The sequence below is a fragment of the Eumetopias jubatus genome, unplaced genomic scaffold (assembly GCF_037043125.1).
Source record: "Eumetopias jubatus isolate StellerSeaLion01/CBP00866 unplaced genomic scaffold, mEumJub1_p1.0 scaffold_4, whole genome shotgun sequence".
Taxonomy (NCBI): domain Eukaryota; kingdom Metazoa; phylum Chordata; class Mammalia; order Carnivora; family Otariidae; genus Eumetopias; species Eumetopias jubatus.
The window spans coordinates 23,612,975-23,685,063 of NW_028274810.1; the positions used below are offsets into that span (position 1 = coordinate 23,612,975).

A 72,089-nucleotide genomic window follows, 5' to 3' on the forward strand; every position below is an offset into this window, starting at 1 on the left:
AATCTAATCTTTATTTCTATGATGTTAGCACAATATACTCACACAATAGCTTTAATCTGTACTTAACAAAATACATTATAGCACTTTACAAACTTTATCAGTTTGGAAAACATTGCATAACATTTTATTAAACACAATACTTTATATATATTATATATATTTTCATAATTTTATTTACTTTAAAAAGATAATTACTCTCTTTATTCAATACTTGATTTTCTCAGTAAAGCACAGCCTAACAAAGGAAGAAGTGCTCTCATTAGCAAATCAGATAAATAGAACACTAAGAAGAGATACCACCTGTTAGTCTCATTTATTTTAAATTAAGGTACCAGTGGAATGTAAACAAATATTTTTTTGTAATTTTTTTTTACAAAAGATGTATTATCAAATATACATGCAGAGGTCTGAGTTCTAGCGACTATCATTATATTTCCTTAACAATGTGGTACAATTGGTTCAGTCATTAAAAACTGTAGCCTTTGGCACTTTGAGTAGAAAAAGAATATATCAATATTTATGTAAAGAAAAAAAAACCCTCAATGACTAGAGAAGTACTTTAAAATCTTTTGTTAAGAAATAGGAAAGATTAGGAAACATCTTACTGCACCTGAAATGCTGCAGCTTTTTTTTTTTCTTCAGAGTACTAAAACCAGTCCACCTTTCTCTCTATGAAATGGCAGAAGCCAGTAGGAGTGTGGTGACGGTGGTAGTGGTGAGAAGTGGGGAAGGCAACGTTTTACTCCCACTCCCCTCTCTGAGGAGGAAATTGCCAGAAGGGATATAGTTGAATCATATTTTATTGCCAGAGTTTTCAATTCTGCTGGTTTCAGCTAAATCCCTAATGCTTTTATGCTTTTAGGAGGTTGGTGACTCTAGAAAGCTTTGCCCTTTTCCTTTAGAAGTTGATAATGATATGATAGTCTTTATCTCTAAACAAATCCTTCTGTTCTCATGGAAAACAAAACAGATCAGATCAACCAGCTTGTTGTTACCTCCTATCCCCTTGGCAATCATTGAGTGTATATTAGAATTCTTAAGAAATGGTGTAAAAAAGGTTTGATACTAAGTTCCAAGAACCAAGTTATTTCTCCATACTTAAATTTTTAAGTTGGAAAACACCTCCAAGTGTTCTGGTTTTATCTTCTTCTCATTGATAGTATTGGTTTCCTTTGATTTAGGCTGAAGGCTTTATTCAGGATAGGTAGCAAAACTGTTGTTTGCACATTAAGCACAAAATAGTGCCTATTTAGAGATTTTGAAAAAATACATTCTTAATTTATACTGTGAGATATTTTCACTTATCAATTTGCATTTTTGTTTCAGATTCTTCCTGTTGATGTCCAATTAACAAAAATATCTGAGGGAAGAAGGTAAAACCCAACCCCTGTTGCTCTAATTTTCTGGTTGTTAGTATATCAAAAATTAATAATCTGGAACAAAATGAAGTTTTTGGATTACTTGTTAAGATAGCAACCAAAGCCAGCTGGTTGGAGTCATCCAAGGGTAGACTCAACCAATATTGCTGGCAATGTAACCCACAATGTCAAGTGTTGGTTCAGATTGGTTGTTTATAAATTCACAGAGATATATTTTGCTCAAGGAATGTCAACTGTTATTCTTGCTTTAAAAATAGAAAAACATATCCATAACATCAAAAAACTTTTTTAATTAATAAATAAATGAGGAGCCATAAAATGCAAAATATGATCACAACAATTTCAAAAGACTCTAAAATGATGTATTTTTAAAATGATGCAAATTTACTCACTAAAAAACAGAATCAGTAATAGTACCTATACTTAAATAAAAAGTAAGCAGCAAAAAATAAAAACCCCCCAAAAAACCTATGTAGAAAAGTACTAGTTATTCCCTCTCACTGAAAATATTCCTACACAATTTTTGTTGTCGAAGAAAGCATAATTTTGAAGAAATGCACAAAACCTTTTCATTTTTTTTTGACTGTGACAGAGCCACTACAGAGAAGCTGCGGGGTGTCCTATTCTAACACAAAGCAGCCAGCATCTTCTTAATACAGTAGCATTTCTTTGACAAGGAATTGCACACCACTATTTCACAGCTAAATAGAATTTGAGAGTTTACATGGTATATGTACTATAATAATCAGCACCACCCTTACTGAGCTTTAGGTGCAGATTCTGCAAAATGAATATATAATACTGCATGGCCTCTGCTGTAGGGAAACATGGGTTCTGGATTCCCACAGCTAATTATAAAGAAAAATCCCTAAAGTTGGCACATTCAGGAAGTAAAATAGTATACACAGAAGGAAACCACTTTCTTCTGACACTGCCTTCTGCAAACCTTTTGAGTTTGAAGATAGGTCTTAAGATTCTTCACATTATCACATTAATTAGGTTCTTTCATTGTGCTTTTCCCTCCCCTTGGTGTGAAATCTACAAGCTTGAGTGTAGTAGTTCTCAAGAGTCATTGAGCTCTGGGCTGATGGTAGATGACCCAGTTTGATGAGAAGGCTTCTCAATCCGCTGGAACAGAGCACAGATAGAATCAACACGCGGTCTTTTGGGGGTCGCTCAAGTGACTGAATTTCATCACTCAGTCTTTGTAAGCCCGTGTTGGGGAGGTTCCCTTGTAGAAGATATTTCTAGTGTTCTCAGGGCTGTTACTTCTTTCAGGGATTAAGATGATGTTGCCCTTTCTCCGCAGGGTAGAGTCGCGGGAGGAAGAAATGGACAGCGTCTCTGAACCAATTTCGCTGCCCTCTACTGGGGTGACCCGGATGGTGGTGATTCCATGGTGGTGATGCTCATTGTTATCTATGTTGCTTCTTTTGCGGTCTCCAGAGCCAAAACTGTCTTTCAGAGACTCACAGCTTTCTGAGTCCCTGTTGAGATCATTGAGCTCATAAGTTTGGCGAAGGCTGCCTTTTTCAGGGGCTTTCCATTTCCAGGAGCCACTACCTTCACCCTCGGTGGACGGGATCTGTATGATGGGCCTGTTGTTCTCTGGGTGAGCCTCAACCCTTACAATCCCACTGGGTTCATGGTCTGTCAAGGTTTTGTAGCGGATGGAGCCAGTGCAGGAGACCGTGCTGCCTTCGGTGTTCTTGGGGCTGCTTTGGAGGACGCCCTGCTGCTTGGACATAGCGATTACTTGCATGATTCGGGGCTGACTGTTGCTTCTATTACAGGCCACAGTCTTCTCGGCAGCTTTCAACCACTTGGCTCGAGCAGAGCTGCTTTTGGGGGAGGTGCTCATGTTTTCCTGGGTCTCTTCGGGGATGTGCACTAACTGTGAGGACCCAGGGCGTGACTGAATGGACACTCTGGGTCCCCCAGGCATGCTATTGTTACACCCGGGAACAGTGCCAGGCTGGACCTTGAGGTACTGATTGCTGGGAGCATGGTGGTCTCCATTCACCCCCACCCTGGAGGGCTCTGAACTTGACCTCATTTCTATGGATCTGGGTGGTGACTGTCCAGGCTCAGTCTCTATAACTTGCAGGGACAACTTCCGACTTTCATTCTTATTCTTCCACTGGGTGAGAAGCTGCTTTGATCGAGCGGAATCCATAGAGGCATGAATGGAGGCATTTCTTCTGACAGGGTCTTCAACAGATGGGGTGTTGGCTCTAGGCAGGGTATTGCTAAAGGTAACCATGTTCTCCTTCCCCATGGGGCTCCGTGGAGTGATGATTTCCACGTCAGCATTTGCCCTTTTGAGGTTTGTCAGTGAGCTAGCATCTCTGTGGTTTCGGTTGAGGATGCCTTCTGTGTGAGCAATTCCATCACTGCTGCTGCCATTTTTAGCGGCTAAAACTCGGCTAGGGTCTTGGTTGAGGTCTGTCAGAGATCTGAGGGCATCTCTGTGCTGAAACATACTCTCTTCGCTAGGCAGGAAATTCCCCACAGCATACAGGCCCTAGTATTGAAGAAAAACAATGAACAGCATGCACTAGAAGACATGGTTACTAAGAATTTGTCCTAGAGGACCCACTGAAGCATATAATAAATAAGGTATGTGCTCTCTATACACCATTGGCTAATACAAATAACAAAAAACCCAAACTACAATTACTCAGGAAATCATTTGTAAGTTATATCATAAATCACTGAACTAACTGTTCAGAAATCAAGAACCCATTATTTTTTATTAGTTGGATTTTCTCTCCTTTCTCCATCCTACTGAATGTTTTTGTAAATCTTATCCTCTGTATGTTTTGAGAATAAAAGACAGACAATGAGAGAAATGAGGACATTCTTCTGCTTTTCAAAGCAATTCATTTTCCTGGATTTAGGAGCCTCTTGTTGAATGACACCTTGAATAGCTTAACTGATTTATTTTACCTTCCATTTTCAATCACACCTTCTGATGGAAAGCAGGGGAGGTGTGAAAAATATAAAACAACGAATCATTCATAAAGCATGCTATCAGGTTTTGCAGTGAGGTCAGAGACGAATGTTGTTACAACTCAGATCAAGCACAGCCCTGTGTGTTCAGCATTGCACAGAGAATTCTCAAAAGAGAGGTTGGACATCATCACTAGTTTGGAGCACCCACATTCTTTCCTTTAGCTTGGTCTTAAGTTTGGAAGTAATATTTGATCAATTCAGTGCTAGTACACTAAATTTGAGCTAAACTTTATTTAATCTTGTCTTTATACTCAACCTATGAATTTTTGCTATTTTAGATTTGGGGGATAAAACTTTGGATAAGGTAAAGTTTGGATTCAGAATTTTTACAATTTTTACACATGGACAACCAAATCCCTGTTGGATTTTCATCTTCTGAGATGCTTAGTTTAGAGATAATGGGGAAAGCAACAGATACCTTTTTGGGAGCTAATGTCCATAGATGGCAGCCACTTTTCAAATCAAACCAAAAGAATCCCATGGATTTAACATTTTATAGAGTGCTTAACAATTTATAATAGCATTGGCTTGGAACTGATGAATTTCCAATTTCAGGGCATAGAGTGGAAACAGAAATGAAGTAAGTCCAGCTTCTGCCTCTCTATTTTAATTCTTGGTTCAAACTTTCTTCTAAATAGTATCTATCTCTGCTCTCACTGCCAGAGTTCTCAGGATGAGCAGTCGCTACCTAATGCTCTATTAATGATTGTATTTAAAGTTCTAAGTTTGGGAAAATTGTCCATTAGACTGTAAGGAAACTCTGCCATATTGTTCGACATGCAGTGCCCAACACTGTGCTCAATAAATATAGTTGCTTCATCCTTGGTGTGATATGAAGTAGCCAGTTATTATTCTCATTTAATAAGTGAAGAAACAGGCTTCTGAGAGGTTATGTAACTTGGCCAAATGTAAGAGACTTGAGATTCAAGCCCAAATCCTTTGGACTATGGAGCCCAGGCTAATTCCAGGACACCATGAAATCACACCCACACAAAGGCAATGAATGAACTTGAGAGAGGTAGTTCTCAGTCTTCCTTGCCTATTCTGTAAGACACATTGCCAATCAACACTCTCATGGGAAACCCAAGCTTATGCCCAGTTCCTGGCCTGCTAACTTTACTTTGATCACTTTCTCCTCCACTGAAGAAAGCACGCGCATAAGCAGGAGATTTAAAGTGACAATCCTGACCATGCTAGTTTATAAAAGTGAAAAATAAATCATCGCTTGCTTCAGGGCTTTTACAACTTTTTGTCATCATTGTCTTGTAACACCTTCCACAAACAAGGGCATCAAGATCCCATGATTGAACTGCTGCAATAGATGATTTTCATTTCTCTGTCAGCTTCTCTCAGTTTCCTTGGTGACTGCCTGTTTCTCTGCATGCTGCTGGTGTGTGGGTGTGGCCTGGCTTCCTTTCATTCTTATGACCTGGCAATTTCATATACCTCCATAACCATAATGTTACTTCCACCAATACTGTCCATGACTTCCTAATCTATTTTTCCACTACAGATTGCCCTTTTGAGCTCCAGATGCAACTCTTCAACTGCCTATCGATCCTTAAATTGAGCTCATCAAACCCTTTTCCTCCACCAACTTGCTTCCTCCTTCCTTGGTCTGCTAATGAAGTCACCATCTGCCCTGTCTTCCAAGCTAGAAACCTGGCCGTTATCTCTCATTCCTTCTGTTACCTCACCTTCCACTTGTATTTGCTCTTTCATATGTCTGTCTTTGTGCATGTGCAATTTCTTTGCTTGGATGTCCTTCCTCCTTTCCTTACCCTAAGAAAAAAATTTCTTATTTCTTAAAAACCACATCACTTTTGTGAAGGCTTCTCTAACCTCCTTCTTCAGTGTGCTATTCCCAAAGCATTTTGTTCACACCCTAATATACCATTTAACATCCTGCAACTACCTATATTCTTATTAGTCTTTACACTGAAAACTCCTTAAGGCTGGGTCTTATTTCTCACTGTATGGATGCTCAGTCTAGTACCTGGCACAGATCAGATATTGAATGAGTGAATGAATGAATGCATGAAATGGACAATCTCAGTTTCCTTCTGCTGAGAATATTTCCTCTGAAGGAAGACTGGACTTGAAAATAGAGTACTGTTGAAGAATTCAGTATTAGTTGGTGCTAATATATCCAGGTGCTAAATTTGTGTTGTTGGGCATGTTCTATAAACTTCCACCAAACCTTCACTGTCATGAACTTTACTTTCACTAATACTCACTTTCCTCATCTGTAAAATTATACTAGCAAAAATAGTCCCTGACTCTTGTGTGTGTGTGTGTGTGTGTGTGTGTATGGGATAAAATACAATAATTTTAAAGTTGCAGTTGCTAGTCCACGGTAAGGGTTTAAAATATTATTTTGCTAAAAGTGGGATATGTGTTTTGGCTTAGAATGAAGATGCACTCAGAGATTTTCTCACAAATATAAACTACATTGCAAATAAATTATTACCAGTGTAAAAATGTGCTATGCATGTTTTCCATTTAAACTGTGGTTTTATTCTCAAATGAGAATAGTAAATTATTTACCAAGTACAGAGCAATTCCTCCTCCTATTAAAAAGCCACAGTAGACATCAACTGGGTGATTCTTATACTGAGTTATCCGTGTGAGCCCGCAGATGATCCCACAGATGATAAAGGTGAAGACCAAGAGAGGTTTGAGAAGCTTAGAGGAATCTGTTAATGTGGAATTGAAGTACATCTGAAAAATGAAAGCAATCTGCTAAGTATGTTAGAAAGGTCATTTTACTATTAAATTATAATCATATAAAAAGTTAGACTCAAAGTCTAATTTGTACACTTGACATCAACTTTACTGCTCCATTCCCCCTGCTATGGCTATATTCTATACCTGAAAAAGAAGTACATAGCAAAACTCATCAATAAAAAACAGATCTCATTTAATTACAGGAAAGCTTGAAAGATAAATTGAAGCAGTAGAATTAGCTAGATAACTGTTCAGTTTCCATGTTACTTGTCACATAATTGCTGTCAACTTTTCTCACATAAGACCTGATGGACTATTGTATTAATCAGATACTATGAGGATTCACTGTATATTACTTATCAAGTTTACACTGACTTTGAACTCACTGTTACATAAATACTGAAAGTAAAGCAAATATGTATGTGTGTGCTTAACACAATTCTTTCAGTTTGAGAATTTATAACATTCATATAGCTCATAAGACCTTGCCATGAGATATATTACACTGAAGGGATACCAGGCTGAATAAATATTCTGACTGTGTAGAAATTTCTTTTACTGTAATATTGTGTACAGTATCATCGAATTTCTGCTTTTGATGCAGTTGTGTTGAAGGACTGCTGTGTTCAAGTTCACTGTTCTGTTATTAAATGGCTATATCATCTAATTAGTCACTTGGAGATGACACTGGTTTGTCTGATATTTTCTAGAACACAGACTGAAGAAAAAGAGCCAGAGACTTACCGAAACGTACACAGCTGCGAAGGCAGCCAGGGTCGCATGTTGAGAAGGAAATGATTTTCTGCCAAAAGAAGACAGTCAAATGATGCCTTCTATTTCAGATCCACTGCTAACAATCATCTCAAGAACGCTGGGTGGTTAAAATGTTTAACTTAAGAGCCTTGAGGCAATACGTGATAACTTTAATTTCTCTTTAGTTTTCTGGGAAAAGATTTGAGTGATAAAATAAACACTGCTAATCAACTATTAGAATTAAAGAATAGTAGCAATGCACTTTCCAATAGAAAGTGCCGGCTTTGGAGGGGATAACTTTGTTACACCATTGGAATGATGGTTGAAAATGGAAGTGGATTGAAAAACATTATAATTGTTCTTTGGTATATTCAAATTATGTCAGTTTAAAGTCAAAGTCCATAAAACCTAGGATTTTAAAGCTTTGAAACTTTTCCTATGCTCCTAAATATATGGTTGCATTTACATAAAACTTGAAAAGACAAAATTATTTTCTCACAGCAATGAGTCTAAATGTAATTTGTACACTTTAGAAAACACAAGAAGTCCAATTTTAACAAAATGTTTCTCTGCATATTCCACTTTAATGTGATTATCCTCTTGAGAATTGCAGAGCATCTTATTTAGTTAAATAATTTAAGAAGAAAGCTGGGAGAGAGGTGGAACACAGGACATGGGAGAAACACTGAAAAGGACAGGTGAAGGAAGAAAAATAGAGATTTCTTTTAATGGATAAAAAATTTAAAAAGATAAAATTCAGTTATATTAATGTCCTCCTAATTATTTGGCACCCAATAAAAAGGATTACCATTTAACACAGACAAGATATGTACAAAGATTGAGAAAGAATAGAGGACATAGATCAAAAGAATAGAGGACATAGATCTTAAATGTAGCGTCAAAATTATTGAATGGACCATGAGAACTTGAATGTGTATAATTACATAATATCAGGTTCTGCTTCTTCAAGGGTACTTATTAACGTATTTTCAACTCTTAAATTAATCTTGAGAATTCACTGAACAATAAATGCAATTCTTATAGCAATCACTTATTGCCCTTTGTCCTTTGTAAATTTCTTTCTTTTGAATTTCCAAAACATTATCTCTCGCCAAAAAATTTCATTTTTACTTTATTGATTGAAAAAAACTTAATGCATTGGTATTTTCTTGAGTTTTTCTGTCTTTTATTTTCTAAAATGCAAGGTTAGAAGCTATACTGATCTACTGGGTTTATACAAAGAAGATGCACGTATAAAACTCTACCAAAAGGAAAATTCACATGATTTTTTAAAAATACAACATACAATGGAGATGTAAATATAAATATTTAATTTTCCACTTAAGCAATACAGGACACATATTGACTGTAATTCATGATTATTTATAAACATCCTAAAATGAACCAATTGTGAGAACCTAAAACCACAATGAGGTCTAAGGTAGATCGCAAAACATGAATAGGATTTGGTGATATGAAGATTAGTGGCAAGAATCTGAGGCTGAAATTTGTGAGACAGAAGGATTTGGAATGAGCCACCAAAGAGTTTCTATGGTGTAACCACTAAAGAAATCACTGGATTGAAAATAAAGAAAAGAAAAATAAGAACTAAAATCATTATGTCATTATCAAAAACAAAACCAAAAACAAAACCAAAACCAAAACCAAAAATAAAACCAAAAAATGTATGTCTAAAATGATACCTCATGCTATTCATGAACAATGGAAACACTGACATGGGAAAGTTTAAAATCTCAATTTCTGACCTGCCCCTGTTGATAACCGTAAGGTCAGATCCTGAGCAAATGTCTTCTACAATGTAGGAATTTTCTTTGCAAGACACATTCAGAGAGGTGTAGTTTGGCTTGCACACGGTCAGAAAGTATGGTGCCTGATACCCTGTGGAGAGCTGTATGATATCTGTAATGAGAGCTGTGGAGCACAGTCCAAACACATGAACACCTATATGCAAAGGGAAAGAAATTGTTACCAAGTTAGTTCTTAATGTCGACATTGTGCCATCATCAACCACGTTTATTATACATTAATGTGATGACCTGCAAATCTGTCATGATCATTTTTTCTGAGTTTATTTAGGGAAAATAAGGATAGAAAATTCCTAAACCTTTAAACCAGATACTTAATTCCAAAATAAGGGCAATGAGTATATCCAAGGTAGTCATTTGGGGTATTTTTTGTCAGTTTGGTTAAGTAGGACCCATTCTTAATATTATTACCATAGGTCACTTGTCAGACACCTGAGACATGTAAAGATGACCAACTGTGTGATTTGAGGAGGATTAAATATGGCAGAATGAAGCAAAATTCAAAATAATTTAAAATCGCTTAGCATGTTTGAGCTTCCAGGGCTCTCTCTCCCCATACTCCTTAACTCCAGCCACAGTTGCCAAGCTCTACAGAACTGGTTCCAACTCTCCACAAGCTGTAGTCATACCGGGAATGCTAATTAAAACAGAGAAGAAGGCAGGTGGGCCCCATCACAGAAATAATAATCATATCTTGGGTACAGGGCTGTAGGAGACTTCCTGCATATTTGGAATTCAGAGATGATGTTCTTGTATCTCCCTGTCCAAATTCTTTCTTTTGTCTCCTGGGACCAACCTCAAACCAGAAACTCACAAACTCTGATTCAGGCTTGTTCACTTGAACTCCATTCCTGCTCCAAGTGCCTTGCGTGGGAATCTAGCTCTGCTCACATACACATGATCTGAACTCGCCAGCTTCCTCTACATTGTCTCGACACCCTGGATTCACTCTGACTTGATAGTCTGGATTTTGATTCATGATGTGCTCATAGAAACCAATACAAGAGGCAGCTGGATAATTCTTCAATAAATTCCTCCAGACCATGGTGGCCAGCCTGCCTGTTACCCTGTTTTCCACTTTCCTTTTCTGCTTATCCCCACCTAGCAACAATTCTCCCAATTCCTTCTCCACCCGACCACCTGGGATTCAAGACATAGAACCTTTCTTTCTACATTCTAATTCCTAGCAGCATGCAAGGTCTTGGAGAAGAGTATGCTTCAGTGGGAAAGCCCATCCATTTTTACCTTTGGAGAATGAGAATCTCCAGACCCTCAGAGGATGAGGTTGCTGACTTTGGGACACTCTTCTCTAGGGTAGGATGGACCATCCTCACAGGCACAAAGCTTTTCACAGAGGTTGTATGCCTCTTTGTCCAAAGCATTTGTTACATTAGCGAAATTTTTCTCTGAGATCTGTTATGTGTCCTGAAGATTTCTTTCTTTGCTTCAATTTGTGACCCCGCTAAGGGGACTATTCTTGGCTTACTATCTCCAAGTACCTTGATTAGTGGAGCAGAGTCTAGGGCATGATTTAGACCAGACTTTTCCTCTAGTGGGAGAGAAGGTTGTATTTAATTATTGCCTAGATATTAGATAAAATTACCTATTCTTCTGAGCTGAGAGGTTACAGGTAAAGTAATTTTACTGACTTACTGGGAATGAATGTAAAACATTCATATTGGTGTGGTATACTGTGTTTTGACTTCTCAACTTGGTTAAAAAAACAAAGAGGCCTGTGACTCAAACATTAAGATGGTCCCAGACTAATCAGAAGAGATGGGGGTTTAGATAAAAAATAGGAGGTAAAGTTAGAGGATAGAACCAAGGAAAAAGCCATGATTCAGTTCTCTATGGTGACATTTCCATGTGCAGTAACTTCTGGATGAAAACACTCCAGGAGAATTGAAATGGAATCATTGATGTGGCTAAACTAATTTCTGAAGAGTTATCCATTCATAATGGCCTGCTGACATTTATTCTCCATTTTAAAAAATGAACACACATCCAGAGAAACCATTTTAAAGTAAATTTATGCTTCCACCACAGCTAAGACAAAAAAATATACTGAAATGCATGGTGTGTTAGCTCTCAAAACAAGGACTATAACTGTAAGTAACACATTACAGACACAAAGCTCTAGTCTTAGTGTTTTAACAGTTTTTTATATAATGTAAAACTCATCATGTACCCAAAATTATACATCTAAATTATAGCTCTAAAATCTTAATATCTGTAATTAAATATAACATTTCTATTTTGAAAAAAAAACAACATTTCCTTTCTTTGTGGTTCCCCACACCCACCAACGAATCTGACGGCTCTTCTAAGGAAGGAGTTGAAATTGCAGCCTCCGGCATTAATGTTGGGCTCCAGTCCAACCCCATTTCTTCTTTTGGACAGGCAACAGTAGAGAATTCCTTCCCCTACCATAATCTGCAAAGACAGGATGGTGTTCAGAATGGACTCGATGTGTACAAATGAATTCTAAGTTATCTCTTAACACATCATCAGTTCAACAAGGTAAAGATGTATTTTTCTTAAAAGTGTTAGATATGTGAGCAATTTCTCTTGAGTAGTTGAGCGAGCAGTGAGAAGAAGCAATCAGGGCACTGTGGAGAGCACTAGTTGAATCTTCTGTGTGCCTATGTACTGGTCAAGGGTGTGATATCGTCCTGGCATTTTCTTGCTGTTGCAGCACTCAGTCTTTGGACCTTTGCTCAACAACATCCAGGGATGATGCCTTATTGATTAATTGCGCAGTGACTGATTCTGCCCTAACTCATAGAGTCATGGCATTTCATCTCTTAAAGCACAAAAACAACATGGTTGGGGGGTTGGGGAGGAATAAAGAAAACACCCGAGCTAGGATTAGAAAATTTACTAGCATATTATCTCAATAAATCAATTCAGAATTGAACAGAAGTTTCAATCCACGGAGAGCATGCATGAGGTTAGAAAGGAGTGATCTAAAGCCAAGCTGTCCAATAAAAATTTCTATGATGATAAAAATATTTTCCATCCTGCCCAATAGGGTCGCCACTACCCACATGTGGCTATTGAGCCTTGAAGTTTAGCTACTACAACTGAGGAGCTGAATTTTTTATTTCATTTCACTGTATTTAATTAAGTATTTAAAATTTAAATCAATTTAGACTTAACATGGAAAGAGCCACATGTGGTTGGTAGCGATTTTGTTGAAGAATGCTGGCTACTATTTCTTAGGTATAAGATTAGAAAATGTGTTTACAGGGGTCTAGGTGGCTCATTCGGTTGAGTGTCTGACTTGATTTTGGCTCAGGTCATGATTTCAGGATCGTGAGACTGGGCTCCACGTGGGGCTCTGTGCTAGACATGGAGATTCTCTCTTAAGATTCTCCCTTTCTCTCCAACCCTCTTCACCCAGTGCTTTCTCTCTCTCTCTCAAAAAAAAAAAAAGGTTTACAATGGACTGAGAGCCATCCTGTAGATTCAGAAGGATTAACATGTTAGATGAAGATGTTAAGATAAAGAAAAGTGTATTTGCTGTAGGATTCTAAGACATAGGACATCAAGAAAGAGACCCAATACATTTAGGCATCATTTCCTTCAAGAAGTTTTCTTTGAAACACCCTACATCACCCTAAGTTGAATTATGTCTCCTTTGTGGCTTCCTTAGCACATCATCCTTCCTTTTTAGCAGAGCTTGGTTAAAGGACACTTCAGTTGTTCCTTTGTTTGTCTCTCACTAGACTATAAGCCCTGAGGGAAGAGCCATTTCTTATTTACCTTTTATTCTCACTGTCTAGCACAATGGTTGGCATTGTGGGATTTGCATTTGTTAACTTCACTGTGGGATGCTTATTGGCTAATTACCGTGGGCATTCAGGCCTTTAGTTATGCTGTACAAGAGAAACAGGATTTGAAATTATAAGTTTTATTTATGTAAAAGAATTTCAAATTTTTAAGATTATCATGCTTAAGAGATTATTGTGAAATGCGACATTGACTTGTAGAAATGTGTGGAGCTGAGAAGAGTCAAATTATAGGAGATACTGGCAGTCTCTTAGATACAAGTGATGATGCCACTTTAAAGGTCATAGTCACGATAAGGGGTTCAAACAGATTTCCCAAGGGAAACTTCCCAGTTCTCATTACTAGCTTTAAACATTTGTTTTATGAAGTATTTAAAATTACAGTTTTTTTAAAACTAATGACAGTAAGCCTACGACCTTCTGTTTTGAGTGTTCAATCTGCTATATTTAATTCTGTAGGTATTATGGTATGTATATAATTATAAAGAATTTTAATTTGTATAAAAAATAACTTTCTTAATGGAATTCTACCAATAACCACACATGTGTGAAAATCATGTGGCATATATGATAAATATCCTGAAGATCAATTGTATAGAAATCATCAAAAGGCGGTTTTTTTTTCAAATCATTGAACAGTGAGTTAATTTGTACTTCTTGAAAAATATCATCCTACATTATCACTTTAAGTTAGACATAGAAACACAATAGGTCCTATATTCTACATAGATAGATGTGACATGATATACCACACACATAAAATAAGATAATGGTTACCTCAAATTCATCATTTCAAGAAAATTAACCACTCATCCTTGAAATGCACTGTTGTATGGTTAAAGATATTGACTTCATCTTCACTTCCTCAAAAATAATTCTGTGAATAATTTTTTCTCCTCTTTTCAATTATATATGTAATGATTCACATTTTGTCCATGAATGCTAAATTATATAAGAATCTATTTGTGTAGTGCCATTAGGGAAATGTGTCTTATCATACAACACAATAGTCATTATCTCAAATGATCTTGAGATTTCAGAAGTTTTATTTTAGTTTTCTAATATGCTCAAAACTCATATGTCAAGAGAGTGCTTTAATACTCTTTGGCTTGATTATAGATAGAGGTTTCTTGTCATTATTTTGACATCACCCAACTGTCCTCTCTAAGAAACATTAATTTTCTCCTCACACTTCTATTCATTTAACCTTGATCTACATGTCACTGCATGAATTTTTAAAGTGGTTCAATTTTGTCCAAAGATGGAATTCTCCTTGGGGTGGGGGGGAGATGTTTCCTAATGTATTTCTAAATACGCCTGCTCGTTTCCTCATTCTAAATGGCATCCCGGTTGTGCTAAAATACGGTTTCAGAGTTTAGGCTTTGACAATAAAATTATTTGTTGCTTTTGTCATTTGTAAATAGGAAACAATTTCTGACAAGGATCTTTTCACAATATTCTATTTAATCTGTATACAGGCCAAAAAAGAATTTTTTTTTTTTTTTTTTTTTTGCTTGTTGAATATCATGGGCAGGTTTTTGGAAGAGATTCTGAAGTGGCTCTGCTTCAGGGGAGACACAGTCACAAATATATTTCTTTTTACTAATCATATGGGCACTGCCTTAGGAATAGCCACCACAGGGAGAACTCACAATCAAAAAGTCTTTGTTGGGGCGCCTGGATGACTCAGTCCACCAATTGTCTTCCTTTGGCTCAAGTAATGATCCTGGAGTCCTAGAATGGAGCTCTGCATTGGGGTCCCTGATCAGTGGGAGTCTGCCCCTCCCTCTCCATCTGTCCCTCCCCTCAGCTCATGCTCTCTCTTGCTCTCTCTCTCTCTTTCAAATAAATAAATAAAATCTTTAAAAAAGTCTTTGTTTTGAGAACAGCAAAAGAGAATGACAAAAAGTGTAATATTTATCATAGTATCTTCAGTGTTTAAATTTGCAGTGAACGTCTTTTGGAAACCCTAATACATTTAATATTGTACATTTTGATTGTCCTAAAGATAAGGTTACTGTCTAGGAACTATAATCAAATTCCAATAGAATCCTCCTATAAAGTTAGGTATACTTATTTTTTAATAAAATGTAATAAAAGTTTACTTCCAGCAAAGAGAAAGTATACATTATTTCTGTTCATATAGATTACATGAAGATTTATGATATCCTGTGTTGTTTTCCCTGAGACACAATCTCCAAAGGACTGAACAAAATGCTTGTTTCATTATTACTTTAAAGTAAATGAAAAGTGAGTATTAAGGATGAAATTTTCCAATTTAAGGGCAATTTCAGAGACATAAGAAAATGTATTTCACAGACATGAAAGGAATTTTTACAGTTTCTGGTACAACATCATTAAGACACGTTATATTTTTAAAATGTCTCTCAAAGCATTTTAAAAAATCTGAAAAGCAGCCTTTCGCCACGTCGCCGGTGCCTGCGCGGCTCGCTCTTCCTCGCCTGTCCTCTCCCGGCCGAACCCGGGGGACCAGAGCGAGACGCGGGGACCATGTTCCGACGCAAGCTGACGGCCCTCTACCACCACAACCTGGCTGGCTTCAATTGCAAAGATGAAACAGAATTTAGAAACTTTATTGTTTGGCTTGAAGACCAGAAAATCAGACACTACAAGATTGAAGACAGAGGTAATTTAAGAAACATCCACAGCAGTGACTGGCCCAAGTTCTTTGAAAAGTATCTCAAAGATGTTAACTGTCCTTTCAAGATTCAAGAGCGACAAGAAGCAATTGACTGGCTTCTTGGTTTAGCTGTTAGACTTGAATATGGAGATAATGCTGAAAAATACAAGGACTTGGTACCTGATAATACAAAAAATGCTGACAATGCAGCTAAAAATGCAGAGCCATTGATCAACTTGGACGTAAATAATCCTGATTTTAAGGCTGGTGTAATGGCTTTGGCTAACCTTCTTCAGATTCAGCGTCATGATGATTACTTAGTAATGCTTAAGGCAATTTGCTTTTTGGTTCAGGAGCGCCTGACCCAGGATGCAGTTGCTAAAGCAAATCAAATGAAAGAGGGCTTGCCTGTTGCTTTAGACAAACATATTCTTGGTTTTGACACAGGAGATGCAGTTCTTAATGAAGCTGCTCAAATTCTGCGATTGCTGCATATAGAAGAGCTCAGAGAGCTACAGACAAAAATTAATGAAGCCATAGTAGCTGTTCAGGCAATCACTGCTGATCCAAAGACAGACCACAGACTGGGGAAAGTTGGAAGATGAACATTTTAGGATTTCAGCTTCTCACCTACTTAGTACAATTGGGAACCATTTACGCTCTGGCATGTGTTTGGAAATCAAATGTCACATTTTCAAGGAAAAATCCTAGAAAATTGACTGTTCTCGAGATTTACCATCATTGCTTTTTCTTTAATAAAGTTCAGGAAAGTGAAAAAGAAATCTGAAAAGCAAACACTCAGTGATTTATATTTAAATGCCTGTATCAAAAATCAGTTGATCTTCTTTTGTTCATGTAAAGATTCTTTTAAAAAATATTGCTGACATGAGGTCTTTTGTTTTGCTTGCTCTTCTGTCAGATGAGTGGGTGAATACAGTGCTTCTCCTCACAGAAGTGGCCTTTATTTTTTTTTAATTTTTTTATTTAAATATAATTTAGTTAACATACAGTATATCATTAGTTTCAGGGGTAGAATTTAGTGATTCATCAGTTGTATATAACACCCAGTGCTGATTATATCAAGTGCCCTCGTTAATGCCCATCAGAAGTGGGCTTTGAAAACCCTTTCCAAAAGAAGGATTCTTCTTGTTCTCCTCCTCCTCACCACCCCATTTTGTAACAGGTTTATGCTACCATATAGATAAAAAGAAAACAGCATCCTTGAAAGTTGGCAATTAGAGTCTACTTGTTATTTTTCACCTTCAGGAACAGAGAAGGAAGAGATTAGAGTAGTAACTATGTAGTAAGATTAAAGACAGAATTATGGATCTGGAACAAGAAGACTATAGACCCCATAAGACCAATGTTGAGAAAATGAATGTTTTGGGAGAAGTCCTTAAAGATAGAGGAGAAAATGAAATTGGAAAGAAATCTAGAAGAAGTGTGATATATGTTTGGATAGAAAGGTGTGAAAGCAGTATTTGATGTGAGCAAAATCAAGATTTGTTTTACCACTGAGTTGGTTATCCAGAGCTATGAACCCATTGTGGAAGAAAAGAACCACTGACTTCCTGGAGTATTGTGGAGCTCTAAGTGATATGGAGGAACTTAGGGACCCCAGAATATAAATATTTCCCTAGTTTGCCTCTTGTTCTATTAAGAGGCTTGCAGCTACTATGGGGGCCCTGTGGAGACTCTGAGATTTAGTGGGCCCTTTGTAGGAGGAATTGGCACTGGGCTCCCGAGGTCCAACGTGGTGAGTGGCAGCCATGGCAGATTTGCCCTGTCATTTCTCAAGGTTCAAGGAAGAAAGCTTTGGCCTGGAAGCCCTGGAAAACATCCCTAAATGGCATATTGAGAATTTTTTAAGGAAATGAAGGATTCACAGATGCAGGAACACAGCAATGAGACCAAGGTCATTGTCCCCAGGATGTGTAACAGTGTCAGCAAAGGGATTGATGTGAGGTAAACGGTGTCACCAACAAGTGCCACAATTAGACTTGCTTTCCTAATAACTTAATAAAATACCCTAAGGAAGAAAGTCTTCTGGACATATAAAAAACAAATTATTTAAATGATTAAATATCAAACATAGTCTTGTGTTAAATAACACAACATGTTCAACATGAACATTTGTACAGAATTTTATTTATTTTATTTCAAGTATTCTATTACAATAAATTTGGGGGTTACACCCCAACTAGGAGAAATGCTTTCTGGTGTAACAGTTTAAAGCATACATTCTTTTTGCTCTTATCAAATGACTGATGATATGGATTTTTTAATAAGTCATTAGAGAAATGACAGGAAAATGCTGTTATTCTGAGCAACACTGCATTTAAATATCTTTTATTAGAGTCTCAGCTATTTCCAAGCACATCATTAATAGTTCCAATCACCCTGGAGTTAACTGGAGTTCAAAAACTCATTAATTTACAAAGGATTTTGAGACCTTTTAAGTATGATAAAGTTGTATGGAATATTAAGTTCTATTTTACCTCCTGAAAATGTTTTGTATAATTTATTTAGAGTGTAAACATATGCTGTAATTATTTAATGCAGGGGAAATTTTGAAAAAACAAATTCATAGCTACATAAAAGTATAAACTTTGGAAGGCTTATGTATAGACTTTTCTAAGATTGCTGATGTGCTGAACCAGAATTGGCCGATTCATTAGGGAATCTTGTAAAAACTCCATTCAAATACAGCTTTTCATTTAATAACCACTTCCTCTGACATTCATGAGCATGATAAAAGCAAACTAAGAGCTCCTACTGGTAGAAATAAATATTATTAACCTTGAAATATGTTTCTTTTAAAAAATTTTTTTTTTATTGTTATGTTAATCACCATACATTACATCATTAGTTTTTGATATAGTGTTCCATGATTCATTGTTTGTGCATAACACCCGGTGCTCCAAGCAGAATGTGCCCTCTTTAATACCCATCACCAGGCTAACCCATCCCCCCTTGAAATATGTTTCTTGTCCTTTATGTGGGATTCTGGGCACAGAAGAGATGGTGGAAAGGCTTGTCCAGTCTTACTATTAATGGATTAATGAAAATGTGTTTATTCATAATGTGTAAGTTCGCAAACTAAAAATAACTATGTTTTAAATTCAACTCCAGTAAGTTAGGGCATTTCTTTACAGTATATATTTAAAAATACAAACGCCTGTCTTGCATCTATTTTATTTTGGTGTGTGCACACATGCGTGAACCAACGTGCCAGTAATGTGAGTTGTGCCCTTTTTACCTTGTAACTGTTGGTGCTCAGTGCTCATAATCAATAAAAAGTGCTAATCCAGTACAAAATGAAACTGTAAGTGATATCAAGATGCTTTTTGAGAAGAAAGTTCTTGGCTATATAATTAATTTGTTTTTCCCTTCCAGCTTTCCAGACTTCAGAGATACCATATCAACACATTAATTAGGAAGTATATCAGAAATGTCATATTAGCTATTCAAGGGGAATTATGCAGTTACAAACATTTTTTTAGAATGATTTGTAAAACTGAACATTAGAGACCCATCAATTTTGCAATTATACAATCTTAACTTTTAATGCCAGTGATTTTCAACTATTAAGTCACATGACATTTTCAAAATATCTTAAAGACATGATCTTTTTGTTACAAGATGTTGAGTTCACTTTTTGTTTGTTTTTAACCCATTTGTTACATACTTGTGGTCATTCTTAGTTTTTTGGGGACTGGCAGACATAATTTGGGGGCAATTCTTACCGTAATTGCAGGTCCAGCAAAAGCCAAGCTCAGCAACATGAGGAATGGAATTGCCTCCTGGGTTGGCTCAATATACGGCATGCTAAGACTCCGGTCATAGCAGCTAAATCCAGAGTGCACAGGTTTGAAGACATCCGTGAGTTCAAGGAAATACAGGCTAACCACCGATGATGCCAATATAGGCAACTGAGAAGGAAGGATATAGAAAAGCAATTTATTATGGTGCACGGGTCACACATAGGACCAGTGCATCTTTAAGACGAAACAAATGGCTATTTCCCCTTCTCTCACCACTCTCCTCTGATCTCAGACTTAAAACCTTTCATAAATGCTTTGGCTTCTGCTTTCAGAACATCTAATTCACCTACCTCTGTCACCAGCCTGCTATGAGCCCATGTCTTGTCCCTCACCTTTGCTCTCAGATCACCTCCTAACTGGTGTTGTACTTTCAGTCTTCTCTTCCCACCCCACCCCACCTATCCATTTTCCACCCAGCAAACCAAGGGGTCTTTGGAAAATATTTTTGATCATATCCCTTCCTATCTTAACCACTATAGTGCTTTCCATTCTGCCTGAATAATATCTAAATGTCACACCGTGGAGTATAAATTTCTGCATGAACTGGCTCTTGTTTCAGTTTCTTACATTTTCTTGTACAATGTTTTTACAACTCCCCAGCCTTCTGCCCACTATAATCTAATTGGTTTCCACACTTTTCCCAAACAGTCACATTCATTTCTACTTAGTGTCCTTTGCGTTTGCCGTTTCTTCTTCTTTTTGTGCTCCTCCTCTGGCTCTTTGTATAAACTGGCTTCTTTTCATCATTTAATGATGACTTCCTGTCATCAGGTCTCCCAACAGCCAGACGAGGCAACACGGGCCCTTCCCAGTGCCACCGGGCCTAGTGGGAAGTCAAAGGTGAAAGGCAGAAGGACTAGACAAGATGGTGAGGCCCACAGGAAAACAAAAGCTGGGAGTCAGAGTTCAAAATCCATGGTCCCCAAGGGCAAGAATGGTGCTGCTTTTCCAGCCAAAACAAAGAAGACAGTTGCCCTAAAGAAGTCGCTGACCATGCGGCCAAGGAGAGGCCCAAAGCCAAGGCCGCTGCTCCTCCTAGGGGTGGCAAGTCTAAGATGGTGCATGAACCCCTGGCCAGGAAGACAGAGGCCCCCAAGGGCTCGAGGAGGCTGGGCATGCCCACCAATGCTTCATCGTCCAAACTGGCTAGTAGGAAGGCAGAGGCTGAAAGCTAGAGCAGGGGTGGAGACACGGAGATCCTGCCTGAGCTTTTATTCCCAATAAACCGTCACTCTATTTAGTTCATTGTAAACTATTTATCAACAAAGGCTTCCCCCCCACACACACACAAAGGTAGCGCTTGATCCATCCTTCCCTCTCTGCCCTTATCATCTTGCTTGATTTTCTTCATGGCATCGATCATTAACCAAAATTACCTTGTCAGTTTAATACTTCACCTGTTTATTTTTCATTACCGTTTCTCCATCTCCCACTGAAATACATGTTCCATGAAGTGAGAGTCTGCCAGTGATATTTATTTATTGTTGAGTCAGGGCATAGAATTGTTCCTGGCACATGGTGGTAATGTAGTACATCTTTTAATAATTTAATACTGCAATAAATGCTTGTTGATAAATGACTGATTGAATAAGTTAATAACTAGACTAGAGTTATCAGATTTAGCAATGAAAATACAGGTCACCCAATGAGATTATAATTTCAGATAAGCAATGAGCAATTATTAGTATAAGTATGTCCCATGCAATATTTGGAGGATACTTATGCTAAAAATTATTTACGGTTTATCTGAAATTATAATTTCACTGGACGTCCTTTAGTTTGTCTGGTTAAACCTAAATTACACATTTACCTTTGAGACTTTGTATTATGGATTCAATTATTTATTCACTCAACCTATAATATGCCAGGTAGCATGTGGATGCTAGCTATCATATGGTTGAACAGGACATGGGCTTGGCCAGCAAGGATCATAAGATTATGAGACACCTGCTCTCAACTTAAGAGAAAATACTGCATATACATTGATGGTAGACCTTTCAGAATCTGAAAATTCAGATTAAATTGCACATATATTAAGAATTGTTTAGCTTAAGGCTTTGTTACTTGTGGAGGATAAAAGATTTAGATGACTAAACAGAGCAGGTTTTTGATGAAGACATTATTGACCATCCATGATATCTGGTTGTTCAGTTAAAAAAATAAATCTACAAAACAGCATTATGCCTTCTATTCCCAAGGGTCTTTTTATAATGAGGTGAGAATTACGTTTATTAGAAAAACTATGTATAGATATTAATTTGGCATTGTCCTCCTGTTTTTCAGATTGATGCTTTTCAATAGAACAAAAAGTACATCAAAACACTCACATTTCTCCCATTAGAACCCATGATCATTTGATCACTCCAAATATCTGATCATTTCTCCCCACCACTCCTTTCCTGTAATACACAACTAGGAGCTTTCAGTTTCAACCAATAAAGAAAGCATCACTTCATGCTGCATGTGCGTGTTTGAGATTTTTCACTCAAATCCACTTAAATATATTTTACTTTTAATTTAACAAATAATGCATATAGCCCTTATTATGTGCCATCAGTTTTCTATCTTAGAAACCTTAAATAATTTTATTAAATCATTTTTAACTCATTTAACTTAAGACTTTTTATTATGATATAACATAGGTGCTATTATTATCCTTGTTTTGTAGGTGGAAAAGCCCAGTCTCCTCTAGTAAGTGGCAGAGGTAGCTTTTGAGCCCATGAATTGTAACTCCAAAGTCTTATTTCTTAACCATTATTCTACGCTTTTTTTTTTTTTTCAAAAATGGGATTAGAGTTTTAGGATAATGAAATACAACTAGCATCAATTAATGGGGGGTGTTGTTTAGCTTAAAGTTCTGTTTAACTAAGGGTTTCTCTTTGCAAATCTTTAGATAAAAATAATGTATCACTTTAGCATAAATAGACATTATCTTAAAAGTACTGTCTCCATAAAGTCAGTAAAAGTTTTCCCTCCATTAATGTGAATGTTAAGTATTTCACTTTTTTTTATTATGTTATGTTAATCACCATACATTGCATCATTAGTTTTTGATAAGTATTTCACTTTTAAACCAGATTTGATGACCCATCTTCTTTCCTCTTTCCTTCATGCCTTTAGTTCATATTTTAGGTCTTATAAAGATATTTTGTAAATGGGAGTCAGATCTGAGCCCCTTGATACCTACGCAAATGGCATTTGATCATCTCAGTTTAAGATACTAATGCTCCAGTAAAGTGAGTTTGATATCTTCTGCAGAAAGGTGAACAAAATTTAATCAACATGACCAGTCTGAAAATTAAACAAATCTTCCTTAGGAAAGACATTATTTGCCATTGAATTTTGTGGATGATTACTTTAGAATCTGCTTACTGTACCAATGAAGATATAGCCGTGAAATGAAAGTTCTATTACTGTAGTGTCTGTGTGTACACATGTATGTACATGTCTGTGTGTACACATGCATGTACATGTGTCTCTGTGTACACATGCACGCACGTGTCCACATGTATGTACGTGTCTGCATGTAACATATATGTACGTGTGTCCACGTGTACACATGTATGTACGTGTGTCTGCGTAAACAGGGAGGGACACTCTGAATTCAACATACTGTAGTCAAACCAGTGGGGTCATATAGTTTTCAAGGGAGGTTCTAATATCAGCTCTTCCACTCACTACCACCAGCGTGACCTTGGAAACGTTTCCTTAAATCTCGTCTTCTTATCTATGAAATAGGAACATTGACAGTACATTCCCATCATCACAGGCAGTTGAAAGGATTAAATGAACTATTGCAAGTAATTTTCAACAATACCTAGAATGAAGAATAGCTTATAAATGTTAGTATTATTATTATTGTTGTTGTTACTGTAACTATTAATAATACTATACTTGTCAAATGTCCCCTTTCTCGTAATTCTTTATATGGTAATCCTTTTTGAGAGTAATTTCCTCACTCTCAATTCCCTAGTACTTCTTTTTAGGAATTTTTTTTTCTTTTTTTATTATTATGTTAATCACCATACATTACATCATTAGTTTTTGATGTAGTGTTCCATGATTCATTGTTTGTGCATAACACCCAGTGCTCCATGCAGAATGTGCCCTCTTTAAGATCCATCAGCAGGTTAACCCATCCCCCCACCACCCTCCCCTCTAGAACCATCAGTTTGTTTTTCAGAGTCTATCGTCTCTCATGGTTCATCTCCCCCTCTGATTTACTCCCCTTCATTCTTCCCCTCCTGCTATCTTTGTCTTTTTTTTTTTTTAACATATATTGCATTATTTGTTTCAGAAGTACAGATCTGTGATTCAACAGTCTTGCACAATTCACAACGCTCACCATAGCACATACCCTCCCCAATGTCTATCACCCAGCCACCCCATCCCTCCCACCCCCCACCACTCCAGCAACCCTCAGTTTGTTTCCTGAGATTAAGAATTCCTCATATCAGTGAGGTCATATGATACATGTCTTTCTCTGATTGACTTATTTCACTCAGCATAACACCCTCCAGTTCCATCCACGTCGTTGCAAATGGCAAGATCTCATTCCTTTTGATGGCTGCCTAATATTCCATTGTGTATATATACCACTTCTTCTTTATCCATTCATCTGTCGATGCACATCTTGGCTCTTTCCACAGTTTAGCTATTGTGGACATTGCTGCTATAAACATTGGGGTGCACGTACCCCTTCGGATCCCTACATTTGTATCTTTGGGGTAAATACCCAGGAGTGCAATTGCTGGATCATATGGTAGCTCTATTTTCAACTGTTTGAGCAACCTCCACACTGTTTTCCAGAGTGGTTGCACCAGCTTGCATTCCCACCAAAAGTGTAGGAGGGTTCCCCTTTCTCCGCATCCCCGCCAACATCTGTCGTTTCCTGACTTGTTCATTTTAGCCATTCCGACTGGTGTGAGGTGGTATCTCATGGAGGTCTTGATTTGGATTTCCCTGATGCCGAGCGAGGTTGAGCACTTTTTCATGTGTCTGCTGGCCATTTGGATGTCTTCTTTGGAAAAATGTCTGTTCATGTCTTCTGCCCATTTCTTGATGGGATCATTTGTTCTTTGGGTTTTGAGTTTGATAAGGTCTTTATAGATTTTGGATACTAGCCCTTTATCTGATATGTCATTTGCAAATATTTTCTCCCATTCCGTTGGTTGTCTTTTGGTTTTGTGGACTGTTTCTTTTGCTGTGCAAAAGCTTTTTATCTTGATGAAATCCCAGTAGTTCATTTTTGCCCTTGCTTCCCTTGCCTTTGGTGATTTTTCTAGGAAGAAGTTGCTGCGGCTGAGGTCGAAGAGGTTGCTACCTGTGTTCTCCTTTAGGATTTTGATGGACTCCTATCTCACGTTTAGGTCTTTCAACCATTTGGAGTCTATTTTTGTGTGTGGTGTAAGGAAATGGTCCAGTTTCATTGTTCTGCATGTGGCTGTCCAATTTTCCCAACACCATTTGTTGAGCACCGCAGGGATCTGCTGGGTTTGGAGACTCCACACGCGGTCGGGTGCCAGAGATTTTTAGGAATTTAAAAAAATTTTTTTTTTTTAAATTTGAGAGAGAGAGCATGTGCAAGTGAGAGAAAGATAAAGTACAACCAAGTGCAGATGGGCAGAGGGAGAGGGAGAAGCGGGCTCCCTGCTGAGCAGGGAGCCCGATGTGGGGCTCGATCCCAGGACCCTGAGATCATGACCTGAGCTGAAGGCAGACACTTAACAGACTGAGCCACCCCTGGGCCCCTCTTTTTTAGGAAATTTTTATATGCTGTTCTTTATTACAGTTACCTGCTATAAGTTAGCTGGAGCCTTTGCTCTGCTTCCCAAATGAAAATCTCCTTAAAGTGGGGGCCTAATCTTACTCATTTCTACACTTCCACTAATATTATACATCAGAGTGACTTCCAAAATATATGCATATATATGAATATAATAAATTAATTTTTTGGTGAAAATAATTTCCTTCAGTAATGTTATGCACCTTAGTCCTTTCAGACATCAGCCTGCTTTCAAGATTTTCCCAGTGACACCGGTTTTCTATCCATGTATTAATAGCTTTTACAGTTCTATGGAAACATGTTTCAAGACTCTCATCTGTTTTCAAAATAATGACCATATTTTTCTTCCTTTTGGTATTGGTTTCTCTGAATTTTTTAAAAATCTTTTATTCTTTGCATTCAACTTCAATTTGTTTTTAAGAAATAGTGATTTGGGGATGTCTGGGTGGATCAGTCAGTTGAGCATCTGCCTTCAGCTCGGGTCATGATCCTGGGGTTCTGGGATCAAGTCCTAAATCCGGCTCCTTGCTCGGTGGGGAGCCTGCTTCTCTCTCTCCCACTGCTCCCCTTGCTTGTGCTTTCTCTCTCTCTCTCTCTGACAAATAAATAAATATCTTAAAAAAAAGAAATAGTGATTTGAACAAAATATTTATAATATTTGAGGAAAAAGTAATTTTATACATTGTTGTCCTATATTGTATTTTACTATCAGATAACATAATAAATTAAATTACAATGCTTCCTTCTAACACACTTATCTTCAGAGGTATCTTTCATCTTTTGAAATACTCATCAACAAAACTTCTTTTTGAATGGAAGAATTTTAACAGATGGTATGTACTAATTTGGGTACAGATATAGAATTGATATATATATACATAATAAAATCACACAGACATCTTTCAATTGCATTTAAAATGAGATTTTAAAAGAGATTTTAAAAGATCCATATAGGCAGGCATTAGGAATTTTATTCTCTAGTTATTTTGTAGCCAAGAAAAAAGTATGAACTTGCTATTTTTATGCAGTGATACAGAGGAGGGAAATTACCTGAAGATTAGGAAATTTTTTTTTAAAAGAGATTGATTCTTATAATTACCATCTGCTAAGGAACTTGTGAGTAAAAATAATAGAAGCAATCTTTAAGAGACAATTACAACAGTTTTAGAGGACAAGGCAAACAAAAGAAATGCATTTCAAAAGATTACATTTGCTAGATAATATTGATTTTTTGAGGCCTATTTAAAAAAAAACAAATCGACGGTATATATCAATTTTAGCAAAACATTTTATGGAGTCTATCGCGACATTTTATCTAGGTCAGATAACTTACTTGATTTTAGCATGTTGATAATAAAAACAAGCTTTCCTTCTCATTTGGGAGCATCTACTTTGCTCTTGGCCTAGAGTAATACAGGTCAGTTCCATTCTTTTCCTTTTTCATGGCCATCATGAATGTAGAGTCTTATGAAATCCTCTTAAACTGGTGGGAACATAGTCGCAAAGAGCCAATTAATGTATATAATATTAATGCTCCTTTATTTATTTATTCAACAAATATCTCCTGAGAGCCTGCTAGCGTTAGGCCTTGCTCTGCATCCCGGGAATACAGACGGAATAAACCAAAGTCTTTGTTCTCATGAAGATTTCGTTCTCGCTGAGGAAGGCAGATAACAATTTAAAAATTATAATATGAGAAAGAACATAGACTCTAAAGAAGATAAAAGAGAAGGCTGTGGTAGCTGAGCGCCTGGATTGTTCTCTTAGATCAGGAAAATGACACCTACTTAAGTAGGTGTCATTTAAGCAAACAGCTTCACGGGGCAAGAAAGAACTAACCATCTAAAAACCAGGTAAAAGGCAGACTCAAAAGGGAGAAGTGACAGAAGTCAGAGAGGTGGATTTAGGGCCAAGCTTTGCCGAGAATTGAAGACTGTGGCTGGAGTTAATATTTTATGCAAAGTATGTTTGGAAACGCTTTGGAGAATTTAAGCAGAGGTGTAATATGACTTGAAATATATTTTACAGACGTCACTCTGGCTGTTGGGTTGAGGATGAATTGTGGGGGGTCAAAAGTAGAAGCAGAGTGAAAATTTACAAGGCTTTTCAAAACTCAGAAAAAACTTACTGACTACTACGTAGTGTGCACCTGACACTGCTCTGCAAGTGAGGAAGACCTCAGTCAACAACAGAAAACTCTCCGCACCCAAGGAGCTTCCCTACTAATGGATGTGCGGCATCCACTGCAGCAAGCCAGGCCAGCCACAATCACAGGTGCAGTACTGGAGATGTAGAGAAGTTGTCAGATCCGGATACGATTTTGGAGACAGAAATGACAGGACTTATTGATAGTCTGGTCCCTGAAGGAAAAAGAATCAAGGCTGATTTCAAGGATCTGAGGCTTGAGCAATCAGGTCAGAGACATCATTTATTGGAAGAGGGAAGGCTGGGAGAAGCTTGAGTAGGAAAAATCTAAGGTTCTGTTCTAGAAATAGGAAAGTTGAGATGCCTCTTAGGTATCAAAATGTAGCTGTCAGAAAAGAGTAAGATGCCAATCTGGACCAAGGCTGCTAGTGAAAAACTGCATATGATTGATACAGGATGATTTAAACAACATCACACTGGCTTTTGAACGCTTGCCCAAGAAATTTCAGAAATTACTTTGCTTTTACTACGAATAATGGCACAAGAAGTCAAAGAATGTAATTGTGTAGATCCATACCACTCATATGCAAGAGGTAATGTACAAGAAAAGAAACATTTTTAAATGGGAATAACAAATTTAATTTAATTTAATTTATTTTTTTGTGAATAATAAATTTTAAGTGGGAGCCTGGGAACCAATTCTGATAAAGTATCCCCAAATCATATAAAATGTGAAATTTAGAACATTAATACAGTATATTGAAATCAAGTTGAAACTGGAAGAAATATTAGCAGATCAAAGTAATTTTACTAAAACTTGTGCCACAAAGGAGGTTGTCATAGGTCAACACAGTGATGATAGAATTTTCCACTTCTTACAGTGCAATATTTAATGACATTTCTAGTAATGTTTCCTTAAAATATTGGCAATTACAATAACTAAAAATATATACTATAGTATAGTATAGGGCTTTATAGTTTATAACACTATCTTAATTGCAGCATATTTAGATGAACTACAATGAATCTCAAAAATACGGGTTATAAAAAACGCACTGACATGTGTAGTGTTGTTCAGGGAAGGAAAAGGTCAAGAACGAGTCTGTAACACCATTCAAGGTCTAGGTATCTAAATTAGTTTTCACAAATAAACTGGCTGTGGTTTAAATGGCATGCATAGATACGAATTCAAACGGGACAGTGTGATAGAAGGAGACCAATGTCAGCCTTAGAGCCAGGAGAAGCCACTTTCTCCCTTCCTTTATTCCACTAGCTTCTAGAATTTGGGGCAAGTCGCTTAACCTTCCTGGGCCTCATCTGTTCTCAGTGAAATGGGGGGCTGTTTACATTGCCATGTAGTTCTAGAATTCTCCATGTGCTGGCATGATTTCAGAGACATTCCACTCCTTTCTTTTACACGGTCACTACCCTCTATAATGTATTAGGTCTTCTACCTCTGTCCTCTGCGTGATTCATTTCATCCTCCACAATACTTCTAGGCTGAGTTTTCTTTAAGAGTGTCCCACCAATAACTGAATGAAGTGCCAATTTTTTAGAATGACACTCATGACCTTTTATATCATAGCCTAATCTGCCTTTCTTGTTTAATTTTGTTCCATACCTACTTTCCACTGTCCCAACTCACAAACAGCCATTACACTTAACGTCTCAAAAGACATGTTCTAGGTCTCTGCTTGACATTACATTTTCACATTTGTGTCCCATAAAAATTGTCCTCATAAAGGTCAAAATGACATGATTTTTTCTCCCTGAAAACTTCTCCATGCTCTTCATTCAGAACGGAAGACTCTGACTCCTGTACTCCATATATATTTTATTGTAGGACCTGTTTGCTTGGGACTGTAGTTTTTTGTATATTACCAGCCCTAGTCTTAAGATTAAGTACTTAAAATTGAGACCTGTGTATTTCACACAGTGCTATGAATGTTTTAGGTGTTCAGTAAATGTTCACCGAATTCAACCAAAGAAAATAGGACATTACTATTAAATAAACAGAAAACATGAACAATTTCTTAACAATCCCATAGCATATGTTTTGGGGATGTGGGTGCCAGAGACTGTGTTAAGTTCTTTAACAGATTGCTGCATTCAGTCCACACCTTATAAAGTATCTACTACTGGTATTCCCAATTTACAGATGAGAAAACTGAGGCAGATGTTGGTTACATAAATTGTCCAGGGGTCACAAAGCTGATGAGTGGGAGCACCCAGATTCCTACCCAGGTGCCTAAGTTCAGGAAACATGCTGTCAATTTCTTTGCTCATGGCTCTCAACCTACTTTCCCCTCAACATTGTTACAAAGGCTGATCGTCAAAAGGAAAGAGGGTGTTGCAGGGAATGTGTGCCATTTAAAAAAAGTCACCAACTTCTTCACTCTTAAACAGTTTCTCTACTTCTTTAGCTCCCAAACATGAACACTGGTTCTTTTTTTTAAAAAAAAAAATTTATTTATTTGACAGACAGAGTACAAGCAGGGGGAGCAGCAGGCAGAGGGAGAAGCAGGCTCCCCCGGAGCAGAAAGCCCGATGCGGGGCTTGATCCTGAGACTCGGGGATCATGACCTAAGCCAAAGGCAGGCGCTTAACGACTGAGCCACCCAGGTGCTCCATGAAAACTGCTTCTTGTGCTCAAATCTACTACCTATCTTTTCTACAGCTCAGTTAACTTTCAGTTACTGAAAGTAGAATTTATGGGGCGCCTCTGTCAAATAAATAAATAAATAAAATAAACAAAAATAAAAACAAAAGAAAGTAGAATTTATCGAGCAGCAATTCATATCTAAAAAGAAAAGCGCTTTTATTGGGTTTTCATGTAAGCATCATGACCTCTATGGGAACTGTAAGATAAATTTTGAGGAAAAGACCCTGCTCCAGATATGTTAAACAGCATGCCTGGCTTCTAAGTACCAAGCCAGAGTGGGGAGCCGTATCTGTTCAGTTCCCAGAAGCATGAGCCTCCCTCCACCTTGCTGCTGCTCTGGCACATGCCACCATCTGGCATTAGTCTGGTGCTTTTCAGGAAAGAAGAACCCCAGCCTTCCGTGGAAATGCCGTGTGAGGACAGAGGCGAGAGATGGCCATGTGTGCGATGGGGTTTCAACAGTGGCACCAAGAGTGAAAAGTGCTAGGCACTTTCAAATCACACTCTTGATCATCTGATAGTCCAAGGTCTTAAAGCTCTTCCCCATGCGGTTTCTCCAACGGAATTTTAATGGTTTTTGGTAATATCTTAAGAACGCTTAATTATATCTTGGATGTTTTCTGCTCCTATCTTCACTTTTGTTTTCCCTCGTAAATAACTTCTAGTATAAAATACCAGGGATTAGGCACCTTTAAAGCTCCAGATGCTTTCCTGTTCTCGTTGTTTCCTCTGCATTGTTTTCTCTAACTGCACAGAGATGGACCGAGGAATGCCTCTGTCATAGAGATTGTCATATGGGATGGCAGTTCCTTCACTTTTCTCTTTTACCCAGTGATATGACCCCTGAGAACAGAGAAATGGTCTTACTCACTTCTCTATCCCCAGGGCCTAGTATAGCAAAGGACATACTCAGTAGCTTCAGTGTTGAATAAATACATACATGGATGGATAGCTCTAACAGAGATGTTAAGTGTTTTACACAATTCTTGCCATGTGGTTAATATGATAAAAGAAAAATACCCACGTTAAAAGATCCTTGCCTACTTCTCTCACAGAACATGCTCCCACTGTAAATTTCTAGAATTCGAATAACAATTTTTTTTTAAGCATTGAAGAACACAAGAAACTCAAACTAAGTCCCTCAAATAGCAATGGTAGTTAATAGGGATGAGCAACCAGACTTAATATATATGTTAGGTTTAATGCGAAAACTCTGTTCTATGTCTTTATATCCAAATATAAATTACATCTTCATAGCTCTAAAAACATTAATTAGAATCATTCAATGATCAAACAGTAAAAGTTTAAAATAATAATACATGTCCTTTATTATCTGAATATTGATCCAGCATTAGGCTTGGGGTAGTAAGCTTTGTAACCACCAGTTTTAACCTCAGGTTTTGAAGATTTGCTCCTCTTACATAATTAGACAATGAGGTATGTGCATTGTCTTGGAAAGCATTTTGTTCTTTAAACCAAATTAGACACTAAGACCTGAGGCTGGGGACCTATACCTCAGTTGTTAAAAGTAATTGCTTTTAAGTCTTTCTAGAGTTGTAATTTCTTTTCCCTTAGAACACATACCCGACTTTTAAAAATATGGATACAAGCAACAATTTAATGCTACTAATATTTTCCAAGTGCCATTTAAAGTAGTTTACATTTCTGAACTCATACAATCTTTGCAAAACCTCTTACTATTATTAGGTACTATTATTATCCCCACAGATGAGAGAACTGAGGCATAGATATATGACAGGATTTGTGCAAGATTATACAGCTGGTTAGCTAGATTATAAACTCTAAGAAGCCCAATGCCTGAGTTCATGTACGTGATCATTGTACTTACTGCCTTTTGCTAAAACTTCCACCTCTGACCTTTGCCTTCACAAAGACATTGAGAAATAGAAAAAGTAAACTAATATAAAGTACATTTTATCTTTATATACCATGGATGCCTCCCTACAATTTCTGCTGTGATTGGTATTATGCATGTATTTTTGATATCTTCTAAAAAATTAAAATATTAATATACTTAGATTAAATGGATTGTACTATTAGTTGGATTATTTTCACCATTACTCGGATTATTTTATTCATGTAGAGAAACCATATATATTTTCACCTGAATGGTCTTACAAAGGAAATACATAGTACCTTTGGGGTCCAATACATATTTCCTAATATGAAACAACATAGGAGTAAAAGAAAAATAAATAAATATTGTCAGGCAATGTGAGGGAAATGAAATGTAACTAAAAATTACTAAAATTTTGAGATATGGAATAACAAAACCAAAATTATGATTTTGAGATCTAAAGTGACATATAATTTTATGTTATAAACACAGAAATTACTGAATTAGAGACATCAATTTTTGAAAAATTTTTGAGTTGTTCACTAAATTCAGGTACCAAATTTATCATTAAACTATTCTTTGTAAGCACTATAAAAGTTTATATTTTTTATTATGTAATAATTAACTGATTAAAATCTTAACATTTATTGAGTGTATACTTTGTGGCTGATATATTTTATTTGACCTATCAATTATCCAACAAGGGGATTTTTAATCTATTTTTTAGATAAGAACTAACAATGTCTCAAGAGCCACTCTCTCCTTCAAGCTTGTCTCCCACGTACTTAGATGCATACTTAAATGCATATTATGAGCCCACCTTCAAGATTAAAGATTTTCCAAGGCTGCTAAGGATTTTATTTACCCGAATGTATCTGTGAAAGACATCAATGAATATGAAAGGAATACTGAACGTGGAATATTAACGTGGGACAGGACATTAATAACTTTTACTTTCCAACATCCTAAGGCTGTGATTAAATTAAGTATAATTGTATCATGTGTTTCATTTTGACATGCATCAAAAAGTCAGATGAATAAATATACACACCAAATACAATGTAACGTGGCATACAAGTACATCTAGCAAAGAGGCACATTTTATTAGTCAAGTTTTAAATGAATAAATCTAATTACTGCTGGATTGCTTGACCAACACAAAAACCTGGGAAAGTAAATAGTTTGAACCAAAAGTCAAAAGAGTAAATGAGATCGTGTGTGTGTGTGTGCGTGTGTGTGTGTGTGTGCGCACGTGCCCTTTGGCAGACTTATTAGAGTTTTACCTGGTGCCATGCACATATCTTTGGAAGGTGGCCCAGTAGGATGGATGTCTCTGAGCTGGAGGGACCATTAAGCAGTGTTGTGGCTGATGACATTTTTAAGCAACCTCTCTACCCATTTCAAGAAGTAGCCATCCATCAGAGATTTGGTTAGCCTCTGCACATATGCCAAGATTTGAGCAGCCTCTGATTTTGGCAACCCAATCATCTGGTCTGTGTAGCTAAGCAGCCCTATTTTGCTGTTGAAGAAGGGGAGGTCCCTGCCTCACTGCCCAAGCTCAGTGTCTGCCCCTTTGTTATGCTTAACTGCCTCTGTCTAGATTCGAAGTTGTTGTCCTCATTATGGTTTTTAATATGGCCTGGAAAATGAAGAAACAATACAGGAGAGGATGTGAGACTGAAGCACAGCTCACTAAGGTATTTGTGCTTCTTGCGGTCATCTCCTATTACCCATCTCTCCTCTCCTCTGTTGTGTTGACCTCTGCAATCTTAAAATGCAAGATTGGTGATGGAGGAAGGGACAGCCTGTCGAGTCAGGTGGGCTGGGAGCTTTGGAATGAACAGTCTGTCAAATTATTTTATAGCCCCAGAGAGCAGGCATCTTCTGGGAGGTGCTGCACTTGGCCCTTCTTGGACATGTTGGAACACTTATCTGGGTGATGAAGTCTTAGCGATTTCTTCCCTTGTTTCTGAACTGGACTAGAAGGACCACTAGCCTTTGGAATCAGGCAGAGAAGACTGAGGCCAAAGCTACAACTAAAGCTGAGGCTCAGTACAGTCTCTATCTCCCCATCTCCATTAACTGACAGATTTCTTGACCAATGTGACTTTAATGCAACACAAATTTATGAGAGCCTATTATCTTCTCCCTGTTATTTCTATCGCTCTAGAGGTTGGAGTTTAAAAAAAATGAAAAAAAATTAATTATCTTAATTACCTCCTGGTCTAATTATCTAAAAGTCACTAGAACCAATATTGTCCATGGAATACCTATATATGCATGAGACTTAAATATCAAAGAATCTAGCATCATTGAATAAATTTCTTCATGTGTGTATAACATTGAACTGGAAGTAGAAACCCAGAGTAGAAAAGTTTCAAAAGTTCATTTCTTTCTAGTATACAGTTTGTAACAGATTATTGCCTATCTTTTTATGTTTTCCCATGGAGAAGACTCATGATCTAAACCCAAATCTTTACAGTTGGAAGCTGTGTTTTAATCACTCAGATCTCAGTTGCTACAATACAAGCATCTCCACATCATCACACAGGAGGCAAAAAATTTGTTAATTCTTTGGGGTGTATCCAACTGTCTCAAAAAAAAAAAAAACTCCAATGAATTTCACTCTAATAGCTTAAGTGAGGTCACTTATTCCCAAAGATAAGATTACCCTTTGATTCATCTTTTCTTGTAGAACATAATTTTTTTTAAATTTCATAGATGGCTGAAATGAAACAAGAGAAGATATGTAATTTGCACTGGATAGCTGCTACTGAGTTCATATAAGGTACCACAGAATTCTAAAAAGATAAGAATGGCAGGGTCTCACAGAGTATAGGCCTACCAACATCCTTGGAGTGAAGACTTGCAGTAGAGCGTTACACTAATACATAGAAGATGTTCAGTAAATGCGGTTTCCATTTTGTGAGTGTGTTGTGTGTGTGTGTGTGTGTGTGTGTGTGTGTGGTGTGTGCTTCTATCAATAAAAAATTAGCATAGACTAAAGTCCAATAAGCTTTAGTCTATATGTATTTATATATTGAAACGGATTACTTTATCACTATATGCACATTATAAAACATACCAAAATGTGTGATACAAAAAAAAGAAAATCAGGAAAACAAACTCCTTTCTGGGGAATCTAGTAAAGTCTGAAGCCACATAAAAAGTTAACTTTAGACAAGATGAGGGGTGAGTGGGTGGGTGTTGGCAAATGGGAAAGAGAAAACTCATTTACTAAGCACTCAGTTTCCATTAGAAATTGCTAGCCACATTATATAATTTGTACACAATCAAAGAGTCACAAAAACAAGTGTGCCCACAGTTTTTGCACCTTTTTACAAATGTGGAAATTGAGACTTGGAGAAAGTGAGTTACCCAGAGTTTGCTTGAATGTGTGCCTTATGTAACTAAAAGTATTATCTATGAAAATTAAAACAATTAGATCTTTGTTTAAATGACACCGATTTGAAGTCTCAAATCTCAAAAACTCCATAGGTATGCCTTAGATCATAAAATGAGTATAAGAACTGAGGACTCATATAGACCTTGGAGATTGATTTAATCTTCCATCGTTCAATAATTCATGAGACAGAGCAACATATTTGATGGGACGTTCATCAGCACTTACTTTATAAATAAAAATGTCTCCATTAGCTGAAAAAAAGAAAGTTAAGGACAAATTTATGTTCCTATTAGTGCTGTTTTATTCCATCCATTCAGTGAAAATTTATTGAAACTCTACTATGGACTAGGAAGAACGCCAGTAATGGTTCCATATCATTTCCACTAATTTAACTAAAAGGCACATAATAAGCAATCAATAAATATTTATTCAATGAATAAAGGAACTGTCATGAAGGTACAAACAGATTATACCTGGGTACTTCATTTTAGCACCCCTTTTTTGGAGACTACTTAATATAAGATTGGTCTCTTTTGGGCTCTGTCCACATGGGCCTGGTTTCTGAATCATGATTAAGACTTTATAAAATAGCAGTTTTACCACTAAGGCAATTACATAGCCCAGGTTTTTGGTGAGGACATTAAATTGTAAACAGCACATTCACACATAGTTTCATGGTTCCCACTCCCAAACAACAGTCTGCTAAACAATCTGATACCTCATTTACCTTTTCCTCTAAATACGTTGATTTTAATTACCTATATTTCTTCCTCTCTTTAATTTATACCTCAATGGTCTAAGGCCAGTTCTAGAAAAATATACAGAAGCCATCTTGTTAGAGCAAATAAGGAAGCAATTATCCTCCTTTATGTTGAGTTAACATAAATGTTCTGTGATTTGAAAACAACCAAAGAATAATGGAACTACAGGGCAACCGATTCAGTGTCTAATTACTGAAAAACACCTCCACATTAATTGTGTCAAAATTAACATTTCTGTCCTTGGCTTCCATATTCCAAAATCCACTTGACCATGAGGAAATTATTGGAATTACATTTCTCAGCTAATTAGTTCTAGAGGAAACCATAGAAGCTAAGATGCTCATAAATAGACAGACATTTCACAGTCTAAATACAAACTTCTTTCTTTTTTTTCTTGTGCCCAACATAGGAGTATAGTACTACTTGGGTTTTAGGCATATTCTTGGACCTCCTTGAGTCTTCGTTACTTCATTTGTAGAACAGAGTTAGTATCTACTGCTCAGTTGTATTTAAAGGATCAAAAAAGACAATGTATGTGAAAAATTACATTGCATTATAATAGAAATTCAGTTATTTTGTTACTGATGATGTAAATTATATTCTTATTCCTTCAATGTTTCCTTTCTTTTCCTGTCTGTCAGAGACCTCATGTCAAAGGAAGCAGTTGTGAAATTATAGGTGGGCAATTAGGCAATGAGAAAGAAAAATATCACTTCCAAATTTACAATCTTTAGCAACCATGCTTTTCAAAGAGCCTAACAATTTGGAAAAGCAAAAGATCCATTCACAATTGCTTTAACATGTCGACTAACGCAATGAGATGTCATGAAATGTGCACCCTAGGTCTTGAGATGTAACTTTCAAACAACTAGCACAATTTGCTCACATGTACAATTAGAATGACCTGTATTTTTAGTGTTATAATCCAGGGGGAAATTTTCTAATATGAGGAATTCTAGAAATAGTAATAATTAGGACTGAGCACTAGAACAGGAGGCGGGAGACTCAGGTTCTATTCCCGAGCTGATATTAACCAGAGTGTGTCTTTAGGTAGCTCAGTTAACCTTTTCAAGGCCCAATTTCTTCCTCTGTGATAGAGGAACCAAACCAGACATTCTTGGAGTGCATGATTTTATTAGACTTAATTCTGTGATACAACATTTCCTCACTTTTTTTAAAAACAGAGTTTGCCTGAAAAATAGCCTGGGCTGTATACACACGCTGGTAGGAAATCTTCTGGGCGTGATATCTGTAATACATTCCTGACAGAAACACTGACAATTGTGCCTTCGATGCTTTGTATTTAGCAAGCGAGCTTAGACAAGCCAAATGCCTAAAGGAATCTCCATGGTTTGTTCACAGACTGGAACCCCATTCCCTCACATGCATTTCATGCCTACCTTCTATTTTCTCATGCATCTTCTCCTAATCCCCCCATGGCCTGGCCTCTCTCTGTTTCTGTTGTCTCTTTGTGATTCTTTCTTCCACAGACCTGCATACTCTCCTTTTCTAAGCTTTATTTCAGTTCCAACTCCTCCTCACTCCATCTCTAGCTGCTCTTTTGGTCTCCACAGGAGACTCACGGGTGCCCTGTGCCTTCCCAAAGGAAGAGCCTTTTTAGGCGGACAGATACCGTGTCATCTACACCTTCGAGTCACGATTAAATCTCTTCCTGTGAGTAGGAGATGGCACTAACGGAGCCAAGTTCAGTAGACGAATAAAAGAGAAAAACTTTATTCCACAACTCAGAAGGAGCCCTGACCAGACATCTTTCAAGGACCTGCCTTCAGACACCATGAAGCTAGCCTGAGCATGGTAGAGGTGGGTATCCCCGTCACACTGCTTGGTTACATTTAGTAGAGCATGAGTGATGGGGAGCAGTGTGATGGCAATGCGAGAGTGAGATGCACCAGCACTCGGATCCTGGCTGCTTCACTTCATTGCCGTGTGTCCGCACAAACATTTAGCTCTCTGAGCTCCAGTTTGCTGATTTAAAATATCCAAAAGGATAGTAATCTTTTCTTGGTACTACCTCATCACAATATTAATACTAGTTCTAGGGTAGTTCTCAGGATTAAAGATAATGTATGAATAGGGTCTGTCACATAAAGGAGAACTGAAATTGTTCCTTCTCTATTTATTATTATTGTTGTTATTGTTAATCTCCTCTGAGTTTGGTAGAAGCCAAATGTTTTGGGGTTGTGGTTTTTTTTTTTTTCTGTTAGAGAAAAGTAGACCACAGAACATTATGAGTGACTTGGCCATGGACACACAGTTGGATGGTGATGGTGCATAGAACAGCACAGAATTCCCTAGTTGCAGGTTCTGCACATTTACCAATACTTGGTATTTGTGGAAATGTCCTCATTTAGTCTCTCTAAAATTTAGGAACCTATTCTTTATTTCCTTCTGGTTTTTCATCAGAGGACTTTGTGCACTGTGACTCTAAAAGAGGAGGAAAATTTGTCAGCTCATCTCTGTTGGCAGGTTTGCGGGACTACTTTGAGCAGACTATTTCACCATGCCATCCAGAAAAGGGAAAAGCCTTCAGGTACTATTTTGGTATGTGCAATGCAGAAATGTGATTTTGTACTTCTTACTGATGCCAAAGTTTATGTAGAAGGAAATAAGCTAGCTATATTTCCCAGTGAGAAGATCAAGTGAGTTATATAATTTTCACACAGATCATGAGCTAGAACAGAAATTGTGTGAATTAAGGTTTGCCACAATTAAGAATCTGTGGACACTTTCCAGTGGGAAGAAAACAAAATTCAGATTAACGTTTTATCAGGACACCAGAATGTCTGGGCGTGGCATTCAGACTGACCTAACCAGGGTATCTGTGCTCAAATAAAGGCTTTTGGAAATTCTCCAGGTAGGACAGCAACCGAGAAACAAGGGCTTTTATTCTCGAACATACTGTCTGGTTACCAACCCTACAGTAATTAACCTGCCTTAAGAAAATCCTGAAACATAGCCATTGTTAAGTACAACATTCAAACTGGTGAAAACTTTGTATAATTTCAAGTTCGTTGTGTTTAAAATATTCTGAATCTGGAATGCTTCAGATACTGTTATTTGATGCTTAATGGAGAGAGATGATAGTCTCACTCGACCTGGGTTTGTGCCTGCCTATGTGTACAGGTGTGTGTGTGTGTGTAGAAAAACAAGAATTTCAAACGATCTGTCTCTGTGATCCTATAAAAATATCCTGGCATATTGGTCAAACACAGCTCTTCGGCCTCCCTAAAAAGAACATCAGATTAGTAATAAAAGTGTAAGTCACAAAACAGAACATTTAAATGAAAAAAAGCTCTTTCCCATTTATTTATTAAGAATATATACCTTTTTGGCTTAAAAGGTATTTGTCATTTGTTTATATTATCTACTGAATTGATGTGAACTCATATCTTTGAATAGGATGACTGATGAGAACAAAATGGTGAGTCTAAGCACAACCATTATGATGACTTGTATAAAAGAAATGCATTCGGCACCCAGACAATCAGCCTTATCACACGTAATGTTGGATGATTAAGCTTGAAGGACCTTTTACTAATTCTAGGTGTGCTGCCAGCTGCAATCGCCACCAAGTGACACAACCATCAGTCGGAGAGTGCTTTGGAACTTTTAAAGGCAAACGAAACCTTTTCTTCAATGGAACATTCCTTTTTAACCTGCTTTTCTGTTCAACCTGATAAGGCCTTGGATATGCTTGTTTGAGAGTTTCTTTCAAGTTGAACAATGCAAAACCAAATTAACAAACTTGTTCATAAAGCGAGGTACCCCGCTGGAAATCATCATGTGCTTTTCAAATCACCATGTAATATTAATATATTTAGTTACTGTCAAGCATAACCCCTTCGTCAGCAGACAGCTGGCAGCATAAACCAAAGATGTAAGAGAAATGAATTCTATCCATTAATTTAGTGTTTGCTTAACATTGAGTTTGGTGGTGAATTGGGACAAGAATACTTGATTTTAGGGGCTGAACCACTTAACCCAGTGCCCACAAGGATGTAATCTCCACCCTCTGACATTGGGCACCTGGACTGCCAGGGTCTCCACTCTTTCTCTATACCTGGTCATGGGGACTTGTTGAGGGGACCCTAGCAGCTAACTAGTGAATGAGTATGGGGAGTGGACACTGTCCACCAACCTTTGTGTCTTGAGGGTCCCTGTGGAGGAGGAGCTTAGCTGAGGAAGAAAACTATGGAAAAAACTGTCATCTTTGTCGATGTGCCTTTATTTGAAACTATATATTCCTATGTTTACCAGTGGGAGACCACAGGCAGTAACTTTGCCCCTGTGAATATTCTTTCAGTGTGTGGGGAGAGACAGTTGGTGCAGTGGTTAGGAGCACATGCTCTGAATCAATACCCAGCTCTACCTCTGACCTGGCTTTGTAAACCCCAGGCAAGTTGTTCAATTTCCATGAGTTTCTGTTTCTTCTTCTCTGAAACATAGATGATAATGGCGTTTTTCTTAATGAGAACCTTTGAAAACTGGATGAGATGGTGCAGGTAAAGCATTTAGCTTTATTCCTAGTATCTATTAAGTGCTTCATAAATGGTTGTCATTATTACTGTACAAACTGTAAATAGCACTCCGTTGGTTACTCTCTCTTTTCCTGTCCATTAAAATAGGTCCATTTCAGGAATGCTCTGGAACCCGAACCACCTCTAGAAATTGGGGAGGAGGGGGGGCTTAAGTTATTGTCTGAGGTAACAGAGAAAGGCTTGAGATACATGCTTTGGGCTGGTCTGTGATGGAAGATTCGCTCATGTTTCACTTTTCCATTTTAATTACTAAGGTCTTAGGAAACTATGTGTAAAACAAAGTGTCATTTTTCTAAAGCATTTTACTGACATGTTAATTCCTGCTATTTATTCATCCTCCAAAGGAGATACAAAACTCATTCTCACTGGTTTCAAAATGAGTCATTCCAAAGAAGCTTGGTAGTGCATCCTTTCAACCCCTTACATAATTGGTGTACTAATGTCTTCTCCAATTTTCTAGAGGTTCTTTAGTGGTTCATCATGCATTGAAGTTTCAGGGACATAATTTGTAATCCACTTTTTGTGGCTCTCACTTTGAAATCTGTTACCCCCAGGATATAATGTCATTAATGCTCATTCAAACTCCATGCATAGTCTTCAAGTAATTATTCTATAGCTTGCCCTGCTAAGGAATTTGTAGAGGGTTATTTGAATGGGTCAAAGGGAATGCAATGATTTGGGGCTGTTTCCACTCATGGAAAAGAAGAGACATTTGTGAGATGTTTGGTCCTAGAGACACATTTCAAATGCATTTATGAGGCATTTTTGCTTATAAAATTTTAGATTAAGTGATATGTATGTACCGCTGTGAAAGGTACTTCCAAAGTGCACACATAGACTCTTTAAAGGCATATCCTTAATTCTCTGGTTTGCATCCTCTTTCATAAAAGTGTTTTCCTTGAAGCCATACAGCTGCAATCCATATGTGGTCAGCTTCTAGCTGACCTCAGGTGTGCTCCATCCTGGAGGTGGAACCCAGAAATGAATGGATTTCTCCTAGAACACATAAGGGGTCCGGACATGGATGAAAGTGCTTTAGTATAAAACCACAGTGGCTTAGCAACGCGACAAGTGACCTGACATGATTTAGCTTAAAGTCAGGTATCCCATTTTCTTTCTATTTATTTTCCCTTTTCATCATGGAATCTTCTGCTGTCCACATTTTTTCTGGAGAAACTATTATAATCTTTCAACAAAATTATCTAAACCATGACCTCAAAATCCCTTGTGAAAGAGAAAGGGCAAAAATAAATGAATCAATTAATTACTTTAAATAAACAGGATACCTCTTTTTTTTTCCTTTTCCTTCTTTTCCTATGGGTCATGGATGAAGGAGTCACCCATCATTTTTCTGAGACTTATGCAAGTCACATACATCCTTCTTAAAACTGAAACCATTTTTAGAATTTGGGACACCTAAGAGAAATTTGCAAATATACTGTCCTCTACAAGAACCGTCTGACAATGTCCCTTCCCCCAAGTTTCAAGGCAATGGCTATCCCTCAATATAGATAAGCCTCACCCTCATCAAATACAGACTCTACTATCTGTACTTGGAAGTGCTAAACCTCCATATTTGGCTGAAAAGACAGCCAGTGAAAGATATTTATAATTCAGCAACACTCTAATATTCTCTATTGCAATCCAGGTTTTAATTACAGAACGTAATTTTATGACCAAAACCATTTAATTTCTCTAACCCTATCCATTGTATCTCTTTTCTACCTCTGACTTAATAAACCTCTTGCCCAAAAAAATGTCTTCCTAATGCAATGGACTACGGTGCATGGAATCACTGTACCTGTCAATCTTTATGACCCTCCCATAAATTGTTCCTTTCTTAAATACTGCATTTTGGTAAGTTAGAGGTTCATTATGATTGCATCTGCGTGTTAATTGCTTATCCTTAATGCTGCTCAGCACAAAATAAATGTACATGCAGAAATCATGCAAAAGCAGATTGTGTCACATATTTTTAAAATGTTATACATACATATATACATCCGTATACACATACATATATGTACCCAGGTATGTATAATTTTTGTTAGCCATGGAAAAGGGCCAATAGATTGATGCCTAGAGATGCAGATCCAATTTTAGAAGCAGATGTGAGCACCATAGTAATTATAATAGGGGAACGTTTGTGTGTGTGTGTGTGTGTGTGTGTGTGTGTGTGTGAATAAAGCAGTCAGTAATTCTAGTGCTCTATAAACATCCCCAGACCTCATACGTCCTGAGCATGGCTGTATGCAGTTGAATTCTTACCAAAAGCTCACAGAGTTCTAGATACGTACTCGCGGACTGAAAACACAAATCCCGAAATATTGGCATCATGGCCCCCGTGGGCCACGCACGCTGTGCACACCGGCAGAACAGGAGGGCCAGGGAACTAGCCCCACACTCACTCACACAGGTATCTCTTCCCTGCAGGCCACCCAGCAGCGACACCACCAGTGATAATCACCCCTGGCTGGCAGACACTCACAGGCACACTCGGGGGAGCTCCGGAGAAACCTAGGGGAAGGGGGAGGGTCGGGCATTTAGGGCAGCGGCGCGCGCCCCGGCACAGTCTCCGCGCCTCCAGCACCGTCCAAGACCCGAATTCGCTCCGGAGCTGCTCGCAAGATCTGCATTATGCCAAGGAGCTGGACCAACTCACCTCCACGAAATAAAAGCAGGGCAGGAGGGTCACGCTGTCCTTGATCACTTTGCCCTTTGGCCTCTCCTTCGCCGACATCCCGGCCGCCTGCCCTAGTCCGCGTCCTCCCCCGGGCGAGGTGTACACCGCGCAGCCGAGGCGAGCTGCCTTCTCCAGCCGCAAGCGCCCGGCGCCGCTGATGTCACATTCCCCGCGGGCGCCGCTGGAGCCAGCGCGTTGCATGCAGCGCCCCCGCCTCTCCCCGCCCCTCTTTGCAGCAACCTGGCGGCTCCCTAAACGGGCAGGTCCCCTTCCTCCCCCTCCTCTGGCCCCCGCTCCGGGTTTTGCTCCACCGAGAGACGTCCAGCTCCCTCCTACAAGCTGTTGCTGCAATGGCTTCCCCTCCCTGCCACCCTCCCTCCGCTCTCCACCGCCCTTGCCCGGCTCCGCGCTGTCAGAGCTTGACGTCAAGAATCGGAAAAGGGGGGACGCACCCCTGGATATTGCAGCAGGGAGGCTGAGGAGCTAAGACACCCACGCCCCCCTGGAAAGTCTCCTGGGCCGCTCCAGGCGCTTACTTAAGGATTGCTGGAGAGCAGAAGCCCAGCTCCTGCGCACTGACCCACCGCATGCACACCGATCTCTACCTGCATGAAATTGAAACTTGGATCCCATTCTGAAAAGTAGGCCGTGGTGGGAACTTATTGAGAGCTGGCGGCTCTCCAGGAATGAAGGCCCCTAGGAGACTCCCTGGGTCCCTACAACACCTTCCTGCTGATAAACACCATCACCTGCCTGGGAATGGTGAGGGTTCCCTGCATCAAGGGAGGCAGATGTGTGGTGGGCTTTCTTACTGAGCCCAAAAGCCAGGGCATGTTCTAACCGCATCATCACACCTCCAGAACAAAGCCAACATCACAGTCTTAACTGTAATAGGAGGCACCTCTTCAGACATTTAATCTAGGATAAGTCCTTCACCTTGTTGACTGTGAGCTTGGCTGGTCTCAACTTTTTGATTATTCTGACAACCGAGAAGGGTCAAGTGATACAAAGGAGAAAAACACCCAGCAAATATAAAACACAGTACATACTGTATTATACTAATAAAGATAACCCACTTCCATGATCACGTGCCCCAATCTCTTCAAGGTCTCCATTTCAAGCATCTGACTCCAATTCCAATTCCCTCATGACCTCATCTAAACAATGACCTCTCAAATGACCCTGCCTCCAAATACCATCACATTGGGGGTTAGGGGTTCAGCCTAAGAATTTTGAGGGGACACAGAAATTCAGTCCACAGCACACTTCAGTAGATCTTTGGCAGCAGCGAGACAATCTGATCCACCGATGTCCACATTTCACAGGCAGTATAACCTTATGCCCTCTTTTTCTTGGGTTCCAGAGCCCAGCTGTACAAACCTTCATTTCCACCTCCCTATGCACCACTCCTAAGCAAGCAAAATCCCAGCCCCAATTAAACCAGATTCTCTGCCCTTGCCAGAGCAACTGAAGGTGTGTAGAGAAAAACACACAACCATGTGGCATTGTCTCACATTCGACTGATGACCATTTCAAACGGGCCCCACTACCCCACAATCCTAGTATTTTTCCAAAGTCTGCTCACTTTCTCACTCTCTGGGGACCAACTCACACTTTTTTTTTCTTCTTCAAATCTTGTCATTCTTAGCTAATGACATCAACTCATTTCACCCAGAGAGTGGAAGTAATCAGAAGAGAACTATGTTACCTTCCAAAGCCGACTACTTGCCCCCATCCCTCACCCTCCACATCTACCACTGTCTCTTTCCTGGACTGGCACAACAGCCTCCTGACTGTTCTACCAGCTTCTACTCATGCTAGCCCTATAACCTACAAACCTTTTCTTATGCAGGAGGAGCCAGAATGATCTTCTGAAAAGTAAATCCAGTTGTGTCACTCCTCTGTCCAAACCCTCCAAGGCTCTCCATCACACTCAGGAGAAAATCCAACCTCCCCATATCTTCCTTAAAGCCCTACCCCAGGGCTCTGCCTGATTTATTGCTCTATGCCTTAATGATCTGGAAATCCCAGCCTAGCTTTGTACAGCCTCAGGGACTTTGCACTGATTGTTTCTTTCTCCGGGAATGCGCTTCTGGCAACATTGTATGGCTTAACCTCTTCCTTAACTCATACCTTTGCCCAAATTTAAACTCTTCAGGACCACTCACTCCACCTAAATAGCATTAATCACCTCAGGCCTCCATTACTCTTTATCCTTACACATTATTTTGTTCTTCTTCATAGAATTTGTCACTATCTGATAGTTTATCCAGTATTTATTGGTCAATTTTTCATTGACTTTTATTGACTTTATGTCCCATTAGAATATAAGCTCTAAAAGGTCAGTAAGTCTTACCTAGTAACTGAAATTGTGCCTGGCATATAGGCGTTCAGTAAATATTTGTCAAAGAAATGAATGAATCAATTAAATTAAATGATGGAGGTAGGTGGAGATATGGGTAGAAAGAAATAAGCAATGCATATAAAACCATGTAACGTAGTTTCTTCCACATACTAAATGTTCAATAATTATTAGTCGATTCTGTTTATCAATCATCATGCTATTAATCGGCAATTATACTTCTCATTACTACCAAAGTTCTTTTGTGGGTGTTTCCTTTTTTCAACTCTCTTAGTAGCTTAACAGAATTTGTGATTCTGTTGCGGTAGCAGTAAAAAATAAGATTTCTGAATTTATCATCCAAGAAACTCAGTTTTTCTATATGAAGGGGAGGTGAAACAGAAGGCTAAAACTGTAGCTCCCTAATGTCATTAGGCAAGAGCTGAAAACCTGCGATAAAATGTCAGAGATGCATACTGACCACACCTCAATAATTCAAGAAATTATTGAAACGTTAGAAAGGTACTTTCCTTTTCTCTCTAGGTGGCCTGACCAGCGTGACCTGACCACATGGTCTGGGATCAGGAAATGCTTCAAATTCAAAGCCAATTCCTATTGTAAATCCTTTATCCCTCCCTTTACCAGAGTCTCTTTTCTTCTCTTCCACCTCTTTTAAAATATTTTCTTTCCCTTCTAAAGTCATTTCACAAAACAATCCAGCTACATTATGCAATCCCCCAAATACTAAACACAATAATAATTTTACATTGGGGTAACAGTGTGATGTATTTTACCTACTTTAACTTTTGATGTTCAAAACAATTCAATGAACAGGGCAAATTATTTCCCTCTTCTATAGAATAATCTTGTAGATGGGATTCAGAGGTGGAAAACATTAAGAAGAAATGAAAGATTGAACCAGAAGAGAATGAAATTTGGAGTCAGAGACCAGAGCTCAAGCCCAGGATTTATATTTGAAATCTGCTTTCAAGCAAGTTACTCCACATTTCAGTCTCTTTCTTTTTTTTTTTTTTTTAAGATTTTATTTATTTATTTGAGAGAGAGAGAGCACGATTAAGGTGGTGGACGAGCAGAGGGAGAGGGAGAAGCAGACTTCCTGCTAAGCAGGGAGCCTCAAGTGGGCTGGATTCCAGGACCCTGGTATCATGACCTGAGCCAAAGCAGACACTTAACCGATTGAGCCACCCAGGTGCCCCAACATTTCAGTTTCTTAATACATAAAATGAGAGATGTATTGGTGCCATATGACAGCCCTACTTGGGAGCTCGAATGTGACAATATATGTGAAAGCACTTGGGACATTATCAGATTGGTCCATCCATTCATCTATCCATCCTTTCAACCTACAAATATTGATTGACCCCCCTAATATGTGGGAGGCACTTTTCTTACTGGATACCCATTGGATAAAATAAGAGATATGGTTCCTGCCCTCACAGAAATCAGAGTCTAATGCAGGTGGAAGGGGAGAGACGCAGGACAATAAATTAATCATAACAATAGAAAGCACTTACACGAAACCCACTACAGATGAGTCACTTTTAGAAATGCTTTGCACCAGTTAAGTTCATTTAAATCTTACAACATCTTTAAGAACTGCATAGCACTGTGTCACATTTTTCGGTTACAGGACCTGGGACTCAGAAAGGTTAATTATTGTACGCAAGGGCAACAACTGCAATTAGCTGAGATTTTGAACCCAGTAGATTACTCCAAGCTCTGTGATTTTTTTTTTTTTTTTTGCAAGCTCCATGTCCAGTGTGGAGCCCAACACAGGGTTTGAACTCATGACCCTGAGATCAAGACCAGAGCTGAGATCAAGAGTTGGATACCCAACCAACTGAACCATCCAGGCGCCCCTCCAAGCTCTATGATCTTAGGGGTTACTACACACACTGCCTCTCATAACAAACATATAATTACCTCTTGTGATGTATGCTACTAAGGAAACAATTAGAATGCAGTTGTAATTACTATGGAGAAACTTCTCAAGTGTGGTGGCCAAGGAAGGCTTCAGGAAGAGTTGACCTCTGAGCCACTTCCAGCACTGAGGCTACTAGAGGACATTCCTGAACTAAAAATGCTCCACCCCACACTCACCATGTATGTCCGTGTTTGCGCCAAGGGCAGAACTTATATGTTGAATGTTGCTTCAGGTTTGCTGGTTGCAGCTTCTCATAATAATAGCGGCATTAAAAACAATTTAATGTGCCTCACAGAACTTGAATATTTTTCAGTGGAAATCCTGTTCCAGTGCATTCAAATGAAAAATGGCACCTACTGAAAGCACAGCACTCTGACATTTCCCAAGACAGAGTACTTCATAGCACAAATAACCTGGAAAAAATATGACTGAAAATGCATTTGACATGATCATTAAAACTGTCAGACTCCTGAGATAAGAAAGAAGTCGTTTTCCTATGTGTTGGTTTTGGGTGCTCACAGCCAAATACAAACTCTTCCAAATACAAACAGTTTTCTGGTAACCATGTATCCTTGGGATATTTGTCTGGCATTTATCTTTAAGGTTGAAAAAAGGTGTATTTAATTTAGTAATGTATTTCTCAGACATCAGCCCACTTCAAAGCAGTTTGGGGAGGCAATGTAAGATTTTATTTCATTTTCCTAAAAGAGAGAGGTTTAAAAGGACTGAATGTGTGAAGGAGAAAAAGTAGTAAAATGAGGAAAGTCCTGGCAGATGGGAAAGTGATGTTCTAATTCTGGCCTCATCATGGACTGAGGAGAACATTTTACCTCAGGGACTCAGTTTCTTCACCTAAAAATGGAGTTAGAATGGTAAAATGAACATCTGTTGTTTTTGTTGGTCCAAGATCCATTGTTCCTTTTTGTGACAGTGTCTTGAATTCTCATGATGAACTGTCTACTCTTGCCTTCAAAGCTATAGTGAAGGTGTTCAGTCCTCTCTAGGCCAACTGGGGCAGTAGGGATGGGGACCCAAGTAAAAACGAATGCAATCAATTCCTCAGGAATTTGAATTTTGAAGGGAGTGATACGGAGATGGAAAACTCTTGGTATTGATCCATGGCAGGTGCAGAGAGAACAGCAATTAATGTTGGTCTTTCAATTCTCAGAACTGACCTGTTCCTTTCCTTTTAGAAGTCTGGTTTTCTTTTTTCTTTTGTTCCTTTGCAAATTCCCATATCCTTTCAAATAAATTCTTGTCTCTGTCTCTCTGTGTCTCTGTCTCTCTCTCCTTCTTCCCCTCTCCCTTTCTCCCATAAAGTTAGCCAGAGTCTACTTCTGTGGCTGCAACCAAAAATCCCTAATGAATACAAAGACACTTATTCACTAAAGGATTAACTTAAGACCTTTTAAAAAAAATCTGACACCTAACAGTATTCTCTGTCAGGAGAGACTTTTTAATTGAGTTTTACATTTTCCTACTATCAGTGACTTTTGCCCACTATGGTCCCCTGTGATTTCCCATGAGGGCACAGTAAAAGGTGGCTTACACAGTTCTAGTGAGCCCCATTCCACAGGAACATGCCTTTGCTCTGAGAGTAGTGGCTATCCTAAGAAATCCCATACAGTGACAGAAGGAACCAAACAAAAAGTTGCATTGCTGAGCTTTGCTGTGGGTGTACATTGATATGTATTGTGTTGAGAATGGGTTACAGTTGCCCCACAAAATATTTACCTGTTCAGGGGTGTGGCAGGGTCTGTGCGGGAACTTCAGTGCTGGTTGCTTCTGTTTGCAAGCATTCTGCTTTGGGTAGAGCATCATATGACAGCAAGCCCAAAGGGCTGCGAGCCAAAGGAACAGAGGAGGAGCATCAGAAACAGCTGCTCCACCCCAGTTCACTGAACAGAGCCAGGAAGGAGCCCCACCACCTGGAAACCCACTGGACATAGCCCCCAGACAATCAGCCGCAGAGCATGTTACTGCCCAAGTGGCACTGGGCACAACCCCAGGTCTGTTGGGGTTGGTGACAGAGTGGAGAGACCCAGCAGCTTCCTTGTGGGTACAGATAAAAGCAGTGACTACGGGGCACCTGGGTGGCTCCGTCGGTTAAGCGTCTGACTTCTGCTCAGGTCATGATCTCAGGGTCCCGGGATCGAGCTCTCTGCTCAGTGGGAGACTGCTTCTCCCTCTGTCCCTGCCCCTGCTCATGCTTGCGTGCTTGCTCTCTCTCTCTCTCTCTGAAATAAATAAAATCTTTAAAAAATAAAAATAAAATAAAAGCAGTGACTAATACCTCTCTGTCTTGTATCTGTTAATTTTGCCCATGGTGACCAATGTCTCTTTTATGGGGGTGCGAATGCCCTAAAAACACAGGCACATTTTGGAAATAAGAGCAAAATTTTTGTTTTGAGACATTTGATATAAAAATTTTAACTGGATTTGAAAACATGCAGTTATCACAAGAAATTTAAACATGACTTTGGTCAACAAAAGCATAGCTGTTGGATTCTTTCAGTGTCATTTCAAGGGTTGTTCTATTTTCAATGATTGTAAAGCAATGATTTTAGATTTTTATTAGCTACTATACAAAGAGTTTTTTCAATGGTAGTTATCACAAAGTTAGAGAGATCAAAATTTTTAATTGTATATAGCCATTCCCTGTACAAAATCATATTTATGACAGTAGGCTCGAGTTTCTCATTTGATTTGTCTTCATGCTTACATACTGTAAAAATATAATTAATTTTTCCCACCAAGTTTTATATAGCTGCCTTTAATTTTCTTTTACTTTACCCTAGTGTGCTGTATGAATACACTATTTTATGTGTCAAAAGGTTGAGAAATACATGAATATAAATTGATGCTTCCTTTTCCTTCAGTGTCACACTGGGCAAATTGTTCTTTACTATCTTACCAGTGGGTAACAAGCAACAACTAATTAAAGTGTAAGATGGACCCAACCACTCAGTCTAAAAATCTCGCTCACTATCCTCTTGGATTTATACGTGCCTCTCATCCCTTATATTTAGTCTCCAAATCCTTTTGAATTTCCAGTGAAATTTTGTTCTTTCGTATTTGTGTCTCCTCTATTTCCACTGGCATCAATTAATACCTGGTTTCCTACAAAAGTTTGCTGTGTCCTCCAAGCTCTTTTTGCCATACAGCACACCTCTAAATAAGGGTTCCACTGGACACCCCTTGTCTCTGTTAAACAGCCTCACTTTCCTCTCTGCAGACTGTGTCCTCTCCTGTGATGCGCTTGTTTGAGCCATACTTGGATCATGCTCATTCTGCATCTGAGTCCACTCATATGTTCTTCCCCTATTCCGGAACACACGCACACCTCACATTTCTGAGTTTTATTGATGCTACTCCATGCTTCCAGTGACCTCCGTCTGAACAGCAGAACTTATTTTGCACTGCACGATGTAACACTTGATTATGACCTTGATTATTTTGTTTTATTTAATATATTCGAACCTTGTATTTCCACCTGTAGGAGTGGATTGGGAGAATGACACAGGTCATTTTTCTTCTATCCATCCCTTCTGTTACATTTCTGCTCTCACCATTTTGTTCCAGTCTTCATTATCGCTATGATGTTATAATAGCCTCTGGGTCAATTTCCCTGGCTTCATTACTTCATTTTATGACCAGTTCTTTAATTTTGCAGCAAGATAATTTCCCCAAAACACAATTTTGATCATGTTACTTATTTGCTAAAAAATACTCCATGGTTCTCCAGTCTCTTACCTGGCATTTAAGGTTCCCTGGTCTGGCCTCCACCAGTCTTTCTGTCTCATCTCCCATTGTCCCCTGTATAGACCCTACACACAACCCTTAGCATCGTATTCCATACATTTCAAGAGTTCAGTGAATACCTATTGAATAACTAAATTCCATAATTTCTATTCTCCCCTACACTGGTTGGTATAACCCTGGAATAATAAAGATTCTGAGTGAATACTTTGATTAATTTAGTGTTTCATGATTTATGATCCTACTGGGATTAGCACTCTCTTTCTTCTTTCTCTTCTCTCTCTCAACACTTCGAGTACACTGGCAATTTTCACAAGGAGTGTGAAAGGCATCTGACACACAAATAAGAACCTATTTTAATTAGTCCAGAGCGACTCTAGTTCTCTTGATCCTTTGATTACCCATTGATTGCATAGAGTTTTTATAATAATTAGTCAAACATGAGAATTTTGAGCCTCTCTCTGGAGCTGCAGAAAACTGTGCTCCATTAAAGCAGCTCTGCATCTTCATCTCTTCTCTTCCTAGTGTGTGGCTAACCATGCACTCTCTTAAATACTGCATCTCAAATTCTCTTAAAGTCTACTGAAGACTCACTTCCGCTGTGAAGTTTTCCAGCCTTATCTCCAGTCTCTAACAGCTCCAAATGTTTTCTAGAATCCAAATGTTGAGCTGTTCTCTTTTTCCTCTGAACACCTGTGCATTTTTTAGGTGCCTCTTGTATATCTTTTCACCTATCCTGGTCTCCTTGGCTGCTGAACTCCTCTGTGGACTGGGAATTATATTTTATTTGTCATACTAAACTAAAATTTCTCCATGTTCCCTCTTGATTTGAATGTCATGATAATAACCATTATGATTTTTTTTACTGATATGTAATTGACGCTTAACATTCAATTAGTTCTGGGTATACAACCTAATGATTCGATATTTGTATATATTGCAAAACAGTCACCATAATAAGTTTAATTAACAACCATCCCTATACATAGTTAAAATTTCTTTTTCTTGTGATAAGTACTTTTAAGATCTACTCTCTTAGCAACTTTCAAATGTGCAATATTTCAAGTATCCCATACAGTATTATTAACTATAGTCACCATGCTTATGTTTTATAATAAATTAGAAAAAAATTAGCACAAGAGTCCAAAAGATTTTAGAAGGAATTATTAAGAGACATGGAAAGAAATGTAAGATGCTATAAATCAGTAGTTCTTAACCTTTGCTGCCACTCACACTGCTTTTGTTCTTTCAGTATGTTCTGGAAACAGTTGTGAAAAGAGCTAAAACAAGATAGTTCTTAAAATTAAGATATTACATAACTTTAAAATAAAACAAATAGGATTACAATTTAATTTCACAGTAATATATAAACTACATGAAAATTATACACTTAAAATAATTTTTACCCCTTCAGTTATACCTTTGATAAAGATTTGTTCATTGGTATTTGAAAAATAGGTATATTAATGCTGGACCTTATTTTGATGTACAAAATTAATACAAAGTTGATTTCACGCAGTTATGGAGTCACACATGACAGATCTTTGGAAATGTGGAGATGGTGCCCATTTAAATGCTAGAATTCTTTGGTTCACCCTTTACATTGAATTATATGTCACTGATTCATAATTTAGTAAACTATTATTTCATCAATTGTTTATCTTTTGTAGGTTCCAGGCATTGGAAACATCTAGTGTTTTGGTTTGCATCCATCCTTTCTTCTGAGGTAGGACCTCTTCTCCACATACAAGCCAATATGTGGTCCCAAGGCATGGGGACATTTACTATCTCAGTACTCAGCATATTGGTCATAGAGTGAGCACATGACTGAAGTGAGACCTATCATATATAATATCCTACCTTCTGGCAATAGATTTGTCCAGAGATGGTCATAAAACCAACAGGAACCTATCAAAGTACCCTCACAGGGGCTTCCTAATTAGAGGTGGAGGGAAGTGTGCCCTTCCCTCTCTTTAGGTAGCAAGGCTTGCCAATTTAAGTCCCAAGCTGCCCATGGTCCTATTTCCTCTGCCAAATGAGCAAAGTCTTATAGTAGTAGAAGAGAATAAAGCTTATGTTAAGGGAGAAGAATATATAAAAGAGAGCTTTGAGTTCTTGAATTCAATTACCACAAAGCCAGCAGCAACACAAGCTTCTCTGGGATTCAGCTACATGATTCAGTAATCACCTCTTTCCAAGCCACTTTTGCCCAAGTTACTTTTCTTTGAGTTCCTGTCACTTATAAACCAAAAACTACTTTGTAATACACACTCTATAAGATTGATACTAATGATATTGTAAGAGTTTTTCTCTGGGAATAAAGTATGAGGTGTTAATGGGCAGTATCTAATTGATTTTAAGCCAGAGTCCTACCATGCCATCATCCTGAAATGTATCCCAATAGACTATAAATTAAACCTCAACGCAAGTTGTCTACCACTGCATTTTTTTGCTGTCACCCACAATCTGCAAGAAGGGGTGATGACAAAAGTGTTGATGAACCTCTTCTAAGCACTGGTTCTGGAGTTTCACTACTTGCAGGCATACACATCTTGTCCATGCACGGACCTTACTGGGGTTAACTGAGGTTAACAGATTTTGGTTGGTGAACTGTGCAGATTGTGTGATGGGCCAGCCCATGTGAGATGATGCCAGAATAAAGATAAGTGGTGCACTGGCAATTTAAAATAATCAAGATATGTAGTGTTGTTCTAATTTGCGTTTTAGATAATTTAGCTCCTATTCAATTTAGAAAATCTAGCTCTTCCAGAAAGAGCTGCTTACATCCCAAGAAAATGACCTCACACCTGAATAAGAGCTTCTTTTAGACAGGGCTAAATTTTCTTTTTATAAAGACAAACTGCACATTCATTCTATAGGCAAAGAAAGAAGTCACCTTGGAGCAGATCTCTACTTTGAGAAGGGTTGACATAGGCAAATGTAAATTGAATAGAACCCACTGTCCTTAGAGAAGGGTATCAAACAACTTCTGTTGCCAGGGCACTACTTTTCTATTTTCTCTGGTATGTTGATAGATGAATCAGCTTTATAAAAAGCTAAGGTCTTGGTGGAAGAAAAAGAACTGGACTCTGACCCCAATTTAAAAATGAAGGGCAAAAAAATAAATAAATTAAAAAAATAAGGGCAACTCTCAAGGTGATCTGTGGTGTCTCTAAACAAGAGGTCTTCAGGTAGGAGGAGTCATAAAGATTCCTAAGAGGAATCCATGAGAAGGGAAAATATCTCTGGTTTCATGACCCAAATCTAAAATAATAGGACTCAAGAGTTGCTAAGGAAGAACTAGTTCTGGAGGGATATGTAAGTAAGTTTGGAAGGCCCCTCTGGACTTGACCCTGGCATGGTTCTGTGCTTTGAGACTAATGAATGTTCCAAATGGGCAATGCTGCAGGCTCTGCAGGGTTCCAAGTCACTGAGAGAATCTCAGCAGCCTTGGACTAACTTCCATTGGATTGAAGCCAAGATGCCACAGAAAAAGCAAGGCTTTTGATTCTCTCTTCGGGCATTGAAAGTGGACTGAACCCTTCTAGCAAAAAGTTAGCTCCTGGGGTCCTGGAACCCCTCTTCAGCAGGGGTTGGTGAGCCACCAGCTCACAGGCCAAACCCAGGCTGCTTTTATAAATAGTGTTATTGAAACACAACCACACATATCCTTTCCGTGCTGTCTATGCCTGTTTTGGCACTACAGTGGCAGAATGGCGGAGTCAAGTAGCTGTCACAAAGATTATGTAGCTCACAAAACGTAAAATATTTACTCTCAGTTTCTTTATAGAAAACTGTGTTGACGCCTGATATAAACAGCCTTCAGAATTTCCCTTCACCCCATCTATTCTAATTCTCATTAATTCCCAATTTTAGTCTCTGAGTTTACTCTGAGCCCAAGTGGTTGATCTTACTGTCTGCAGGATAGACCCTGACTTTTTCTGCATATACCATTTCTCACCAATCACTCTCAGAGCAGAGTTCATAAACAACCTTCTCCCCCACTGCAATATCTAGTCTTGACTCTTTAATGTTACATCTATGGATGTGAATTCATGGAGAACTGTGAACTTATGACATGACTTCAGACACACAGAAATAACACACACAGAATAGTCTATAGTTTATTTTTCACAAAATATTTGGCAGAAATTAAAAATATTCCCTAATATGCCATAAAATCCAATAGAGAAAATTTTAATATTATATTTACATTTCAGATACCTGTTTGCCTTTGTAAATACTATTCAGAGGAAATTTTAAACCTTAAAATGTCATAAAATGGCAAAAGCCACATTATACAAATATCTTTCATTTGTTCAATCTGTGCTGAGTTTTTTCAAGGTTACTTAAAATGGCATGCAAATTAGGGTAAAATAACCAATATTTCAGAAAATATTTTTCTGAAAAATATTTCAGAAAAAGCAGATGGAACCTTGGTCTTAATGTCATTTGAATACTGAAACCAACTGTTGTATTGATTAGAAAAGAAAATGACTAGAGTTAATGAAAATAATGTTTTCCATTGCTGGTCAGTTACTCACTGACATCATACACAATACAATTTTAAAATTTGGGAAAAAAATTAAAATTTAATAATTCAAGAAATATTTATTGAGGGACAATTCTATACAAGGTACTATACCAGATACTAAAGGTGTAGAGATAAATGAGGTCAGTTCTGTTGTTCTAAACAAGTTTATACTATACTAACTGAAGTTACGTGAAATCAAATACTTAGAAAATAGACACTAGTGTCTATACATGTGCTATGGTGGGCACTGTGAATTGTGTAAGACTGTGGAATCGCAGACCTGTACCTCTGAAACAAATAATGCATTATATGTTAAAAAAAAAAGAAGATAGCAGGAAGGGAAAAATGAAGGGGGGGAAATTGGAGGGGGAGACGAACCATGAGAGACTATGGACTCTGAGAAACAAACTGAGGGTTCTAGAGGGGAAGGGAGTGGGGATATGGGTTAGCCTGGTGATGGGTATTAAAGAGGGCACGTACTGAATGGAGCACTGGGTGTTATACGCAAACAATGAATCATGGAACACTACATCAAAAACTAATGATGTAATGTATGGTGATTAACATAACATAATAATAAAAAAAAGAAAACAGACACTAGCCTTCAAAATTTTTCTTATATGCCTTTTAAAATAATATGAAAAAAGCTTGTCCTTGTCCATTTTATGTTAGTATCTTAAATTTTAAGATCTTTTAAATTAGTGAAAATGATATAATTTTGGCATGTTGTAAGTATTGGTAATAATAGATAAATCTGTGAGATCATTTTAGAATGTGTGTCCAGTAGAATCTAACTGCCATTATGATTTGATACCTGCCTTCATTCACTAGTAATACAAATGAAAAAAGATGCTTCCAGTAATGGTTATTTAGGGGATTTGACTAACACTTGCTGAGAATAAGTAAAAAAGCTAGACAAAATACAGGAAAATATCTTCCTAATAACATTGAACACTCAACGAGTTAGTGAAAAATAACCAATCTTGGACTAGTGAGGGTGAACACCACAGAGAGGTGAACTAGAGTTGTTGACACCAGAGGTGTTTGCCCAGGGCAAGGAGGCAACTCACACTTCAGTGAAGAGGATTGGGGTGACTGAGTGGGAACACCCCATAAACAGCAGAGAGGCAAGCTGTGCTTTGGAGTAGGTTTCCCAAGGCAGGGAACTGAGCTTGAGCTCAGCAACTGCCAAAGTTGGCAATAACCCATCCCTGTTATGAGCAAACACCTCAAAGAGCTGAACTCTGGAAGCAGGGTGTAAAGATTACTCTGGGGACTCCCTAGGCAGCTCAGAGATGCCTTAAAGCATTGAGCCTGTACTGCCAGTGTCCACAGGTAACTGAAAGTGGGAGATAAAATCCTTTCTGAAGAATATAATATCACACAAAGTGACACACTTTATCTAAAAGATATTTTTTCAAATAAAATTGACCATCAAATAATTTATATATTACAAGGCATATAATAAGATAAGTTTGTATGAGCCAGAATCAGCAGGAGCAATAGAATGACCCAAAAGAACTCCAGATACTGGATTTACCAGACACACACTAGGGTAAAAAAAACTTATTCTGTGTATAGAGATAAAAGTCAAACTTAATTTTTTTCAAGGGATTTAAGTATACAGACTTGAAGAAGACCTATCTAAAAATTATATAATTGAAACATTATACAGATAGGTCTAACAACTGATTAGACCCTCATGAAAGCATAAGGATGGAAAAAGCATGAAAGCCAGGAAAAAGTCAAATAGGTCTATTGTGTTCTAAGGTTCTTTCATTGTATTGAAGGAGGAAGAAGAGAGGAAAGGAAAATGTATCAGGTGAAAAAGAGTATATGGGGTGGAACAAATAAAAAGAACATAGGAAAATGGAAGATGTAAATACGTAATATATAATGCATAACGTATATACTATATCATTATTTACATATAATTGCAGGCCTTCAAGTTGACTGCTCTTTAGTTAAAACATGAGGACTAGTACATCAGATTTAAAAATTAATTATGTCCCATTTGCAGAAGATTTTGAAAATTTGAAAATGGAAAGAAGCAAAATAATACACCATATAAAAACTTGCCCAAAGAAACTGACATAGCTATATTAATTTACAATGGAATAAAAAGTTATTAAGGTCTCATAGGAATTAATCAAAAGTTTTGCAAGCTCTCTACAGTAAAAGCTAAAGCATTTTAATGAGACAAATTAAAGGCCTAAATAAATGAAGAGCTATACATGTTTATGGAGCGGGACACTCAATACTACAAACTCGTTGATTCTCTCTGAAACCACCTGTAAATTTAAGGCAGTCCCAATAAAAATTCCAAAATATTTCTTAGAAGAACTTGACAATTTGATTCTAAAATTTATATGAAAAGAATTTTGCCTATCTTGAAAACGATTTGATAATTAGACATTACAGTCACTTGTTTTCTCAGTTTCTTATGAGTATATCAAAATATATTACAAAGACATAGCAAATTACCAAACTATACCTTATTCATTCAATTAGGAGCACTTTGTTTATCAAGTGAAATTTACATAAGAGTAAAAGGAACTCTATTAAATGAGACATTATTTTTCGAGCTTGTCTATTAACTTCAAGTAAAAACATATATTTATGCCTTATCTATTTCAAATGACAGAATACTTTTTAAAAAAGATTTTATTTATTTATTTGGTTATTTGAGAGAGAGAGAGCCCACGCATGTACACGCGTGAGTGGGGGGAGAAGCAGCAAGAGTGGGACAAGCAGACTCTGCCCTGCGCGGGGACACCCACTCAGGTCCCAAGACCCTGGGATCAGGACCCAAGCCTCCAACCCTTAACTGATTGAGCCACCCGGAGTCCTTTAAAATTTAAAACACATGAACAGAAAAATGGACATGAGAATTATTACACAAAAATTGGTTAATAGCTTTTATAGTTAAAAGTGATTACATTTAAAGTCATGAATTTGAACAGCACGTCTCTACCCTAGGAGGATAAAATGATCGTAATTAATTGAAACCAGTTGTTTAAATTCATCATATTGAATTATAGTTTGCATTGTGGGATCTGATACACCACAAGAGTAAAGGTGGGTGAAAATTATATCTGTCTTTTGTAAGGGGGAAAGAATGGCGTACTTCTCATTCTCTGGAACCCTGTTGAGCAGCTGTGTAGGTGAGCCTGGGCTAGCCTACTGACTGATGAGAATCACATAGACCTATTGCATCACCAATACCCAGCCAAACATCAGATACAGAGCCACCTAGTTCATTGGCTTCTGATCACAGACCCATGAGAGAACCCAATTCAAATTGTTGAACCACAAAATTGTAAGCTAAACAAATGGTTGCCACTAAATTTTGGAATGATTCATTATCCAACAAAAGCTATGTTAATTTGAATAATTTTGCCTGGGATTCTGGTTATAAACTCTTTATTTTTTCCCAAGCCTGGTTTTCAGCTTCTTAAATAAGTTCCTTTTCTGCTTAAATCAGCTAGAGATGGTTTCTGTTGCTTACACCTGAGAACTCTGACCAATACACTTGGAATAAGATAGGATTTTGATATTATAATGCATTTTTTCATTTCTAGTAATTTATATAATCTTATGACTCTTTTATTCCAAATAGCCAATATATTATATCCTTATTTGGGAACAGATAAAATATATTGCAATGAACCAAAAAGGCAGTTCTTAGTATAGAAAAGAAATTTAGAATGAGTAAGAAAAAGCTTATCATTTTCCCTGTCTTCTCTACCTACCACCTTTGGCACCCTTACCAAACCCAGAGGGGGAGGTTAAGAAAAATTGGAAGGAAGAGAAAAAATTAGAAGTAGAGCAAAGTGAGCTTATTTATTGGTAGATCTCAAAAAAGAGGTTGAACTCTGACCCCTCACACGTGGACTGACACTCATGAGGTTGCAGGTTAATAAAAACTCAGATGGTTTAACGATCTGGGAGCAGAATGTACCTGCAAAGCTCAGAGAGGTATTAAAATTTCAGCATTCCAGTTGTCAACCCAGGAGCAGGAAAAGTGTGCATGAGATGGGTCTAAAGGAATGGGTCTCAGACCACCTCAGCAACCACCAGTCCCCCATGTTACTGAGGCGCATAGGTAACCTTGTGTACCAGGGAGAGGATAAGACTGTAGTTTCTTAGTCTGTGAATCACAGAAGTCAATAACTTTCACTTGTCCAGGATAGCTCAGTCATGGCAGAAGAGCAAGCAGGTCTCAAGAGACCTCATATTGTTATACAAGGGTGAGCCCGGCCATGACCAGTATGGTTTCTCCATCCAAGAGTAGGGCAAAAAGCCTAACTGTGTGGGGGGCTGGATAACATAGTTTTTAAGCTGGGCACGTTGCTTTCCCCAACAAAATCACAATTCTGATATTTGGGTGAGCGATTAGCAGTTTCTGTCAACTGTGCAGGTAATTTGTGAACTCTGAGGAAGAATTAAGTGTAAGACAATGTTTTTATATTTGTAAAACATGCTTTCTTTGTTTTTTTTATTATTATGTTATGTTAATCACCATACATTACATCATTAGTTTTTGATGTAGTGTTCCATGATTCATTGTTTGCGTATAACACCCAGTGCTCCATTCAGTATGTGCCCTCTTTAATACCCAACACCAGGCTAACCCATCCCCCCACCCCCCTCCCCTCTAGAACTCTCTGTTTCTCAGAGTCCATAGTCTCTCATGGTTCGTCTCCCCCTCCGATTTCCCCCCCTTCATTTTTCCCTTCCTGCTATCTTCTTCTTCTTCTTCTTTTTTAACTGATATGAGGAATTCTTAAAACATGCTTTCTTTGAATCAATTTCAGATGTATTTACTGTCAACAGGATATAAAATTGGAAGAAAATGTAAATGTTACCTAATTCAATCTAGGAATTAGATGTTTTTTTTTTTCTTTAGCATCACTAACAGATGTTTACTAGCCTCTACTTGAAAATTTCTGACAGTGGGGCTAAAAAGCATCTGGTTAATGAATTATAACATAACTTAGCACATTTTTCAGAAAACATACCTGTGAGTACTGAAAAATAAATGATGAAATAATGAAAACGTACCAACATTGAAAGTGTTGGCAATTTTTCACTAGAACCAGGGTGAAATTTCCATTAATTGAGAAATGTAATCAATACTTTCGCTTTGTCTCAGGAAATCAAGTAATTCTTCCCATTTGAAGGAGGATGGAAAGAAATTAAATTCTTCTCAAGGGCGTGGTTCCAGGCTAAAGCAATTGTTTTTATTTGTTTGTTTTACAAACCAAGAAACTGAGGAGCTATTCCTTTTCTTTGGAATTGCTAATTTTTGTATAACTATCCTGGTATTTTTGTATTCATTCAGAGACTACAACTCCCAAAATGCAACAGGGAGAGCTTTGCAATGGTGTGCTGCATCCTGGGAAATTAATTCCCCACTGTGAGCAGAAACAGAGGAAGTTGAAAAAGCCTAGATAAAAGTGCATGCTGAGGACTGCAGTTTTTCCTAGATTCAATTACCTTATTATGGGAGAGAATCAGACAGCAGGAGTTTGAAAAGTCGCACTTCAGTACAGCAGAACTGCACCATAAATGCATGCCTTGTACACAATGACCGCAGTATGGTGGCCATGCATTTCTGCTAGCTACCAGCCCTCCACTCACTCATTCACTGAGCAAATATTTACTGAACATCTATCACAGGCAAGAACAGTCTAGGCATAGGGAATACAGCAGTAAACAAAGAGACTAAGTCCCTGCCCTTCAAAGGAGCTACATTCTAATGGAAGGAGATAGACAAATACAAAAATAAATATATGTCATATAGTGAAGGCGATGGAATTAAAAGTAAAGGGAGGTTAGAACAGGCAGGGCTGCATGAGGAGTGGTCATTATTTTCTACATGGAGGTCAGGGAAGGTGAAGTGAGAAAGTACATTTGAGAAGATCGTTGACAGGAAGGAAGAAACCTAGCAGCCCAGGTTAGTTTGTATGCAGAGCTGAAGCCGGAGCACTCTGCACTTGCCAATTCTCTTGACCTGGCACGCTCAACTCCAAATTACCTGTGTGGTTTCTCCCTTACCCTCTTCAGCTCTCAGGAAGAGAAAGCAGATCATCTATACACACAAAAGAATCGGAGCACTGGTAATTGGCTTCTCAAGAAGAAATCATGTCTGTCTTCAGTTTTTGTCATTTGAGATAATGATGTTTTTGTTTCATAAATCATAAACTTAGGTTTTTGCAACCAAAAGCATTACTACTGATAGGGCTAGGGAGTGGTGGATTCGAAGCCACCACCTGCCGGTCTTTGTAATCCTCTGAAGGCCATGATGTTTTCCTTTTCTAGGGCTGCCATGCTGCATAACCGCAGGGAACACTATTCATAGTGTATTCTACATCCTGACCAGAATTGTGCAGCGAGACAGCTCTCTGCCCACTGCATTATTATCCAATGACACAAACAAAGACAGGAAAAGCCAGTTTGTCCTACATTTACAATTTGTCACTCTCTCACTTCTCTTTCCATATCGCTTGGTATCTATTTTCATAATCCATTCTAGCACCTGGGGTACAATTGTTTACATTTGTACTTGGTGCTTTTCATTAGGTTGAAGGTTACTTGAGGACATGCATGGACCATTAGTCATCTTTCCTTCCTCGGTCTTACATAAATAATTGACAAGTGACTCAGTAAATTTAAAAAATTAGGAATTTTGTTAAGCCTCCATTTCCTTTAGAGGGGACTGGTCTGCATATTCTTTTTCTCACATATTTCTGAGCCTAAAACATGTGACAGAATACAATTTAGCATCAGTTGCCAAAACAGCTTCAAAACAGTTGTGTCCACTTATTTAGGGCATGCTTATGAATGGCCTTTCATCTGGGTTAAGTAGCCATTCTTTTAAAAGAAGATGACATTGTAATTGTAACCATACATCTGACCAGACACAGACAGTCCATTGTTTTCCTAAGGCCAAAGAAAGAGCTTTTCAAGCTGTTTGTCAGAACCATTGGAAGCAGAGTGTTTGAACTCCGTTTTGGCTGCAAGAAGTATGCGACAAAAAAAAAAAAAAATGCACCCAAAATTTTAATGATTCCTTTTCTAGGCATCTTACAGTCTTTAGTCAAAAAGCACAGGTTCAATTAATAAGTGTTTAGTACATAAAATTCAGCAAATCTAGGACAACAGAAAAATACACTATACTGTGATAACTATTAACATATTAGTATATATACTCCTTATATTTTGTTAGACATTTGAGTTGTTATCAAATTTTCTTTATTATAAAAATCTATAATTATTTCTTTAGAATTCATTTCGGGATGGGGGGATTTGATTATCTAGTACATCGAAAACACATTATGTAGTTCTTAGAAAGTTTGACTTGCCCACAAGATTTTGTGAACAAATGCCACATAAAATTATCCAGCCTCCTAAAGCCACTGTGGTGACCGGAGTCTGTAAGGCAATGGCTGTTTTTAACAAGCCAAGGCTCTGTGGATCTCAGTAAGTACAGTGTATTCATTCTACTGTCGCAAAAATGATGCAATGGGCACAGCATGCTAGAGCTCCCATGGCAAGGCCAACTGAGAGAGAGGTTTGAGTATCAGGAATTCTATCATTATGCAGGGTTTTTATGTCTTCTTGGCACTGGTGGATGGAATCAATTTTGCTGTCTTTGTTTGGTTCTTATCTAAAACTTCAGGCCAAAACTTTATAATATAAAGACAGATAAGATTCACATGGTTCTCAGAGCCCTAGTGCATGAGATTCTGACTGAAATGTGGAGGGCCAAACATAGGTAGTTGGCACTTGGGTTGAGAGCCCAAATTCTGTTCTTCTTTATCCTGTTTTGAACTTTATTCAGGATCAAGAAAGGAACCTTCTTGTGGAAGGGCTAACCCCTTAAGGTCTTATTCTGAGGCTCTTAAATTCATCAGTAGTGGGCTCATGCTGGCTGTAGGTTGGATTTTAATGTCATATGCTCTATTTATGTTTTGTGTATCAGGGACCCAGAGTTTAATATTTTAGTCAGTTTGAGCTGCCATAGCAAAATAATATAGACTGGCTGGCTTAAACAGTAGAAATTCATTTTCTCACAGTTCAGGAGTTTAGAAGTCCAAGATCAAAGTCCAGCAGACTCAATTCTGGTGACGGCCCTCTTCCTGGGTTATTGACAGGCCACCTTATTTCTATGCCCTCTAATGGTGGGGAGAGAGAAAGAGAGAGAACTCTCTGATGTCTCTTTTCTTTTTTTTTTTATGTCTATTCTTATAAGGACACTAATCCCATCAGATTGGAGACTTACCCTATCACTTCTTTTAACCTTAATTACTTCCTTATTCCAAAACAGTCACATGGATGGTTAGGGCTTCAACATGTAAATTTTAGGGAGATAGAATTCAGTCTGTAGCATTTAGGTTCTAACACAAAGGGATTTAACAATATCAGAAAAGGGGAACCAAAGGGGTATTTTTTGAACTCAGGGACAGAATAAATCGATAAAACTATTATAATCCCTGGTAAACTGAGAAGGAATATAAGCAGGCTATAGTTTGGACAGCATCTCAAGGAATCAAGTTTGCTTAGATTTTCCAGGGCAAACTCAGTTGCTTTAGGGGAAAAAAAAAAAGTAAATTTTGAAATTAGAACAAGGGTGGAAGTGGATAAATGAAAAAAAAAAAGAACAAAAGTACCTTCTTTTCTAAAAGGGTTTAAATTTTAGTGACCAGTTTAGAGGTTTGGGAGTGACTAGGTTACAAAGTAATGAAAGAGAAAAGAAGAAGGACTCAAATCAAATAGATCCCAAAGATGACATTTCAAAAAAGGGGAATTAGAGCGATTAATAAATCAGAAAGAATGGTTAGAGCCAAGTATGGCCTAACCCAAGAGAAACAAGGTAACATCTTAGAAAGCAAATGACTCTCAGGAGAAATCAAATACAGGAAATTATTGGGAGGCACGACCTTAAAGCTACAGGGATAGAATCAGTGATAAGAATGATTGAGGATGAGGCCCCTGGGTGGCTCAGTCGTTAAGCATCTGCCTTTGGCTCAGGCCATGATCCCGAGGTCCTGGGATCGAGCCCCACATCAGGCTCCCTGCTCAGCGGGAAGCCTGCTTCTCCCTCTCCCGCTCCCCCTGCTTGTGTTCCCTCTTTCGCTGTGTCTCCCTCTCTATGTCAAATAAACAAATAAAATCTTTAAAAGAAAAAAAGAATGATTGAGGAATCATCTCTCTATGTTGGAAAACATGGCATAGCAAAATTTTATGTGGAAAACTAAACACTGAGTGAATTTTCAGTATAACTGTAGCAAGCCCTTGGGGCTAATTTTATTAATTTTTCACCCAATTAGATTTCCTGAAATATTTTCCATTTTCTCAGAAGGACACAGAATTTTTGTATTTAGGAAGTAGGTTTATGAAGGTTGAGACTGGTCTATTACAATAAATTCCGGAAGGATATGGACACATTCTTTGTTAAGATATGGGTTAATAGGTATTTATAATACTTAGATTTATATTTTATTCTGCCATTGCACTTGAAATGTTAATACTTGATCATAGGTTGATTCCAAAAGCTGAGAGTCAATAAACGGACATTCAATATTATTACCGCATAAATATTCACTGAGGAACCAATAATGTGATTGTGTTCATAAAGAAGAAAACATAACCATTTTATTTTTTCTAGTCAAAAGAATATTCTAAAGAGCAATTCCTATGGATTATCTTTTCTCACTCCCCATTATTTATTCAAAATTTTGTTCAAAATCTTTATCTTGGTTTATTCTTTTGAGTAATAGTTACTTAACAGCTGTCATGTTCCCCTGCATTTTTTTAAATTTTATTTTATTATGTTATGTTAATCGCCATACATTACATCATTAGTTTTTGATGTAGTGGTCCATGATTCATTGTTTGCATATAACACTCAGTGTTCCACGCAGTAGTGCCCTCCTTAATACCCACCACTGGGCTAACCCATCCCCCCACCCCCCTCCCCTCTAAAACCCTCAGTTTGTTTCTCAGAGTCCATAGTCTCTCATGGTTCGTCTCCCCCTCCGATTCCCCCCTTCATTTTTCCCTTCCTTCTATCTTCTTCTTTTTTTTTTTTAACATATAATGTATTATTTGTTTCAGGGGTACAGGTCTGTGATTCATCAGTCTTACACAATTCCCAGCGCTCACCATAACACATACCCTGCCCAATGTCTATCACCCAGTCACCCCATCCCTCCCAGCCCCCACCACTCCAGCAACCCTCAGTTTTTCCCCTCAGCATTTTTTATTTCATATTATATTAGCTGACAAGATTTAATATATTAAATAAAACATATACTTTTGTCTTATCATTAAGATACTTCTGAATTCTTAATTGAACATATAATTTACTATTCAAATCTACTTTTTTTCTCTAAGTCATTCTTCTGAGGGCTTTTTGACTTTCTGTTATAATTTAAACTAATTTCTAGGCTGGATTCAGAACGGTTTCTGGAATTTCTTTTCCTCATATTCTTAGTTAATTTTACTGTTTCTTGTAGTACACATCTTGCTTTTTCTTAAATATAGGATTCATTTTGCTGAAGTACATCCTTAAATATTTTTTTTCCAAAAAGAGTGCTTAAGAGGTAAACTTTCTGTCTAAAATTTTTCAATGACTTTTTTCATGTTTGATTTATAATTTGATTTATATTCTGTTTTAAAATCATTTTCCTGGGGTGCCTGGGTGGCTCAGATGGTTAAGCTTCTGCTTTGGCTCAGGTCATGATAGCAGGATCCTGGGATCGAGTTCCACATTGGGCTCCTTGCTTAGCAAGGAGCCTGCTTCTCCCTCTGCCTGCCACTCCCCCTGCTTGTACTCTCCCTCTCTCTCTCTCTCTGGCAAATAAATAAATAAAATCTTTAAAAAAAAATAAAATAAAATCATTTTCCTTTAGAAGTTTGGAAATGCTTGCTTTATTGGAATTTTAGAAACACTGTTCCGTGCAGTCTTGCTTATGACCAATGACAGTTCTGTTCTCTTGTGGGTGTTATGAACAGATCTGTGTCCCTCCAATATTTATATGTTGAGCCTCTAACCCTCAATGAGACTACATTAGGAGATAGGACCTTTGGGAGATAACTAAGGTAAAATTAGGTCAGAAGGTTGGAGCCCTAATCCCATACGATTGATGTCTTTGTCAGAAGAGGGACAGACACCAGAGATCTCTCCTTCTTGTGCACTTGAGGAAAGGCCACATGAGGACACAGAGATAAGGTGGTGTCTACAAGCCAGGAAGAGAGACTTCACCAGAAATCAACCCTGATGGCACCTTGATCTTGAATTTCTAGACTCCTGAACTACAGAGAAATAAATGTCCTTTGTTTAAGCCACTGTGGCCATCTGAGCTGACTAATATAATAGGTAATTTTTTGCTTAGAGTTTTCAATTTTTGCAACAATATGTTTAGGTGTGAGTCTTTTCATTTACCCAACTCTTTCCATCTGAAAAACTAAGTTTTCAAATCTGGGCACTTTTTCTTCTATAATTTGTTTGAATAAGTCTTTCCTTCTCTTGTCTTTATTCTCTTTATGCAATTCCTATTACACAGAAGGTGACCTGAATCTTTCCCTTCCTCCCCATGTTTTCCATTTTAGTGTTTGCTCAATATTCTGGGAGAGTTCTTTCACTGTATTATTACTCTATTATTCTAATTTAGCCATCAGCCATGTCCTTTCATAATTTAGTAGTTCTATTGAGTTCATTTTAAATTTCATCAATTATATTTTTAATTCCTAAGCATTAAATCTTTTTTCCCCTCAAATTGCTTATTTTCCATCAATGCCTCTTTTTATTTTGTGAATGCTATATCCTCAAATTTTTCTGAAGATGTTTATATATAATATATATCTTTTTTTTACCTTGTATAATCTGCTACTTCCAAGGTTAATTTTTCAGTTGGTTTATCTTTATCTTTTTCTTTTATCTCCCAATTTTTTTCAAATGCTTCTTCCTTGGTAGTAAAGTAGTTTGTTGATTTGGTCTACATACTCAAATGGCATTTTCCCTAAATGGGGAGGGCTTACTCAGGGTTCTAATAAGAGAGAAGATCTTGGAGGCAGAAAAGAATATGAGTTGTTGGGGCTGGAAACAGGTAAGGAGCAAGGCTTTCCAACAAAAGCCAAAGTATAGAGGACTTCACTCGGAGTATTTCAGGATATTCAGATACCTCCCCTTTATTACATTTTTACATCTTTACCGTTTCTCTCCACTTCCTAACTGAAGTGTTGTCTCAGTTCTTGGGATTCTAGCTGGGGGTAAATCTATAGCCCTCTGCCCTTTATCTACAGGAGAGCGCTGGTTCAACCAGAGCTGGCCTAGCCAATTTGTGGCAAGTCTTCCGTGACTACTTTGAGGGAAGAGCTACCTGCATCAGCCCATTTCTACTCTCCGTGCCTGTGCCTCTCAGTCTGTGACTCTGGGATTCTGGTATAAACAATGACCCTTATTTGTGCTTCAGCTTTCTCCTGGACACAGTTGCCATTGCAGTCTCCTCCATTCTGTTTTCTCTCTTAATGCAATCATATTGCTTTAAGATTTCCAGACGTAAGGGGCGCCTGGGTGGCTCAGTTGGTTAAGCATCCCACTCTTGATTTTGGCTCAGGTGATGATCTCAGGGTGGCTGCATTGGGCTCCACATACAGCATGGAGTCTGCTTGAGATCCTTCTCCCCACCCCACCCTGCTCACATGCTCTCTCTCTATACATATATAAAGAAAAAAAAATTCAAGATGTTAGAAAAATTGTTACCAATTTTTCACACCTTTTTTTTAGCACCAGTATAAATTTATGTTTTTATTTCATCTTTGCAGTCTCGATGGAGTCCTGTCAACAAGAATCAAATGCAAGTTCTCAGCCTCTTGATTCTGCAACACAGAGCTGAGGTGGGGATAGGGAGGTGAGAAATGCTGTTGGCCTGATCCTCCTAGAGAAATACCATGATCCTTTGTTCTTGGCCTCACCCACCTGGAGTGGAGCATCTGTCATGCTGAGGTTGGGAGAAGAAGGTAGGGTGTTTGTTGTGGTCCAAATGCCACAGACTCATGTTGTTTCTTTCAAAGATTTAGTACATTTCCTTGAATGAATGCTTCTCCATTTGCTGTCTGCCCTAAGGACAATTTCTAGAAATTTTAAATGATTTTTAAAATATAATTTTCCCTAGTTATGCTAGCTTTACCTAGAAGAGGGTTTGCTGATCTCCTCACACTGCCATCCTGGAAGTAGTTCTCAATCAATGTTTTATTTTAAGCCTCTAAGTTTTGGGGTGTTTGTTGCAAAACAAAGGGTATCAGAGACAGCTGTTATTGCTATTACTATTATTACCATGATTGTTATTACCACCATTGTCATTTATTCACAAATAAGGATAATGCAATGGAAGCGAAGATGGTACATGTATACCTAGGAATTTAACAGTTCGGTTGATGATTCAAAAGATATTCATGAAATATTTGAAAAAGGGAGACAGAATTAACTAATATTTATTACAAATATCCTGTGGGGCAAGAATTTCATATACCCTATTTCTTTATTTTCTAAAAAGTAATGAAGTAAGAAAAATATTCTCATTTTACATATGGAGAAAATTAAGCTCGGAGAAGTTGAATTTTGTCTGTGACTGGCTACTTAGCAAGTTTAAGTTAGAGTTTGGATTCTAACCAAGAATTTAGTCATCTCAGAGTCTATGCTTTTCTTACAGCTTAGTAGAGATCAATTAACAAAAAGAAGATTACAAGAAAGTATATGATAGACTCATCTAAAATATAAATGCAAATTTTATAGGAATGTATAGTAAGTCCATTTAGAGCTGTAGCCTTATAGAGATTTAATGAAGGAAATAGGAATTGAGTTGCGTTCAGTGGTTATCAGTAGAGAATGGGTAGGTGTAGAGTTTTGTTTTTTTTTTTCCTGGAAAAGAACACACAAGAAGGAAAGCTAACATGTATTCATTTGTGGGTACTGATAGGACATGTTTGCACAGAACAAAAATTTACCTATGATAGGTATTTGATAAATATTTGGGAGTTCCTGAAATAATAGTTAGAGAAAAGGTAAAATAGAGGTAAAACAAGGCTTGTTGCTTGTCTGAGCAATGTGAACTTTATCTAAAAATGAGCAGATGGTCAGAACAAGAGAATGGCAAGGAATGGCAAGAAGAATGTACTGTTTAGGTAGATTAATTTGGAAACTTGTGATGGTCATGATGGAAAAGAGAGAGCTTGAAAACAGGAGAACTGGATACTGGATATCTAGATCTGAGGTTCAGAAATGAAAGAAGACTGACCAGAAGAATAATCTAAAATATGGATCAAGGTAAACAATTACTAGAAATTTGTGACTAAGTGTAAAGAAAAGAGAGAATGAAAAGACAGAAGGAAATTCGCAAATTTGGAGGGACCTATGGTAATATTTAGATTTCCTTTAATTTAAGTCTTTAGACTTAAAATGAAGACATTCAAAAAGAGGTTATATTTAGGGGAAAATAGTTTGTATTTGACTTAAAGATGTATAAGAACATCCAAATAGATATAATGCCCTGTATTTGATTAACCCTTTACATTTGTTTAAAGTGCCTTTATTTGTTGTAATATCATTTAGTTATCCCTCGAAACTTATGAGGTAGTCAGATACTATTATGTCTATTGTGTATTTGAAGAAAGACTCCAGAAAGCCTAGTTGACTAGTCCAAGGTCAGCTAATAACTACTCCAAGTAGAACTAAACGAGGTTTAATATTTAGGTTAATTCCAAATCCTACTGATTAGAGGGCATGGTTCTGAAAAATCTCCTGCCAGACACACTTAGATTGAATCAGAAATTAAATAAGAACCATGCTTACTGCCTTCTGCTGTATGATCCTTGGGGCTTAGAGACTAAAGCTTCCATTTGGCCAATAATTGAAAGAAGTGATTACAAATGCATTTCCTGGTAATAACAATGGAAAAGAAATGTTATAAAACTAAATCAGTTGTGGCTGCTCACTTAAGTGCTTATGTTTGTATGGTCTGACTGCAATATGGTCTCCCTGATTTATGGTATAAAAGTCTATTATTAGAGTAGACCATTTACTCCTCTGAAGGCAACAAGGTAGTCAGGTTGTCCAATGGAAATTCAAACTCTTTGCCTGAGCAGAAGCAGAGATGAGAACATGGCCTTTAAACAGAAAAGGCCACTTTAATATGACATAAATCACTTGGCTTACTTGCTACTTCAATCTTGTTTTGCCAAATAGCTTTTTGTTGTTTTCTTGGTTTAACCTGCCACGAGAAAGATTTATCCATCTCAGACTCTTATAAGTTGACAATTGTTTGACCCTCGATTCCTAGGTTCAGTGTCAAGTCTATGAATTTCCAGTGGGCCCCGGAGAATAAGTTAATGGAAGCCTAATCTGCTCATGGAAATTTAGTGGAGCAGTAGGGGACTAAGTGCTCAAGTAAATTGCTTGCCTTTTACCTGCAGGCAAAGAATTTGCTAAAATTAAATAAATATCCTGAGTTGGGGCTAGAGTGAGCTGGGGAACTGAAAACATAAATCAGAGAAGGTAAGACTGAACTGTTCATCAAAAGTCAAGACAGAACCAGGAAATAGAAAAGACCAGGGAGCTGTGAATAAGTGAGAAGTCTGAAGTTTGGTCTCTGGCTACAGGGGTCAAGCATTTGTAGCCAAGGTTGGCT

At 37.9% G+C, this 72,089-nt stretch overlaps 1 protein-coding gene and 1 pseudogene across 2 annotated transcripts; one reads left to right on the forward strand and one right to left on the reverse strand.

Annotated features, from left to right (window-relative positions):
* Positions 1 to 2,577: 2,577 nt before the first annotated feature.
* Positions 2,578 to 44,016, reverse strand: PLPPR4 (phospholipid phosphatase related 4). 2 transcript variants are annotated; one of them, XM_028102046.2, is made up of 7 exons: positions 43,795 to 44,016; positions 19,879 to 20,064; positions 12,004 to 12,133; positions 9,641 to 9,836; positions 7,866 to 7,923; positions 6,942 to 7,115; positions 2,578 to 3,903 (listed from the first exon to the last, which is right to left on the reverse strand). In XM_028102046.2, exons 1-7 carry the CDS (start codon positions 44,014 to 44,016, stop codon positions 2,578 to 2,580), a joined length of 2,292 nt encoding a protein of 763 aa, XP_027957847.1. The 2 variants fall into 2 exon arrangements, with proteins under 2 accessions (XP_027957847.1, XP_027957848.2); XM_028102047.2 differs by lacking the exon at positions 6,942 to 7,115 and having other exon boundaries at positions 43,795 to 43,872.
* Positions 15,926 to 16,826, forward strand: LOC114207961 (tRNA-splicing ligase complex subunit RTRAF pseudogene; annotated as a pseudogene).
* Positions 44,017 to 72,089: the final 28,073 nt, after the last annotated feature.

Coding starts and splice junctions, on each gene's coding strand:
- PLPPR4 (XM_028102046.2), bottom strand. CDS start 44,016: ATGCAACGCGCTGGCTCCAGCGGCGCCCGCGGGGAATGTGACATCAGC. Junction 12,134..19,878: donor TTGCTGGACCTGCAATTACG/GTAAGAATTGCC, acceptor CTGTCTTTGCAG/ATTATGGTAGGGGAAGGAAT. Junction 9,837..12,003: donor AAGAGCCGTCAGATTCGTTG/GTGGGTGTGGGG, acceptor CTTTGCATATAG/GTGTTCATGTGTTTGGACTG.